At 33.3% G+C, this 72,089-nt stretch overlaps 2 protein-coding genes across 9 annotated transcripts; one reads left to right on the forward strand and one right to left on the reverse strand.

Moving 5' to 3' along the window:
- Positions 1-18,154: 18,154 nt before the first annotated feature.
- On the forward strand, positions 18,155-52,140 carry LOC128238192 (uncharacterized). 7 transcript variants are annotated; one of them, XM_052953815.1, is made up of 53 exons: positions 18,155-18,313; positions 20,452-20,532; positions 21,834-21,962; positions 23,879-23,992; positions 26,150-26,263; positions 26,851-26,964; positions 27,780-27,893; positions 28,265-28,396; positions 28,868-29,041; positions 29,243-29,427; positions 29,625-29,780; positions 30,038-30,176; positions 30,633-30,755; positions 30,997-31,121; positions 32,235-32,540; positions 32,891-33,101; positions 33,373-33,629; positions 33,954-34,167; positions 34,316-34,558; positions 35,192-35,341; positions 35,934-36,128; positions 36,404-36,655; positions 37,022-37,220; positions 37,464-37,633; positions 37,911-38,072; positions 38,418-38,540; positions 38,798-38,935; positions 39,746-39,859; positions 40,254-40,367; positions 40,642-40,902; positions 41,226-41,351; positions 41,673-41,798; positions 42,069-42,194; positions 42,516-42,647; positions 42,928-43,005; positions 43,371-43,535; positions 43,792-43,917; positions 44,335-44,460; positions 44,643-44,771; positions 45,119-45,241; positions 45,595-45,855; positions 46,252-46,361; positions 46,645-46,681; positions 47,102-47,380; positions 47,575-47,613; positions 47,946-48,058; positions 48,303-48,364; positions 48,665-48,819; positions 49,476-49,581; positions 49,723-49,739; positions 50,593-50,719; positions 51,270-51,325; positions 51,496-52,140. In XM_052953815.1, the coding sequence occupies exons 1-53, from the start codon at positions 18,214-18,216 to the stop codon at positions 51,534-51,536; spliced, it is 7,569 nt and encodes a 2,522-aa protein (XP_052809775.1). In that variant the 5' UTR covers positions 18,155-18,213; the 3' UTR covers positions 51,537-52,140. The 7 variants fall into 7 exon arrangements, 6 of the variants coding, with proteins under 6 accessions (XP_052809775.1, XP_052809780.1, XP_052809777.1 ...); XM_052953816.1 differs by lacking the exon at positions 18,155-18,313 and adding an exon at positions 20,035-20,343; XM_052953820.1 differs by lacking the exon at positions 35,192-35,341.
- A 6,586-nt stretch (positions 52,141-58,726) lies between these two features.
- LOC128236470 (uncharacterized) lies at positions 58,727-66,638 on the reverse strand. 2 transcript variants are annotated; one of them, XM_052951341.1, is made up of 6 exons: positions 66,555-66,638; positions 64,638-64,763; positions 61,913-62,026; positions 60,626-60,742; positions 60,182-60,281; positions 58,727-59,893 (listed from the first exon to the last, which is right to left on the reverse strand). In XM_052951341.1, exons 1-6 carry the CDS (start codon positions 66,565-66,567, stop codon positions 59,569-59,571), a joined length of 795 nt encoding a protein of 264 aa, XP_052807301.1. In that variant the 5' UTR covers positions 66,568-66,638; the 3' UTR covers positions 58,727-59,568. The 2 variants fall into 2 exon arrangements, with proteins under 2 accessions (XP_052807301.1, XP_052807302.1); XM_052951342.1 differs by lacking the exon at positions 60,626-60,742.
- Between the last annotated feature and the right edge of the window lie 5,451 nt (positions 66,639-72,089).

The following is a 72,089-nucleotide window of genomic DNA, read 5'->3' on the forward strand; positions in this document are numbered from 1 at the left end:
AAATAAACTGATTGTTGCTTATCACTCCAGTGAGAACATTGGGTTTGTTTTCGTGTTTAACGTTCCAGAGCATTTGGTTCTGACCGTAAATGAAGATGGAATATGTCACTCGGCCGTCGGTTAGAATAGCCATCTGAAAAGTGCTTGTCTGAAACAAATGGTAAGAAGTTTACCATTATTTGATTATATTAATAATCGATATGTTTATATTGACAGACTGGTCAGTGGTAGACTCTACACAAATACATCTACATATTGTATAAATACAAATCACAATTGATATTCGAGATTAATCGAACGACCATATTTAGTTCAGTTTTTTTTCTGGTAAAGTTGTAATAAATTGTTTTCAGGCGTATTTGAACTTTGTATACTTATTGTACTTTGCGCAAGTTTTTACCTGCTGGATGTAGACTTAAATTTAGAACAAAGTTTCAAACATCTAAGATTGGATGATTTGCATAACCATATATTAATACATGCAAACAATACCTGTTTGTCTTCATATATCTTTTGATATGGAATCATATCAGACCAACTTGCAATCACTGCAAACTTAATATCAAAAGGATTGTCGTCACTAACAAGGGAGACAATCCTCTGTAATGTATTTAGATCTTCATTATGACGTCGGTCACTGTTTTGCAATATATCAACAATTCTGTATGAAACAGTTCCATTCGAGGTGTCAACATAGAATGGTGCTACAATTACTGTTTCATCGAATTTGTCTGTCGTTCTGGGCGGATTTGGATTCGTATATTTGATGCCAATGCTTGCGTATCCGTTTGTGCAAATCTATAAATATTATTAAATACATTCATTTTGTAACTGTTCAATTAAAATGAATCCTTCAAAGTGTACTTTTAATAATCGAGATGCCTGGTAAACACATACAATATTAATATTATTTTAAAGTGTTTCTGTGAAAATATATAAATGTATTTAAGAACATTAATATGACCAGATTCAAACCACACCATACTATTGGCCTTTTCAACCGTTAAATATATTTATTTCTATATTTTACGATTCAATAAAAAACCCATCTTTACTTAAACAATGTATATTGGTTTATCAAGAAACTTACTCGTAGAAATTATACCAATTTACCGCAACTTTACAGCAAACTGGATAACATTCGATGGGTGAGTATATGATTATTTTGAGCATTTTAATGTTATGATTGATAAGCAGTTATAACTGAGCAGTTCTGACTAATCAATGAACATATTCGTTCTTTCAGCACATCAAAACAAAAAACGTTTCAATGGCAGAAATCAAAATATAAGGTGAATGCTACTATTAAAATGCTGATGTATATCACCGCCCACTCGATCAAGTGAAACAGTATTTTACGTGGCACGTGAACGTTTCTATAATTGGGCAGTACTGACTAATCAATTAACCTTTGTAAATTTTCCCCATATCAAAACAATAATAGCAGATATCTAAGTATAAGGTAATGCTACTGTTAAAATGCTGATGTTTATAACCACCCACTCGATCAAGTGAAACAGTATTTTACGTGGCACGTTTCTATTTCTATATTTCTGAGAAATCATTCTTGTTTGTGGGGTATTAATTTTCGTAATATAGACGCTTTATTCACTTTTTCAATTGCCATGTTATGTACATACTAGTTTGTTCGTTACAAAAGTCGCAGTATACAGCGTTAATACCTGTCCCACTGTATATCTTAATATCATTGTTTTGTTAATAGATTATATCTACCTTCAACAAATAATAAACCAAATCAATTAAATGTATTTTATTAACCAAAAGACAGAAGCACGTGTTTAAACGTGTGCTGTTAATGAAAATCTCAAGGTTTACAAGATGTGCTGGATGAGTGTGTCGGTACTCGATATTTTATTAAATGAAATAATTAATCGATTACATTGGAGGTTACTGAGCACCCAACGCGACAACATACAAAACGACACGTTCAATTTATTTATTAAACAAAAACGTGTGAATAAATATTGAAATGATCTTGTTTACACAAATATACGCACCTTTTCGGTGTTTTCACTGTTTGCAAAAGTCTTAATTGGTACTCCAATGGGCTTTCCCTATCTGTATTTATGATCAGGGTACATCTTCTTTTATGACGTTAATTCCATATTAAATCGATAATTGTTATGGGTATATGCACTTATTGGCATCTGGTACCACTTCAGCGAGTGTCATAAACCGAATGACGTAAAGACAAAAATCACGGGCCAGCGCGTGGAGAATTTGCAAACGATCTACTAGGACGATTTTTGTTTAAAAGATGAAAAACCACGAATTCAAGTACCCACCAAAATGTATTTTTTTCGGCAAACCACGAAATTTCATGCCAACGAATATAAATGATTTCACAGTAAAAACATAGTGAGCTTTTATGATGTTTAATGGAAATGGATATTGTATATAAATAATGATCTATGTACAAGTCAAAAAAGTCCTTTCAGTCTAATTGTGTCTGCTGATGGTAATTAATTGATGCTACATTTTAAAGTTTATGTGAGAAAGACATATAAAGTTTGTTAACCGTGGCATTTGGATTTTACTTTTTAAGGTTTAAAAAGAGTTATGCATGCTTAATGTACTCACAAACAAAGTGTGATAAATTTTATCTCCAACAGGTAAACCCGGTCCAAAGCGTATTTCACTGCTACACAGTTGTTCATGTTCAAGAATAGTATCGTTCGAGTCGAGACCAGACGGCAATAGAGGCACTTAAATCAACGATAACTATGTTTAGTTAAGATTAGTTTGGAATAATGTTCAGGTGTGAAGACAGATACAAGCTGATAGGGATAACTCTCTATTCTGCTACAAGTACTATGTTCTTGTTTGAGACACCAAAAGAAAGAAATCCTTGTGGTGATTTAACGCACAATCTTCTGGATAAAAGGCGATGATATATACCAATTAATCACATTCGTCCTAAAGTGTTGTATATTTAATGACAGCTTATGTAAAAGAAAGTCATCATACTTCATTAAATCGTGTGTGTTTACCCTGAAGTACTCTGAAAATTGTTATGACATAAACAATTAAATATCATTACATACTTGCGTCACATATTTGTGATTCGTGGTCGTAAAATCCAGTCTTGCAAGTGCAGTAGTTGTTTATACATAAAGCTCCATTCGTGACACAATCGTCGCTAGTTGTACATTTAGTACTGGCACCGGCTGCAAAGTTTAAAAAGGATCATATATATTACTTTTTAGACGGTTAGCGTTTTCTAAGTAGTTTCTCTAGATTATCTACAAACTAATATTTATATTTTGTAGAAAGGGAAACAAATAATAGGCGATTCCAAGATAAACGGATGGAATTGTTATTATCCAACTTGTACGACAAAAATAAAAGCCTTGTTTGCTTCGTATCAGCCGTGTGTTATTAGTCAATTTGAGAGCACGTATAGAAATATCCCGATTGCGAATCCCTGGAAATAGTTCCATTACCTGCACACCCTAAGAGGTCGAACCGCATTGATATGTGAGTGTTCCAATCAATCGGATGTACACGCACACATAAGGCTACCATCTCATGATCCAGATAATTAGTAACAATCGTCTCCGTATCGATATTTCCTTGGAAAACCTGTCAAGTCAAACATATCTACTGTGAAATCATTTATATTCGTTGGCATGAAATTTCGTGGTTTGCCGAAAAATAACAATTTCGTGGGTACTTGAATTCGAAACTCCGATCATTCTTAATCGACTGCATTATCTCGATGCGCTGGCCCGTGGTTTCTGTCTTGTAGGTCACTCGCTTTATGACACTAGCTAAAGTGGTGCCAATTAGTGCATATAGCCATGTCAATAGTCGATTTAATTGGATATTAAGGTAATAAAAGAGGATGTATCCTGATCCTAAATACAGATAGGCGAAGCCATTGAATGCCAATTAAGAATTTTGCAAACTGTGAAAAGACCGAAAAGGTTCGTATATGTGTGTAAACAATCCCTAAAGATAATCACTTTTGAATATCAACTTATTTCAATATTTCTCTTCATATTCATCCCTAACATCTTGTAAACCTGGAAATTTTCATAAATAGGACAAGTTTAGACACGTGCTTCTGTCATTTGGTTCATAAAGACATATTAAAATGATTTGGTTGATTATTTGTTAAAGAGAGATATAATATATGAACAAAACAATGATAGTAAGACGGATACAGTGAGACAGATATGTACGATATACACTGCGGCCTCTCTAACGAATAAACTAGAGTATGTAAATAACATGGCAATTAAAAAAGAGAATAAAGGATGTATTTTTCGTGGGATCTTGAATTCGTGGATCAACCAACCTACGAAAACCAAGAACATTAATGCCCCACGAACATTAATTATTTCCCAGTATATGAAAACATCAATTGAGCCTGATAATGAAATAATCATTTAGCAAAATTACTTTCGAATCTGGTTCTTGTGTAAGAAGCCATTCTGATGGTTTCGATCAGGGAAAATAATGTACCCTTTGTTAGGATTGAATCTACTACCATTTGGGCTAGATTATAACATTTAAACAACCAGATCACTCTTACGTAGATTATTTTAATGAGATATATGGATTTGTTTTGGTATCTACAATATTCTCATACCTGTTCAGATCCATCGAAATTCACGATTTTCACAAAATGTGAACAATCGCTACTGTAGGACACTTTGTATGCTTTAATATATTGGTTGGGGCTATGCGTATGATCCCTTCCTTGGGTCAATATTGCACGAATGATACTCAAATTGTCTAGGTGCACCTGTGAAATATGGAAAAAGGAAAGTAACAATTTAACGTATCAATATTATTGTAATAATAACAAATCAGGCAAACGAGGAGCAAACACATCCGACGAAATATATACATCCAGATGTATTGACATATTGTCGCCAACCTTGTAGATTGGTTAGCACAACATATAAGCATCCCAGGTTCGAGCAGCACATTTTTCACTTTATAATTATATGATAATACCTGTAAATATTGATTTTTGTCGTTCACGCTTGCAGACCAGGCTCCCATTAGAGATGAACCATTTGGAAACAGGACATACGGTGTATTAAGTCGGCTTCTGTTTGCTCCGTGGTTATCTGCCCAAATTGTAGACGCTGAAAGCTGGCTGTCCGACACAGCCTTTACTAAATAATTGTTGCATGATTCTGAAAGTCATAATGAAGAATAATATATATATATTTATAATAATATATATACATATCAATGTGGCAAAATAACTAACTAACATATAAAAATGGTTATTGTTTACGGAAGACAGTGGAGAAAGTTTACCTAATTGAACACATGCGGATTGCTCCCATAAACCAGAAGATAAACAACTTATTTGGGACTGGCTGGTTGTAAAGCCGATGTCACACTGCACCTCAGCACTGGAACCGTATGTCGTATTTCCGAAAGCATGTAGTAAATATTGGCCGTTTGAGATTAAAGCCACAGGTCCACAATCTGCAATATATAGAACATGTGATTAACTAACTATTTGTTGTAAAACACTATAGCATTCTAACCATTACCAAACAAAAGCAATGCCTTTATAGCCCGGCAGAAAAACAAGTCCGAAAACATTAATTCCCACTTTCACCCCACAAAAAAACACGTTCAGTTGCTATACACATTGAAATGTTGCACTCAAAAGCCGGGGCGTACCAAGTACCAAGTATATCATATTCTTTTTTGTTTGTTCATTTTTTTGTTCTTAGGAATAACTGAAAATGAGTTAGTGTTCTTTTCAAAACCGCGTTCACATGTGATAGGAGAGTACGTCGACTGTGTTTCACCTATAATATTTTAACAGCAATCGAACGAAGATTTATTATTTGTATGTATGTTGTGTTTCCGAAGCTTCACTCTTTCAGTACGTTTTTACAAAAAATATGAAAAATCCAACTGAATCCCAACCGTCTTAATAAATTAAAATTCCACACTCTTTCATCTTACTACTAATATACGTTTACCTTTTGCAGTACAAGCATCTATGTTTGTAGTTCTATCAAAACCAACTGGGCAGTCGCAAACTCCTCCAGAACAAACTGAATTATTAGCATTACATTCTGAGCGGTTGACACAAACCTCTCCCAGCTGTTGATCTGAAACAAATTATCACAGACCTCCTGATAAAAACACGTTTAAGGTATACGATGTACAAGGAATTGGTGGTTTGATGCTTGGCTACTCTATTTTGTTTTCATATCATTAGATGGAAGGTTATGAGTCGAGATTATTACAAACAACTAATTTCCCTATTTTAAGATAAGCCAGTTCACGTCAAAGTTCAGTTGAAAAAAACACACACAAATATAACCAGCATTCAATGCCTTCATAAAATACATCAAACAAGATTGTGTCACCAGACATCAAAATTTACCAATACCTCCAATGGCTCTTTTAAATGACTAACTAAGTTGTACATTGGATACCTTAGACGTATGTGATATAGATGGAGAAAGAATTTGCATTAATGTTTGTCAAATACTATTAGTAATTTTAACTTCTTAAGCAAATCTAGCAAAACATGAAAAAACTTACTTTGGCAAATGAATTCCTGTACTTGGGCACAGTTTCTGTCGTTCATCTGGTAACCTTGAGAAGTATGTTTGTACATTTCAATACAGTCTTCTTTTGTAGAGATTGTGTCAGGCTGACCGGCCCCGTAAAATGAGGCATACATTTCTCCCTGAGCCGATCCGCCATCCTCCCATGTGAAAACACCATTGAAAAGATTAGCGCCTAACCAAATCCCTGTTGCACATGCTCCTCCTAATATAATGAGCATATATGAATATTTGTTATCTTTTTACTGTGAACTGAAACCGTTTTTAATGTTTCACATCAATACCGTACACACATCTTTAATTATTTTAGAATATTTTTCTCATAAATACCGATGAATATCTTCTTAAAAGGCCAAAAATGATCCTACGTTAGATCAGATTAATCATTAATTTTGCACGGTTAAACCTATCGCGAGACCCAAACGAAAACAAGACATTCACCTACATGAACTCTATCAATTTCAAATTACCTTTGTCCGAGAAAATTTTCTCCGATATGTTACGTGCTAGGTAATAATCATCAATGTCTGCGATTTTAAATAATCGTCCTTTGTTTAATTTGCAAGTTTGTCTTGCATCCTCCCACGTCTTACAGGATGTAAACGCTCGATAACATCTACCACCGGATCCCACTTGATATCCATTCGAGCATGTCACTGAATTATATCATTATGTATATTGATATAAAGGAAAAAACCAAGCTCTTTATAAAGGCACAAGGATCATGACCCTAAATACTGTTAAACTGTTTATAAAACTAGAGTCTCACGTCCAGTTATCGTTTACGAACGAGACGATATTTCTTACTACTGACTGTACGATTAAGGTATATTCAAACTAAAAGTATATTCCGTTCCCTACTGCTTCCTGTCCCGCGTTGTTCTTCCTGTCTCACTGTGGCATACTTCGTATTGCATACTGCCAGAGTTAAACTTCAGTTCGATAACTGTATATTTATTTAGTTGAAATATTGTATAAATTGATGGTCAGTTTTTAAGAGTGTATTTACATATTATTTTTTTTTAATTTAAGATTGACAATTAGTTTTCCTAAACACTCCATATTTCAGAATAAATGTAAGCAATAACTCAAATTAAATAAGATAACACCAACAAATAATTGGAACACCTTTTTTAATGTTATATGCTTACGAACTATTATTATGTTCTTATTAGATAGGTATTGACTTGATCCACTTTCATTGAAACGCGCACTATTTGTACTAAATAATACATAAGTTCGTTATGATACCTGAAAACTTAGACTGAAAAACATAATATCAAAATAATGCAATCAAAATATTTAAGTAAAATCAAATTTCGATAATTGAAACAGACCATATCAACGAATCAATACGTCGTACTTTTCAAATTCTTCGTAAATGATGATTTAATTTCTCCCGCATATTTAACAAACAAACGTATTATGAACTTACATGTCACCATTTGCCTACAATCAATAATGAAAATTCCAACATTAAAGACAATGAGGAAACATGTTTTACTTGTGAAACTCATGGTTAAAAGAATAAATAATTTAAACCAGGAAGACTGTACTCTCATAAACGTCTACAGTTTTAACCTAAAAATTGATTATCGAAAATGTGCCACAGTTGAATTTTAAACCGGGGTGATAAGGACACAGAAAGGCAAGCAGTGTTATCGCAAAATAATGAGATTCAATATAGAAATGTTTAAGGGCTTTAGCGCATTATAGATAAAAACGAAATACCATAGATTTAGGTCAATAAAATGAACGTACGATAAAGGACTACCCATTTAGACCAAAACAAAACTGCATTATATATCAGTCTGTGATCCCCTGTTGCCGAGTGCTCAAAACTCTACCAACCACAAACCAAGGAAAATTTTCAACATGATTATCGGAACTCTATGAACCACATAATTAGGAAAAATCTAAATTGAACCTCACAACCATATACCTAGGAAAGTATTAATAAGGCTCGGTATTCTACCAACCACATACCTAGGAAAGGATTACTTTATGCTCGGAATTCTTTCAATAACATACCGAGTAACGGTTAAACATGAGATTCTACAAACCATACTCAGACAACATACCTACGAAAGGTTATTCATTACGCTCAGAACAATATAAACCATGTACATACGAATCACGGACGAAGTTCGGAAGTCTATAACCACGTATATAGGAAAGGTAAAACATGAGGCTTGGTATTCTACCAACAACATACCTAGAAACGATAAAACATGGGGCTCTTCCAACCACATACGAATGGCAGTAAAACATGGTGCTCCGAATCATACAAACAAGGCACATACATAAGAAAGGTTCAATATGGGACTCAGAGCTTTACCATCCACATTCACAAGGAAGATTTATAATGAAACTCTACCGACCATATGCCAAGGAACACTAAAAGATGCGGTTCGAAACACTTCCAACAACATTCCTAGGGAAGGTTCAAGATGAGGCTCATAACTCTACCAACCACATACCTAGGCAATTTTCAAGACAAGGCTATGAACTCTACAGCAATTTACATAGGGACGGGTCAAGATGAGACTCAGAACTGTACCAACCATATACTGAGGGAAGCATAAACATGAGGCTAATAACTCTATAAACCACATACATAGCAAATGTTTAAGACGAAGCTAGGCACTCTACCAGCCGCATACTTAGGGAAGGTTCAATATGAGGCTATGAACTCTACCGACCACAATTATAGGTAATATTCAAGACGACGATAGGAACACTTTCAATCAAAATCATAGGATAGGTTCAATACGAGGTTCTGAACTATTCCAAACACATATAAAGGGAATGTCAAGCTAAGGCTCGAACATCACGAACCACATACATAGAGAATATTTAAGATGAGGCTAAGAACTCTCCCAACCACATATAAAGGGAAAGTCAAAATGAGGCTCGAACATCAGGAACCACATACATAGAGAATATTTAAGATGAGGCTAAGAACTTTCCCAACCACGTATAAAGGGAAGGTTCACGATGAGGCTCGAACATCAAGAACCACAAACATAGGCAATATTTGAGATGAGGCTCAGAACTCAACACACATCTAGAGAAGGTTAATCCTGAGGCTTGATATTCTACTAACCAAATAGGCAGTGACGGACAAAATTAGAGGTTTAGTACTCTACAAACCGCATATGTGGGGTAGATAAACCATGAAGCTCTACCAAACAAATACGAAGGAAATGTTAAACATGAGGCTCTGAACTCTACTTACAGCAAACCTAGGTACGGCTAAAGATGAGGCTCGGTACTCTACCAGTCACATACTTAGGGAAGGTTTGACAAAAGAAGTCCACCAACCACATATAAAGGAAAATTAAATCTGAGGCTCTTAACTGTAACATCAACAAATATAGTGATGGACAAATATAAGGCTCGGTATTCTATCGCAGTTCTACGAGTCACATATCAAAAGACTTATCATGAGGAAGGGAATTCTATGAACCACATATCGAGAATGTGTAAAACATGAGGCAGACAACTCGACCAACGACCCATAAAGGACAAATTTATCATTAGGCTTGGAATTCTAACAACAAACTACCTAGGAGAAGGGAGTAAACATAAGGCTCGGAACTGGAAAACCACATGCCTTGGAAGGGATTTGGACCCTACACAAACAGGGATGAGAAAGAATAGGATCGGAACTCGACAAACCACATGCCTAGAGGGAGTTTTATATGAGGATTTGAACTCTACCAACGAATAATCAACGAATAACAAAGGCAAACATAAGGCGTGACATTTTACACACTTTTCACATTAGAAGCGTTAGACGTAAGGCTACCCTACCAACTCAAATCTAAAGAGGTTTATATATTAAACTCAGAATTATTACAATAACACAACGAGGGAGTTGTATACAGGAGAGATTTGAACAATATACCAATCAATATGAGGGTTAGACATGAGGCCCCGAAAGCTACCAATCATACACTTCGGAAGGTTTGCAACTATCTAAATACCAAACACATAGGTAAGGTTTAACGTGCGACTTTGAGAAATCTTTAAATGTCCTACCTAGGAATGGACTAAACACGATGAGGAAAGAAGTATCCATCGGAATTAGTGTTGAAGGGACAAAACCACTATTAATATTTTCTAATGCAAAGGTCCAGACGCTGAAATTTTCTTACTAAAAAATAAACAATATCAAAACAGAACGAAAATAGTTTTCGAACGACTGAAACACGGTTGTTATCTAAACGAAGACTTCCACGATTGTTTAACGACAACATATTTTGTTTGATAAATTATGAATGTCAAGAAAATTCAAAAGTTTTCCAAGGATGAACGACACTTAGCAACGGTCGAATATTGATAAATTCAGTATTAGGAAATAAATATAATATATGTATATATATATAGATTCGTATATCCCAAGCCAACCAAAGACTTCGAACAACCATTTGTCAAACACTTTGTTCGGAATGCCAACATGCATTTACACCATGTTTTACCAGCTAGAGACGGAATTGGGCGATCAGTTAACCGCTAATGTGACTACAACCAAACATTTGTCGAACACAAACAATTAAACAATACTATGAAAGCTCTGAAGTGACTAATTCAAATATAAATACATATCATATGCGCAAGGGAAACTGAACAAGAGATACAAACCTAAAAATACCATATAAAACGTACAAAACACCACAAACATACCACACACGCATCTTAATATGTTAACGGATAAATAATAAGATTACCGCCCTGGATCGATTTGTGAAAACAGTTAACAACGTTGACACTATCTGATTACTAACTGACGGTTGATAGAAAACAGCGATGAGTTTATATTTCATGTGACTAGGGCAATACATCCGGCAACAATGACGATGAACAAATACAAGGTAAAAATGTGCAATGTTGAAATATTTGTCTTTTTTTCTTTGTTTTTGTTATGTATGTATCGCTAAAATTGAACACTCCTTATATTTTAATGACAATGCTACCACTCTTTCTCTGCCTGCCTGTGACCGTTTGCTTGTGTGTTGCCTTTCGACATCTATATATGCATAATTAACTGAGATTTAATTGGATTGTAGGAAGTGACAAAATTTCTATAGTTTGATTGCATATTTCTTTCTGCCTTATTTGAAGCACATGTGTATTAATAAATAATTTGCATAAAATGGTATGCAAACCTGATGAGCTGATATCAAGGTCATAATTCGCAGTATAGTCTGGTCGACATTGACACTTGTTACCGATACATTCCGTGTCTTTAACTTCACAACCGAAAGTGTCATTGCATTGATCGCCAATTATACTTTGTTGTAAAATTATACAGATATGTTTACATATAACGGTAAGTATTTTATTTGTAAGTAAGTGCTTATAATATTATAAAGTCGGTGTAACCTTTTAAAAAAGGAAGATTCATTGACAAAAAGGTAGTACGAAAAATATTAGATAGGCGCAGTATCATATTACAATCATTAAGGAATACCATGTACACAATGTTTATGTAATGGTTTCCTTCTATAGCGCAACGCATGACGCACAATTTATACAGATATTACCCACAGCTGCTTAAAATATGTAGAACAAATTCTAAAATCGAGTTGAACAGAATGTATAAATAATTGAAAAAGGCAAACCGCATTGTTTTGGTAGGTATATTTACTAAAAAGACTCAGTAGCAGTATTTTGGTGTTATAACAAAATATTGTGTTCAAGACTCGAACCTCGAGTAACACTTAAATTACCATTTCAATACTTTTTACACTATTATACCGTACTGTTGATTTTTTTTATAAAATATCCTGGCGTAAAACTTTATAGGTAGCTTTACTCTGAATTATTTTTGTTTTTTGATTAAATATCAATGTGTGTACATCACTCCAAGAGATGCTTAAATTACATTTACCATTCCAACACATACCTGTTTCGCAAAAATCTCCAGTGAAACCATCTGTACAAATACAATCGTACCTTGCCACACCATCGACGCATGAGGCATTATTCATACACATATTACCAACACAGTTATCATAGTCTGAAACGTGTAAAACAAATTCTTTAATTATAGCAGTATGTGTATTTATTGAAAAGGTCAAAGGTCATAACCGTGTTATAAAGCTTTACTCTATAAATTACTTTATAGTATTTTTGCGTTGTAACTGATTATCCTGGCAGGTACAACTCTTCTACAACTTGTCAAACTAATATTACCATTAAAACACATCCCTGTTTCGCAACAATCTCCAGGGCAACCATCTTCACAAATATATTCGTACCTTGTTACACCTTTGAAACATGTGGCCTTATGCATTCACACATTATACATAAAAATATTTTATTTGGATAGTAAGCTTTACTTTTTACATCTGTTTTACATGAAATAATGTATCAAAGTTAAGATAATCTGAATTAAAAGACGCCGTGTTAAAAATATTTGATTCGGAATGTTATTGGCCATGGATTCATTTCTGTGGGTAGTAGGGAGATGGACTTAGTGATAACATATCACTAAACAGGAAACAAAATTTGACAATTCGAAAGTATTAAAGCGGCACTCTCATAGATATACAATTTTATATCACAAATATAAAATGCATATGCATGGGCAGGGTTATGTTCCATCGCACCCCGTCTGCACATGCGCAGTAAAAGCCCGCAAATATATAAAACAACTGGCTTCGTTTTGACATTTAATCCCTACATACTCCTTTATGTCTGAAAAGGTGGAAATTGGATGTGAAAGTTTTCTTATCACAATGGTCGATTCGGTCATCCGTTTACTACAATACATTATTCGTCAATTTGAAGAATACAAATACAACTATTACATTCATTGATATATAAAACTGCACTTTTGTTGTTTGTTCTTCTATATATCAAACCATAATAATCCGTGAATTGTTAAGGCACCACACTTCTCACGAATACTTTCTCTTGAATTCCACTTAACTTCAAAGGACTTCAAATATTTTGATGGTTTTAAGGTTTGAAATCTATCCAGAAGCACATCTTTTTTAAAATAAAATCTTTGTTTTTATTAACTAACATTTTTCACAGAAAGTAAATGTATTTATATACAATTTTTAGTACTCGCTGAAATAGGTTGTTGGGACTTTTTGAACTTTTTTTCTTATAACGAGATGGTTAATATTTTGAGTTGTAAGCTGTAATAATGTTACGATAAAGTTTGAATTTAATGATAAATAAAAAGCAGGTCATGATATTTCTAGAGATTACACTACATAATACAGCTATGCCAGTTTGATTATATTTATTGATCATTTCATCAATTATGTATTTTTTTCTGGAAGAAAATTTATTTCTCGTTATTCTGATACTAAATTGATTCCAAAATATTAGAAAATGAATGATATAAAGGATTTTCTTTGTCTCTTGGTTGATATCATTTTTTTCAAATATTCTAAAATTGGGGTAACTTTAAATAATATTCTGCAATATTACAGATATATACAGCTTTGTCAACTCCTGTTTAAGTTCAATGTCTAAAAGTTTGTTTTTTTACCATAAACTGACAACAACAACAATTTCGCATTAATATTGGGTCACAAAAAGCGATCGGTATACAAAAAGGGGCAATGGTTCGAACAGAGCAAAACATTGATAAACCTAATTTGCCTTGGATTAAGACTGATATTCAAGACAAAAATTAATCAAGAAATTGAAATAAATGTAGACACCTAAACTGGCTGTTACTCAGTCTGTGAAAATATTCAAAATCAATCGGAATGAATGTCTAAAAACATTTGCAAACTATGTTCAAGTTTTTCAGGAAGATAGTCGTTTCAAACCTTTTCCTAAAAGCAGAGATATTATAGGAATAAAAATCATCACACATTGCTCGCTTCGTTTATAATACAAAATGCCAAAATATAAAAGGAACTCGCTTGCTCGCTCCAATATTGTTTGGCAATTATCCAACAAAGTTGGTTTGGCCTTGTTGCAATTTAAGTCCTTGAATGAACTAATTGGGCGAAAATGGACATGTGTTTTGAAGGTAAAAGCACATTTTGAAATGATCTACAATGAAAAAATGCATCAAGTTGAAAAGAAAACAATACGCTTGTATATTGTAAAGTTATCATAATTGTATATAAAGCACGTTTTTTACATCGGTACAGCGGTCAAACGTTAAGTTGTTTTCGTAAGCATTGGTTTTTGCATATTTTGCCATATAATTGATGTATCGCATAATTCATGGTACTGCATATTTTGAGTAATTGCCTGCAAATTTCATACTAATTTTTCGCCCGGAACCTAACTGTCGGTATTGACTTTAAACTACAAATACAGATATAACTTATTGTCGGAAAGTGCACTGCATAGGCATTATAACTCCTAAGCAGGTTTTGGTTTGGATTGATTGACCTTTTTTCATAATTACTTTTTGCTGGAGCATATCTAGGAAAGTATCAAAATCAAATTTTAAATACAGGATAGATGTTATTTAGGAGAAATGCAGTGCACAGTAAACATTTCATAGAATATTATATTTGTTTCAATTTATATTTATTGTTATCTCTTTTTAACCCGTTACGACTCAACAACCTACCGTAGTTGTCACTCTTTATCTGGTAAACCACCCAATTTAGAATAATTCAGAGCGAGTTCTGACAGTTAGGGTTGATTGAATACCTATGCATCTTTAAACAAGCTTTAAAACCTGGAAGAATAGTTTAAATCCAATAAATTCTACTTCTAGTATGCGTACACGTTTGACCTTTCAAATGTGTATTCAGTAAATTGACACCATAATATTTTTTTTGTAATGCATCCATGACCTGTTGAATTAAAGTTACTATCGTGCATAAATTGTTATTGTTATGAACATACATACATAGATAACCGTTGATTTAATTTGAGGAATGCTCATAACATGTTTGCTCTAAAGCATGAGTAAAAAATAAACTATAAAACATATTGTTAAACAGTTTCTCCACGAACCGGCATTAAAAAGAAAGCAACGTCATCAGCGATCAAAATTTACGGTTATCAACGTATTAAACCCTTTTCAAAAAAGGGGTTATTTTTTTAACGTAAACTAAAAAAAATAAAGTACCATCTACACTGTAACCAAAAAAAATATATTAAATAAAAAACTTCTACTTTCACATCAATACAAGTGGCATCATTTCGTCAGAACATTGTTGCACACTCGTTTATATCTGAAATGTGTAATATGTGTTCCTGCCAAACATTAAGGGAACGCGGAAAATAGTTAAGACATTACAAAGGAATAATCCCGCCTTGCACATTAAAAAAAATTGCCCCTAGAAGTGTGTATTCGCCATTTATTTCGAAGTTGATCTTTAGTTTGATTACTATGCATGTCTAAGAACAACGCAAGCATGACTTACCAAGGTCACAGAGCTCTCCCTCAAAACCAGGGGACCAATCGCATTTAAACGAAAGGGGTGTGAAGGCAAGATGCACTGTTTTTGCAAGGCCCTGATAGACATTCGTCGATTGCTGTTTCAATTGAAAATAAAGACGTTTATGAAATGCTTTCCCAATTGAATAGAGATTTACTAATGTTTGTGAGCTATTTGAAATTTGGAAACATCATTTTCCAGAATTGTTATCATGCCATAGATAAAATCGATGCATTACACTGGAGCCTGTTACAATTCCGCTGGTATCTTTTAATTAAGTTATTTGACTATATTGTTTGTTTACCGATATAAACATTTAGCTATATGTATACAAATAAAGACACGCTGAACGTTCTGTTTGTCCTTTATTGAGTGCATGTCATGCTTTAAACCTCATACCATGAACAGGCTGATATTGAATAGTTTGCTATTGGACCTGTCCAATGTATTTATCAGTGTTCTGCAATGTTTATTTAAACTTTATTGTATTTAAGGACGATTAACTTTAATGTACATACACTGTATTATAACTTATTTATTTTATCTACATTAAGCGTATAACAAATTAACCACTTTAATAGATGTTTCAGACTTGGCTGAAACATAATTCAATCATTGCCATTCAGATCAATATCAAAATATACCTTTTAACGATTTCAGATCAAGAGTGTCGTTCAAATCTTATACTCTAGCGATTGAATGCAGGGAGGAAGACGTTGATTAATGTTATCCAGTATTTGATTTACCATTGTTTTAAAGTGTGCTAGTGTTTTATAGTGTGTCAATGCCAGCAGTTATGCACATTTAAAAATCTGAACTTCTTAAACTTATGTTATAGCCATTTGTACTAATCCATTAAACTTTGCCATACCATCGATGCCTTCACACATTTGTTCATGTATAAAAACATGTTTATAAATATATTCGATTCAGTATTACAATGTTCATTTATCTAATTTTGATTGAAAGGTCAGCTTATTTTTAAGTAAGTATAAGAAAGCTAAATTTACCTCTATGATATTATTAAAATGTATTAATCAATATTTGTTCAAAATTTTCTAGCATTTTCTATCTATTCGATGTAAAATGTTTTAAAATGATCAAGATTCTGATAGAATTTAAGAGATAATTAGTACAGCAGTAGTAGTGATAATAGTAGAAGTAGTAGTAGTGGTAGTAATAGAAGTAGCAGTAGTAGTAGTAGTAGTAGTAGTAGTAGTAGTAGTAGTAGTAGTAGTAGTAGTAGTAGTAGCTGTAGTAGATGTAGTAGTAGTAGTAGTAGTAGTAGTAGTGGTGGCGGCGGCGGCGGCGGCGGCAGTGGCAGTGGCAGTGGCAGTAGCAGTAGCAGTAGCAGTAGTAGTAGTAGTATAAGTAGTAGTAGTAGAAGAAGTAGAAGAAGTAGTAGTAGTAGTAGTAGTAGTAGTAGCAGTAGCAGTAGCAGTAGCAGTAGTAGTTGTAGTAGTAGTAGTAGTAGTAGTAGTAGTAGTAGTAGTAGCAGCAGCAGCAGCAGCAGCAGCAGCAGCAGAAGAAGAAGAAGTAGAGGTGGAGAAGTTATTGGTCCAATACCTGCAAAGCGAACTGAAATCGGGCACCTTATATTATATTCCAATAACACAGAAAAGACTATCCCGTACAGTTAAAGCTGCACTCTCACAGATAAACCGTTTTTTATAACTTTTTTTCTATTTTTTTTTTCTTGGAATGAGAAAGGTTTGCGTAAATATCTGCAAATCAATGATATAAGATTGCTGATAAAAATCAGATCGTAGATTTTCATATTTCAGTTCGAAAATTAATGTTTTATAGCTTAAATTGTTACTAACGGTTTTAAAAAAAACAACATCACTTTTTGAACTTAAATATAAACACTGGTTTTCTTGGATTTTTGCAAACTTGGCTGGTTCAAAGACAAGCAATAAAAAAGTTGTCAAAACGTTTAATCTGTGAGAGTGCAACTTTAAATGTTAAATTCTTTGTTATCGAATGCATCGTGTATTTTTAATTAGCTGCTTCATTTCATTATAAGACATAATCAATTTGTAGATAAATGATTAATATTTAGCATTGTATAACGACTACATTAATACCAATGATTTAACCCTTTGTCCTAAACTTGGAACAATTGTGCTTGCCTCGTTAAGTGTCTTATAAAGCCATTTTGAATTATGTTTCGTTTCAAAATTCATTCGATAAATATTAAGATTTACTTAAAAGGTATAACATACTTTAAATAAAAAGTGATAATTTGCAGGCTTATGAATAAATGTATAATAAGGGTGACGTCATTTTTACACTTGACGGTGATTAATTGTGCAGCCTTATGGGGTTCAGCATACGGGCAAATTGGCGTGACTGGTAAGTGATAATAGTTGATAAAAAGTAGTAAATTTTAAAGAATACATATGTAAAATATGTTTCAAATCTGTTTTCTTAAAAAATCTTTGCTATAACTTCGCTAAAAAGGAATGAAAATTATTGAGTAAATGTAACCTTTAAAATGGTTTATCACTTGACTTTACCACATGAAATCATTTTGTTTACATTGTTATTGCTATTAGTAGGTATAAAGTCAAAGTCATGGCCAGAAATAAAATGAAAACGGTTCGCACAATACCCTGAAATATGATTGACAAAGGACCGCGCCATTCTAATGGTGCGAATGGCGTTAACGTTGTTAATGTTGTGGATAGGGCAAATGTTGTGAATATTAGGAATGCCGAGAATGTCATGAATGTCACGTTTGTTGTTGCAAATGTCGTGAAAATTACAAATATCGCGCATTTCGTTGATGATGTGAATTTTGCAAATATTGTGAATTCTGTTTGTGTCGCGAATATCATGAATATCTCGAACGTTGTGAATGTTGTGTATGATGTGCTCATATCGAATGCCGCTTATGTTGTGTGTTTTTTTAAGTTTGTGCATGATTTGAATCTTGTAAATGTTTCAAATGTCGCGGGTATTGTTAATGTTTTAAAAGCCGCTATTGTCGTTTATAATTCTAATGTCGCGAATATTGTATTTCACGCAAATAATATTAATGTCGCAAATGTTGTAATTGTAGGAAATGTCGTGAATGCTTGAATCTCATTAATGTTGGAAATGTTGTATATTTGGCAATTGCCGTCAAAATTACGAATATCGAAAATGTTATACACGTTTTGAATGGCATACACGTTGTAAATTTCCTAACGTCGCGAAGGTCGTGAATGTTGCGAACCTCGTAAATGTGTCTCAAATGTTGCAGGCGAGGCAAATTAAATTCACGAAAGTCAAATAATTTTGCTCATAGCATACACATATCGAATGTCGTTTAACCCTATATTTGAATGATGATTGTAGTATGCCGTATTTAAGCCTACTTCACTCAGCTTCATATGGCATTACCTGTTCATGGAAGTACATTGTTACAATGTTTTACTTCTTAGGGTTATTTCGGTCAGCCTTAAAGCTGTAAGCTCTCAAAGTCCTTTCGCATTTGGAAGTTCGCATATAATTATTTTATTACAACACACACACACACACACACATATATATATATATATATATATATATATATATATATATATATATATATATATATATATATATATATATATTGTGCGTAGGCATCGATGGTGTTGCAAGGTTTAATTGCATTTGTGCAAACATAGGTTTTATAAGTTCAAATATTAAATGTGCATACAAATTGAGCAGATAGTTATCCTTAACTGTTCGCACTGTCATGCTCTAAAATTAGTGTACTTAAAACAATAGTATTTCAAAGACTCGATAATATTAATCAACGGCTTCCATCCTGCATTAAATTGCTAGTTTATAAGACCACTGATTTAAACGACAAACTTGATCATACATCATTAAAAGGTATGTTTTGATATTGATCTAAATTGCAATGATTTAATTAGGTATCAGCCAAGTCTGAAACATCTTTTGTTTTGTAATCAGGAAGTGGTTGATTTGTTAAACGTTTAATGTAGATCGAATGAATTATGCGCATATTCATTTATTACAAATAATTGTCTTAGTACGGTTTTCCATATTCCAAATAATGCGCAAATGTAAAATTCAATGTTTGAATGCGGTTAAATAGATAGGAGTGTGTATATCTTACAGACGTTTTACTCTTGCAACAAAGGAATACTAAACAGGGTGCATCACACGGTTAAATACACTTAAAATAAAGAAACTTCACGCTTGAATTTGGACCATTTAAGTAGAATAATATGCAAAAAGATGTCCGCAAACACGAAATTATACAGGATATAACAGAAGAAAAGACAGCGGTAGAAAAATACTTGCTGCAAATATGAGAACTGTTAATTATACGGAATTCTTCATCTACGTCCTGGCTTTGCTGATTCAAAGAACAACAAGCATTTCGATACGTAAGATTTGTTTAGCTCTCATAATAAAGATGACACTTTTTCTTTCGTGCATTTGTAAGATCAAATGTTATTGAATGAATTTTTCATTTAATATAAATTTCGTTCTAGCTTGCACGAATGTGGTTGCCGGCATATGTGAATGTACTGGGGGATTGATCTCTTCGGCAGATGGTACTCGGTGTATAAGTGGTTAGTATATTATAAATCGCATTTATTGCCTCGGAAGTCGTACGTATTGTCAAATCTTTCTTTAGCGACGCATGATTGACGTAATTTACTGTGGTAGGTCATTTTCCGCCGTTTAATTATTTCCTATCATTATGGTTCTCAAAACATGTGATTTAAATTGAAATGAATTTTGCTTTTAATGTCAATGTCAATGTGTTTTGTTTCTATACATGTTTTTGTTACGATTAGCTTTTTATGCTAAAGTCGAATAAATTTCCGTTCGGTTCTGTTCTGTTCTGATCTGTTATACACTTAACGAACACTTCCTTCTTCTTGATCTTATAAAACAATACAAACCTTCGTTTATATCCCCCTGAGGACACACCAAATTGATATTTCGTTCCGCGGATTTACCGCTCCTATTTTTTTGAAAATGTAAAAAAAAATATTTTTTTTTGCGCCCGCACCTCCATTTTAATCGCCAAGCAGATTTTTTCTAGGTAATAATTTATTAAAAGGCTAAAAATAATCAAGTATAATTTTTTACGCAAGTTTTCGTGTTTTTATAAAGGGAAGTTACCGATACGTAGTGTTTTTATACTGTATATCGATCGGTTTAGCATGGTTTTCAATAAATTCAATCAAAATGGCGGCTTCCGGTATAAACAATGTGGCTCAAAGTTTGGAAATTAAATCTTATTTTTGACAATAAATATGTTTTGAGCATGCTTGAAGTCATTGTTGATGGTCTCATGCACTAAAGGATCATTATTTAAAGCAATCATTATGCAATTTAAAGCATGTGTATCTGAGACTGGTAGCGATTATATTGCGTAATTAAGTGACTCGTTTTGAATGGAAACGTACTATTTTATTCAAGTCATAATAGAAGGGACCAAAATTTTACCTCGTTACGACGATGCTGAAGATGACAGGTCAACTTAACTGGAACATGAGTCATTGTTTGGTCCAAACTGATATATCAAGCTCATTTTTTTTTATCAAATTCTGACAAAACAACAGTTTTGAACAAATATCTTTTCACAAAGTCTGGTGCATTACAATCCCGGATTATGCTGCAAATAAAAACAAAATATAAGGTGATAAACTTAGGCTTACTTATGTTGAGGTATATCTGGTCTGGATATACCTCAATACAAGTAAGCCTAAGTTTATCACCTTATATTTTGTTTTTATTTGCAGCATAATCCGGGATTGTAATTCACTTGTGCATTGTAACCACTGCCCCGCCCACCCCTCGCCCTTGTTCCAGGGGTATACCGGGGACAGCATAGGCAATGGACTGTGTTTTTACCTTTCAGGTGGCCCCGCAGTGCCTAGTGAATGTTGTTTTGTCTTCATAATGAAAATAGTCGGGAATGGGCCTGGCATAGTTATTCGGGGTTGCGGGGCCATTTGGCAGGGATTTTACCAGCAGTGTGTCCCTGCAGGTCGGGTAATTTAGTCAAAGTCTATTCCGGACTTAAGGGGGGAGGGGCATATACAACTGGCTGGTGCATAAAAACATCTAAATAACAAAAAAAGTACTCTGAAAAATACCCTTGTTCTTTTTGTTTTAATAAGCACATGTCATTGCATTTCCTGTGATAATAAAAACAAAATTCAGTCGATGTTATATGGAGTATGATGTTTGATGATGCCTGTGTAAGTGATCGTTTTTTTACAAATCCAAAATCATTTCTAAGTTATGTCTAAATACAGTTGCATATGATGTTAAACTGATTCAGGTAGAGTTATATAAGTCGTTTCAAACTGTTTACTAAAAGCAGGGTTATTTATTATTATGAATGATCGTCATATTAAAGTACGTTTTAATTATATAAGAAATTAGATTTATCCATATGTTTGTTCTAAACACGGATAAATAAGTAGTATGTATTCCGACATTTTCCCAATGTCCATTAGAGGTTCAGTTCAAGATGGCATTAAAATGGGTTTAAGGGCAATTATTTTGAACAATCTTTCTTATTTATATTGAATATAAGGAAAAATATATTTTTCGCTCTTCGCTCGCTCCGGTTTTTATAAAAACTGACAAAAATTTGTTTTTATTTTTTTCGCTCGCTCGCTCCAATTTTTTTTGGCAAAAATCCGTGGAACTAAATATTAATTTGGTGTGGCCTGAGTAGTGCATCAGTGAATGATATCTCGAACACTCTTTGCGTTTTGATTGTAGTTTAACATATTTAAAACCTTGATTCAAGATTGATCTTGTTTTCTAATCATTCATGCATTCGTTCGTTCCGTTGTTAGTTCGTTCTTTCGTTCCATCCTCCCTTTACTCACTCACTCACTCACTCACTCACTCACTCACTCACTCACTCACTCACTCACTCACTCACTCACTCACTCACTCACTCACTCACTCACTCACTCACTCACTCACTCACTCACTCACTCACTCACTCACTCACTCACTCACTCACTCACTCACTCACTCACTCACTCACTCACTCACTCACTCACTCACTCACTCACTCACTCACTCACTCACTCACTCACTCACTCACTCACTCACTCACTCACTCACTCACTCACTCACTCACTCACTCACTCACTCACTCACTCACTCACTCACTCACTCACTCACTCACTCACTCACTCACACTTAAGTTGAATGTACACACGACTTCTCTTTTAGTGCTGTAGGCCGATTTTGATATTGATAATTCCATCGCAATATCTTTATATATCTGTACAACTACGAAAAATCTAACTGCTAACTGTGAGGGATGTCGAATTGCCAATATATATAATTTCCTACGTTTGAAATAATGAATAAGTAGAAAAAAATCCTTAAGTTGATGTAGGTGGCATGTTGTTAGTTATGTACGGGTTGTTTTAGGCGCTAAATAGTCATTAAGCTTCGGAGGGTTTGACTGACTGAACGGAGTTTTGTTTATAAAATAATTTTATGAATCATATTAATGTATTTTGGATAATAAGTTATCTGTTTGGATCAGTAAAAAATATCATTTAAGATTATCGATTGGGTTTTAATTGTTTTGTGTTAGCAAATATCATCGTTTCTTGAATTAAACATATCAAAGAATAATATTTCTGGAAAAACAAATATCAACTTACATATTGATTGTTTAAACGTTTAATATGATATACAGAATTGTAAATCCACATGTATATATAAAGTGATACTAGGTACTTCATTCAATAAATCAATTTTTGAATTGATGGTGTTTTCTTAAGAGACATGGAATCCTTAAAGGAATAATAATTGTACCGTGCACACGAAATCATTTCAGTCAAAATTGAAGTGATTCAACTGCTGATGGCAATGGGGGATATATAATTTGCAACTTGGATTTTAACTCTTCTTTACTATTTTCAGACTTGGATGATTGCAATCCACAACCGTGTCAAAATGGCGGTACGTGTATTGACGGCCAAGGAACATACACATGCGAATGCGCAGCCGGATATGAGGGGACAACTTGTGTGACAGGTAAGCTAGTTACACGTTGAAACGACTAATTAAATTACGTGAAAAAAGTTGACAGGGACTACAATGTTATTCTCTAATCTAGATAATATTCTATTTCAACAGAAGCGATATTGTTACCAGATAAACGACATAATTATTTTTAAAGCGCATTTGGGTAGCTGGGACCAACAAGTTATGGAAAGCTTGATAATGCAGCCTATTAATTTTTATTTCGGCCATTCATTTAATACAAGCAAGTTCGATTACAACTTTATACATTCGCACTATATAAACCGATAAAACAAGGAATTACTATTGAAAGTATTTGATAACATAGTTATGATGATAACGCGTGAGCGGCTTTGACGGGTTCCTCTGTGAGCACAGTATGTATATTTATCATATGCAAAGATAACTCAACATATTATTGAACGTAAAAGAAAATAAAAGTTTTACAAATCACATCAATACTTGATATTTACTAACGTTTTGAGTCGGAGTTTGAGACTTAATTCTCAAAACTTTCTCTGCGTCGTTGTGAAATTGTTATGAGAAAAGCATTGATGAGCAAAGATATCGCCAAATATATAATAAGACAAGATTACTATTATGTACGCATTTACATTTATGTCAAACTACACCGTATAAAGAATATATTTTACATACAATACTGTTCTTTTCTATTTTGAGTCTCAAAGTCAGACACTTGAACCTAGGCTCAAAACGTTAAACATTTGTAAGAAACGCAATGACCCTCTTCAATATTAGTTCATCTCTGTTTAAGTCATCATTCCTATCTTTAGCTACCAAGCGGTCAACATGACACAGCGTTTATTTTCATTTGAGCTTCAGTGCCTTTACCGGCAGTTGTCGATTTAATATTCTGATAATAGATGAAACAGCCAATCGATTTAGCATATGTTTAAGATTGTCCAAAGACTTGAATAGTGATTATCATGGAATCTGCATTTCCCTAAACTCATATCTAACTTGGTACCATCATAGATCAATCTCTTTAGACCTAGGTCAACCGCTAATTGCTATTGCAAGAACTGTCCAGGAAATAGTTTAATTACGTAGGCTACTAAAACTCTGTCAAAAGGTTTTTTTTACGTCACTGAAACTATTGATTGACAATCTCCTTTTTATGAAAATAAATTCAGGAAAATATTCTCCTTAGTATTACGTGAGGTAAAAGGTATCCCTTGAAGTAATTTAACTATTAAAATGCACTCTTACTCCCAAATAAGATTTACCACAATTTATATAATTGTTTTGTTATACCAAAAAGAATGAGTAAATGTCGAAAACAGTGGTTTTTATGACGGATACCGAGTTTAATTTGAAATAAAGGTGCAGACATTACGGTATTTCTACCTTAAAAGACGACAAATTAATTACCTGTAACGAATATAAAAAGAACAATGGATGACGTCACAAACATTTTTAAATGGTTAATATTGTCCAATCAATAATCATTTAATATAATATATTCAACCAATCCAAAAAAAATACTGGAATTATACAATTGGCTGCTGAAAGTGTATTTTGGTACTTGTATTGAAAACTGTTGATAACATGGTTATAATGATAATATGTTGGCAATGAAGCTCATTTTAGAATTTTAACACGTATTTTGTTTCTATGTAAATTTCAAAATTAATGTTTATTTTCAAAAGAAATAAAATACAATGCTTGTCAAGTTTAGTATTCAAGAACGCGAACCCTTTTATGTTCAGTTATTAGCTACAAGCAAATCAAGTGAGGATCATCAATTGTATTGTTTTTAAACAAATTGTTTGACTGCAGTTCATATGTTCAATTTTCTAAAATTATGCACTGATATTGATGTCGATTTTATATTTGTTTACATTACTGTGCACAACGCCATTGAGTATATTTATAAAATTAGGCGTTTAATCAAATAAACAAGTTTCAAGTTTAACGGCCAAACAATATTGTCGTAATATTTGGTTCGTATATAGTTCTTATAAATGATTCCAATGTAAAAGTGGGTAATAAAAATCCATTTAACAAAAGAACGAACATTACACAGCATCTATCAAAACAAGCAATAAGAGATACCAAGATACTTTTTAAAAAACGCAGGTTTATAAGTATGTATCTAACAATCGTTTTTTAACCAATTTCAATACTGGGCTATGCTTCTATTAACAGATATAAACGAGTGCGCGTCGACACCCTGCCAGAACTTTGGCACGTGTAGAGATGGGATTAACGGATACACGTGCACGTGTATGGCGGGCTTTAATGGACCGCAGTGTCAAAACAGTGCGTATATGTGTACATGAAATAAATTTCGACACTCACGGTATTTGATCCCAATGAGTGTTTTTAAATGTAATTGTGTATTTTCAAAATAGTAGAACCTTTGCAACAGAATGTCAAATAACAAACAAAAAGTACTATTTAGATACCCGTTGTATAATTAGGCATGTCTTTGTCTCGTGCTATAAAATGAGCTTGTTAACCCCTTATCAGGTTGGTATCAATAATTTGGTTATTATTTGCTAACTACTGAAATACTGATAAAATCATTACAATAATAAATGAAATTGTTGCAGTTTATTCGTTTTTCTTTATTTCAAGTGAAGTCGGGCGTGAATTTACATATTTCGGTATCTCTTACGGCCAAACAATATTGTCGTATTCTTTGATTCGTATATAATTATTCTAAATGATTCCAAAGTAATAGGGAGTCCCTAGGAATCCACAATATACATACTTTAACATTGGCTACCGTAATGAGAGATGCCACGAGAACGCATTATCTTATTAACATAACAAAACAACACATTCACTTAAGCCTGTTTTTTGTACATGTAAAAACACGTTCACATTTGTCATTAAACATTCAGACATCGACGATTGTGCGACGAACACGTGTCAGAACAGCGGCAAGTGTGTGGACGGTGTCAACTTTTACACGTGCAATTGTTTTGCTGGGTACACAGGTTTTACGTGTCAAACTGGTAAGATGAAGCAATAAACCTTTAAAATATGTTATATTTGCTTATAACAGAACAAATTTTTATTTCGTTTCATATTAAAGAGGCTGAAAAGAAAACGCGAAGAAAAATCGCTCATTTGCCAAAGTCAAATTTCAAACTTTACTGTTTTTTGCTCCTAAATCAATTTCAAAATAAAATGCCTATTTTTACAAATACATAAACCACACTGCTTGTCAAGTTTAGTAATTAATAGTGCACATCCATTCCTGTTCAGCAATCAGTCACACGCAAATCATGTTAGGAAACCAATTGTAATATTTTCATTAATATTGATTGACTATAGGTCATATGTTTGTTTTTATTCTGAAAGTTACTGATATAGATTGCACTGATATTTTAAGGGACTGATTCTTGAATAATTCAAAACGTTTTAATGCTTTATTTGAATTGTTACGATACTGATTTCAATTTATGCGATACTTATAAAAAAAAACACTTATAATTAGTTCATAGCCAAAGCATTTTGACTTTGGAATGATCAAAGTGCTATATTCATAAAATTCTTTTAAACATAAAACGCAGATGCGTATGTGCCTATTTAACAAAAAATAATGTATAAGTACATATTCAACATTCGTCGCATAACGTCGGTACACTATGCTTCGTTGTGTACGCCTTGTATCGGAAGTAACTGCCTTTGTTGTCGACGATGTTATTTAAAACAAACAACAACGAAGATAAGAAAACAAATGCCAAACTTGAACCAATATTAAATTTTGTAGTTTTTATTTATCCCTTCTTAAAATATATCTAGTCAAACAGAGATATATATACAGATATAAACGAGTGCGCGTCGACACCCTGCCAGAACTCTGGCATGTGTACAGATCAAATTGACGGGTACACGTGCACGTGTATAGCGGGTTATATTGGACGGCAGTGTCAAAACAGTAAGTATTTGTGTACATTAATTACATTTTCGATACTTGGGTTTTTATCTCATGAAACTTTTAAAAAATCGTGCGTTTTTAAAATTGTAAGATTTTGGAAACAAAAAGGCAATGGTACTATGAAACTCTTGATATTGTCTAACGCTATGTGTCCCTCACTATTTGAAAATAAAAAGCAATGATGCAAATTATTGCTTTTTCATCATTTCAACTAGCAATGTTTACCTCTTTAAATATCTATTAAAATGTCAAAGGAATTTTATAATGCGCTTTATTTGTACAGTACACCGTGTTTGGAAATGAACCTACGGTATGTTCGAATTAATATGCGTTGATAATTATTAACCTGATTAGTTGATATTTTGTTTCAGAAACAGGTTTACACGATATTTGCGTCAGTAATTCAGAATGCTATACAAACAACTCTATATGTTCTGGAGGGGTTTGCGACTGCGCTGTTGGTTTTGATAAAGACACAAACGCCGACACATGCACTGTAAAAGGTACACCTACGCTAGTAGTAAGTAGATTTAAAAATAAATATAGATCCCATCGAACCAAAATAAAAACTTTAAAGTTTAAGAATAGCACGTTCGACTCAGGTGCAGCTTCTGACGTCCCATTTTACTACTTTAAGCAGTTTTGTCTATTTTCTGAACCATTATCTTAATTCTATTTATCAAGATGGACCGAAATTTAAAAAAAGTACCCTAGACGGACGTGGTTTACTGACCTGATGGCAACAGAGTAGTCCTATATCGAAATATTCCCTTAATAGTCACATTATTACCAGTCAATATGTTTATTTTTATTGCATCAAATAATAAAATTGAGTGTATACCTTACTCGGGAAAGCATCGCTCGGGTTAGCATTGCTTCCGGCTTATGCAGCCTAGTGTTATTTGATAAACATAATATGCGAAACGTGTATACTATACAATATATATTGTATACTTTATTTGAAAAACAATCAGATTGTGGATCTGTGCCTTTAATCTCTCACGGCCAATATTTACTGCCTGTCCCCGAAAATACGACTCACGGCTCGAGTGCAGAGGTGCAGTGTGACATCGGTTTCACAACCAGCCAGTCCAAAATAAGATGTTTAGCTTCTGGCTTATGGGAACAATCAGCATGTACAAAATTAGGTAAAATGCGTTTGATAATCCAATTTCTTTTTAATTTATCCATATAACAATTAGATCTTGTACTTATTTCTACGTTGCTAGGTTCACAATATTGGTCTATTTTCTTCTGGTGTAATGAATGTTCTATAGTTTGTTGTGAATGAAGGGTTTAATATTATTTTTTAATTGATTTAATAAATTATTCGCTTATATTGCTTTCAGAATCATGTACTAATTACTTAGTATCAGATGTGTCTGATAGCCAGCTATCGGCTTCTTCAATTTATGCGTATAACCATGGGGCTAATAGAGGAAGACTTAATACACCGTTTGTCATATTACCGGATGTATCTTATCTTAGTGGCGCCTGGTCTGCTCTTGTTTCTGACATTTCCCAATATATACAGGTATTTTATAGAAATATTACGGATTATCAGAATCGGTATAGTCACATTTACTCGGGCGTATTTAGTTTTTTATTATAACTGTTTACAGGTACATATAAAGGTATATGTGACTTATTATTTAAGTCGATTGTTTCTTGACTCTTCATGCTTTTTATAATTGTTTTTATAAACATTTTACCATTGAAACTACTTGACAGGTTGAGTTAGACGAATCGAGTCTCATTCGTGCTGTACTGACTCAAGGAAGGGATACAACCGATGGATTTAACCAATACGTAAAGTCATACAAAGTGTACTTCAGCAGCGACTGTACACACTTTGCTGAAGTTGTCTCACCAAATGGATCGGAAAAGGTACAGCCAGGCTTTACAATTATCAAAAGTTGAAATTTATAGGCATGTATAAAGTATCAAAAAGGTACATCAGGAGGTCTAATGGTTTTATAGACATACACCCCTCGCACAAAAGATCAATATTTGAGTCGAAAATGACTCAATATCTGGTTGTTATTCAGGAAATGGATTCGAGAGCAATGTATTTTAACATGAATTAACAGAGACTATATATCCTATAACAGGTATAACGTTTTTGTATATGTATTGCTTTACAGATTTTCCAAGGAAATACGGATACTGAGACAATAGTAACAAACTATCTGGATCATGAGTTCTTGGCCTTATGTGTCCGTATACATCCGATTGATTGGAACAATCACATATCAATGCGGTTTGATCTTATAGGTTGTGCAGGTAAAGAAACAGGCTAATGATTTTTAAAATTTGTATTGAATTATTATTATATTTGACGCAAAATTTACAAGCATACATGCTTTAAATATTCCGTATTTTGTAATTCTGTTTGCATTTGATAGTTATCTGTTGCGTAATGATTTAAGAGATGTTGAGTTAATTTATGTATATCTAAAACCGGTTGAAATCATTGGTCAAGTTTAACTGAGTTTAATGGCAAGTTCCCAAAATATTAGCGATGTCGATAGGTTGATATTTGTGGAATGTTTGATGCGTCATGTGTTTCGTGTTTGGCTTCTCGTTTTATGTTTGATTTGTCTTGGTCCTTTTTCATTTAAACACTATCCTTTTCAATTTTTAATTTTTATATCATTGGGTTTCAACTGCTATATGGTTATTGGTTTTCAAAACCTAATCCAAAACGGGTCTGAGTTTGATCCTGATTAAATCTTACAGCAGGTGACGTGAAGAACTGTACATCTAGCCGTGATTGTTTCACAAGTGGGTCGCAATGTATAAACAATTACTGTTCTTGCAAGACTGGATTCTACGACCATGAATCACATACATGTAATTCAAGTATGTAACTTTATGTATTCTTAAGTTGCTTTTATTTCGTAATAATCATTTTTTCATATGCCTCGTCAACACAAAGTGTCAATATTTCTCTCGTGGCTACTCCACTCTTGTAAAACAGCTTTTGATGCACACACTGTGAAATATATAACAATCTGAAACTAAACAAACAAACATATTCTATGTCACAATGATGTACGGATAAGTGTATACTAACCATGTTTAAAGCATATGTTTATTTAAGTGCCTCTTTTGCCCTCTGGTCTCGACTCGAACGACACTATTCTTGAACATGACCAACGCTGTAGCAAGGAAATACGCTTTGAACCGGGTTTACCTGTTGGAGATAAATTATATGACACTCTGTATGTGAGTACAATTTGGATGCATATATCTTTTTAAAGCAAAGTACAATTTGCAATGCCATGATATACACTTATGTCATTGTCATGTTTTACATTTTAAAGCACCAGTAGTTGACCATTAGCATTTATATTGTATATATCATTGACCAATGATGGCTATTCAAATAATCCTGTCGTTGGCGTCGGCGTCCTCGTCGCCGTTCGTTTCAAGTGCTTTAGCAATATTTTATTTGAATTTAGGCCATCAGAAAACTACGGAGAGTAACTATACATGACTCTTGATACAAAAATGTTTTAAAAGTTAATTAAAAAATGATTTATGTTTTTCGACATATCTCAAACTTGGTCAGTGTAACTGACAATATTTCACGTAGGTGTTCATAGCCATCCGACAAAAATGTTCATTACCCGAAAGTGATCCTTAATATAAATTATTGCTCGTTATGAACATAAAAATAAGTCTGTTTTACATGTGAATATTGTTCGTAGTCATCTTGTTATTATCGATACAGTTATTGCCATAATACTTATTTTAGGTTTAAAGGCAATTAGACAATTAAATTGAACATATCTGTACAATCCTCAAACAATTAACCACGATTGACTATGATAGCTTGGTCAAAAATGTTTTGAACTTTCGTCATATCTCAATAATCGATATGCTACTGATAAAATACTTCACTTTAACATTGAAGGCGTGAGAAAAATAATGCAAACATGGTGTTTTAAAGAAAATAGTGATTTCCTAAATACATAGGCATTTGTTCAGCGTAACTCATATTAATACCATTCATAATATATTTATTATGGATATATTAGTGTAAGAGTCAGACCTGCTGCAGGGCACTTTTCTTATTTATTGATTATGATTGAATGTAACTATCATGCACAGATGTATGTATAACTGTACGTTTCTTTTTTATTTAATTAAAAATGCAAATAAAACTGAAACAATCTAACTAATGAGAATGTTTGCAATAGCGTTATATTATTACGGTCATATACCATACATAATAATATGTTTATATCTAAAAATAAACAACACCAAATGTTGCTTAATGTAATACTTTAAATGAATCATAATCATGCACTAACCAATTGTGTTTTATATTCATAGATATGTGCAAACGGTTATGCAAGCATTGGCACTACGTATGATAATCCAAATCCGCCCAGAACGCCAGATACATTTGATGAAATGGTTATTATAGCTCCATTTTATGTTGACACTTCGAATGGAACCGTTTCATACAGAGTCATTGATATTTTACAAAACAGTGACTTACGTCGAAATGAAAACGTAAATACATTGCGGAGAAGCGTATCCCTTGTAAGTGACAACAATGCATTTGATATCAAGTTTGCATTGATTGCAACCTGGTCGAATATGATTCCATATCAGAAGATATATGAAGACGAACAGGTAGTGTTTGCATTTATTTAACTATAATTATGTAAAGCTTACATTCGGTTTAAATCATTGATCCATGTAAAAAACAGCAAGTAGGATTCAAAACCAGGATCAACAAAATAAACAGTTCCAACTCGTTTTAAAATTAGTTAGTGTTATGTAACCACAAAAACAGAAAACATGCAGTTGTTCGTTAAATAAGAGACTCGTCGAATGAAAGAGATGTATTTTAAAAATTATCATTGAAAAATACAACTGTAGTTTGCGTTATACTTATAATCGTCATGTTTGTGTCCGTCGATATAAAGATGTAACTCATAGATTTTCGCTTTATATGGTATGTTTCTCACCATTTGTTTTAGACAAGCACTTTTCAGTTGGCTATTGTAACCGACGGCCGAATGACATATTCCATCTTCATTTACGGTCAGAGGCAAATGCTATGGAATGTTCAACCCAAAATCAAACCCGATGTTTTCACTGGAATAATCAGAAACAATCAGTATATTTATAAAGATGTGTTTTCGTTTGAAACACCAATTCTGCGAATGGATCGTTATGCGAATATTAAAGGTTTGTATATTGATAGATAAATATATTCAGACTTTATATTTCAATGCCAACCGCATGTTAACGCATTCAAAGCAGCTCATAACCGTTCCAAGTTGGTAAATTAATAGAGATATGTTGATGCAGATGTAGCCTGTCTTTGAGGTTTCACGGCAAAAATCTAATATATAGCGTTAACATCTTACAGTTATTTGGCAAACACAAATAAAAACCCCGAAACGTTTGCATGGTCATGATACTTTCAAAAACACGAAATATTGTTTCTTTGTTTTAGGCATTAATGGATTAATCGTTAAAAGGATTACAGCAAATAGACAACTCCAGAACTTTGCAATGGATTGCGTAGACTGGTTTATAAGGAACAAACATAAGAAAGAAGAATATCACAGAATAATGAGTATACTCCCTAAGTGTCCCTGTAGCCTAGAGAAAGCAGAACAAGATCCGTTAGCCAGAGGCGAAAGTACAACTAATGACAAAACCATTTGTATAGAACTTCTACCATCCTTCAGGGCAGGATTTTATGGCAAGGTTAACTTCGTTTTTTGTAGTATTGAGTTCGTCATGGTTTATATTTTTGAAGAAAACGATTGAGATATCGTGAAGGCATAAATAACGTAGAAGGCATCGGTAGCAGCTGTGTCGACGCTTACCTAATCGTTCAAGATGGTATGCAAGTAAACCAAAGACAATGCACTGGTGTTAATAATTTTAATAACTGTCGGTTAAAGCACCTTACTCGACTGAAAGAAAAACATGTGTATCCGGACACAAATTGACGATTTAAGCTGGTCAGAACCTGATATGTGATTGGAATAAGATTTTAATATGTGATACATATTTAATACTTTATAGGTATGTTGCTATGAACGAAGTTCAGGACAATGGACAGATGAAATTCCGTTTGCCGGGGGATTGTATGCTTTTCATCCCGACCTTTCTCCACAGCAGCACAAACTACATGACCTGCTTCCTAAGAACGTTTGCTGTTCAAAATCAAGTTTTTGTCAGTTATACTACGAATTACGACCCATTGGAGAATGTTACAGAAACACTTGGTTTGACTTTGGTAAGCTGAACGCTGCTATACTAAAAATTGCTTTATGACCTCTTAATATGTACACTGCTAATATGCCTCTGGAACCTTAAATCGACTCTTGAATACGTTTGTGAGCGTTTGTGTAATTTTCCTTTTTAAAAATGTTTATTACTTTTAGCGGTATCATGGGGTGATCCCCACATACTTACTCTGGATGGAAAGAAGTTTATCTTTAATGGACTCGGAGAATACACCCTCTTGAAACACAACTTTGAAGGCAACGCCTTTGATTTACAAGCAAGAACAGAGCGGGCTGTTACAGTGAATAACACTTTAACGGATGCCACAATATACACAGCATTTGCTGCCAAGGACAGTTCTGGATCTTCTGTACACGTTGAGCTCAACACTGAAAGGAACGGTAATTAGGAACTTGCAAAATATCAGTCTCCTTCCAGTACCTTCTTTATACTTGATACAAAATAATTTAACAAAATCTAAATTAAATATTGAAGCGAATACATTAAAGGGACTGTAGACCAGATTGGCACCAAAAATTATTTTTTTCTGTAACAAATCTCAGAACAATTATTCGCCAAAATTGCAATCCAGTGTTGTATCCACTGTGCTACGAAAGCTAAGTCTAAACGAGTAGTATATTAAAGCTATATACCTAAATTGGTAATATCTCGTGATAACATCGACTAGCAAATCACGCATAAGGAATGAATTTTTAATGGAAAAATACGAACCAACTGCTAAACTTAAATAAATTGTAAACTATGTACTTCAATTAGTAAGTTCCAATGCATTGTACACAATAATACCAAGTTTATGTCAGTTTTCGACAATTTTCTTTTTTCTTGCAAATTGATCATCTGGTGCACAGTTGCTTTAACGTTTTAACCCATTTTATGGAGTTGCTTTCTAAAAAGATATATAATATATCTAATATCTTTGTGGCACTTTTGTTTCAAAACTGAAGCACACTGTCTTTATCAGCATCGTGGAATCCTTTATTTGATATGATTTTAGTATGTTTAATTTATTACAGGCATCATATTGTATGTCAACAATATTGATCGGACTGCTGATCAAGCGCGCGATTCCTTCGCGTTACAAACGAAAAATAATACGTTAACCGTTGTAAAACATCGTGACAGCAAAAACAAAACGAATCTGGAAGTTGATTTTGTTAAGTCAGGTAGCCGTTTGGTGAAAATTTATTGTTTTTGAATATCAAACAAAACATGGTTCTTTAAGAGTTGATTTCATGTTAGAATACAGTCTTACCCCGTTGGCTCGAACTCGCTTGGCTCGAATTCCTCGATGGCTCAACTGGATGTTAAGGACCAATTTCTATAAAGGCTCGAGGAATTTTCGCCGGTCCCTGGAAGTTCGAGCTAACGGGGTCTGACTTTATATACATCCCAAGAAGAGTTTCGAAGGAAACACAAACAAGCAGTGAGAGCGCTTATAGGATTCTCTTATTAAGTCTTACTAAAGGATGTCAAAGTATAAGCTAATGATTTAAATATTGGTAGTAAATAATGCAGCATGTTTCATGACGCGCTGTTTTAAATCGCAGTCGAAAATTTAAAAAATGTGAAAACTGTATTTAAGCTCAGTTGATGTACTTAATAAATCAATATAAAATATCAAACATAGTCTGTATTTTATAAAATATGAAGTCCTCGAACGTAGTCTGTATTTATTAAATATGAAATCCTATATGTTTTTGTTTGTGGAAAGAGTTAAATTGTTCAATTCATATTCATAATGCTTTAAATTCTCAGGAGTATCTCTGAGTATATTTACTGGCAATGGGATGCTGACACTTAAAACAACCGTCAACGCATCGTTAAAAGGGAAAGTGCGAGGATTGTTGGGAAATTTTGATGAAGATCCGGACAACGACTTTATAACTCCTGGCGAGCAGATTTTTAACAGCAATATCAGCGAATCTGAAATATTTCATTATGGCCAAATGTGTAAGAGAATACATTTAAGTTTTTGTGACAGTACTTAAAGCAGAGCCCACGTTTTCTGCTATAGAAATATTAAAACGTCTTTGCGTAGACGCATTGCGAGCCATTGTTGTACACAGTATTCATAAAAAGTAAATGGATGTCAATTTATTTTACGATGTATTACTAAGTTACTGTCTTTAGATAGATGAAATAGCGCTCAGGCAAACTGAAAGATATTCTTAGTGACCTATTTGATGAATGCGAAATCGTTAACAATATCTATTCTAAATTCCCAGGGGAAATTGATGGTTTGAACTCCGCATTCCGGTATAGTGACAAGAAGAACCACAGTAATTACCACAACAGCTCCTTTATCCCTCGCTTCCTTGACTCAGTTCCAGTGGAAATTATAAAGGCAGCAAGCGAGACATGTGGCGGAGATCAGGACCTCGCCTGTATATTTGATCAAGTGTTTACAGAAAATGAAGACATTTCAAAGCAAACACATGAGACAACTATCGATGCAAAAGAAGCGATCACTGAAATAAGTAAGGAGTACGATTTATCGGTCTTTCCCAATATCCAGTTATACACTAATTTTAAGAAAAATTGCGTATAGAATATTTGAACTAATGAATAATGTAAGTGTAATAAATCAGTTCCCTGCTTTCTTTTCATAAGAGGAAGATCAATTTCAGTTATTGACGGCCTCTTGCAAGTGTTTCGTCTCAGGTGTATTAATATTACAATCAAAACTTCATGAATATCTCAATAAGTAAAGAGACAAAATGAAGGACCGAAATAGTAGGACTTCAATAAAATCAACAATGAACAAACTAAAACTGTGTCATACCTTTCCAATACAAAATTTGCGGCTGCTAAGCTTGTTTCTGTAGAGTTTCATATAATAACAGACAGGAGCGTTCCAAAACTGGTGACATGTGGTCGACTGAACGTTTGGATTGGAGAGGAAGCGGAGTGTCAATTGCAATTTGGCAGTGATGTTACAGATATCGAAGTGTTAGGATCCATGAAAAACTCGGTATTTGTAAATCAAACAACAGGAATTCTTAGATATAAGCATATACCCGGGCTGCCTGATGAAATTCTACGGTAAGAAAACTTTTTTCCATGTGTCAAATTGATGGAACTTAATTTACATGGAATATCAATTTAGTGATATTTTCTTGTCACACAGTCGTGTGTTGTCATACTTTTGTAAATAACATTTATACTTGTGTTATCGGTTAATAAAAAAATTGAATAAATCGATTGATTGAAGATGTACATGATTTTTATCATTTAAAAATAAGCTATTAAACATTTCATTTGCACAATTTATTTATTTCATTTCAGTCTTATTGTAAAGGCCGAAGACGGTGGTATATCTCCCGTTGCAAACATCCCTATAACAGTATGTACCGGTTGTAGTGGACATGGTCATTGTATTAACGAAACGGAGATGCAGGGCAGTCAGACGCTGTTGTTTCAATACAATAAGTGCCTTTGTAATGAACAATATACAGGTGAAAGAAATGAATAATAAGATGATATGTTTAGTAACGATGATCTCGTTTATAAAGACAATAATATTTTGTACATAACACCCTCCACATCTATGTCCGATATATGTTGTAGTGAAGGTTCCTTTGTGACTGTCGTACCAAAACCAGTAGCCAAATCGAAAAACCAAGACCCTGTTAAAGGCTTTACAGACAATTCACATAGGAGACATGACCTCAACTTAAAGAATTAGATTAAATACCATTTCAACATTGAACAAAGGTCTCATATTTTTAACAGGACTTGACTGTGAGTTAGATATTGACGGATGCGTTGGACAACCATGTTCAATTGGACGAAGCTGTTCTGATGTACCTGCAGAATTTCACCTTGAGGACGAACCGGGATTTACCTGCTCAAGATGTCCGGATGGGTTTATCGATGATGGTGCGAGGTGTCAAGGTAAAAGTATAGTGTATATGTGTATCACACATTTTCAATTAGAATAAATACAGCAAAGAAATATATAGTGTTAGCTTGTCTGTCAATGAAATCAATTACTGTTTGTTAGCTGTTAAATTTGTCTTTGTTTACAAACGGACGACATGAGTATGGTACTATGTTAACTTGCAGACCTCGTTTTTTGTCTGCAGAATAATTAGGTTTTAGATAATTTAATACGCATAAATGTCTCAATTAAAAGGGTTAGGCTGCAAAAGGACCGGACGATGATGTGTTTCATCTTGTTATTTCATATGTCAATGATTGCGCGTACACAAATTCATGTAGGCCTCTTGTTCTTTTCAGATATTGATGAGTGTGCGGACACAAATTCATGTGTACAAATTTGTACCAATGCAGAAGGATCCTTCATATGTTCTTGCAAAAGTGGATATAGACTCGAATCGTCTGACTTGACAAAATGTGTCGGTATGTTCAGCACTTTTCTACATGAGTCGTCACGTTTTTTTTTAAGAAAATTTATACATCTTCAGTCACGATTATTGTTTCTTACTTTAACGAAACATAGTATTTATGTATGTATGTGTTAAGCGTCCTCAAACTCATCGTCAATAAAAGCACAATGTGTATGTATTGCAAATTATCGAAGGTACGGAATTCCGTTTATAAATCGTATGTTTAAGTATTGTCAGTATTTTTTATAAACGATAAGAAATGTTTTCAAGACATCAATGAATGCGATGAAGCTACCCACAACTGCTCCCACATTTGCGAAAACACAATCGGAGAGTTTCAATGCAAATGCCATACCGGATATAAATTAGACTATACGAGGACTGAATGTGAAAAGATAAGCAACAATGGCAAGTGGCTACTTTCTTGTTTATTTTTACTTCTTTAGCTCTAGTGTTAAGTAAGCTGAAAGCTTATACTAATTCACTTTACTTTCGACTTCATTTACTGGGTAAAAACCCAGTACTGGTGTTTTGTTCAGAGGCACTGACCGTCTTAGCTTAAAACGTTCTCAGACGCCGAGCGCTTCTAAGCGATACGCATGCTTAACAGTTTGAACCATGATGGTATGGATGTAAATGAGCTACTTTCGTTTTACAAAGATAATAAGTCTTCATTAGCAAATTAAAAATACTTTATTAATACTCATAAGAATCCGACTAAATTTAAAGATAAGCATTGATGTAATTGATAAACTAAATTTTCTATTAAACAGAATAGCTTTTTGTGCTCAGTTGTTGTTTTGTTAGTATTGCCTTACCTAATATTAAAGGAATAATCGTATTATACTGAACTTATATGCATTCATGAAGTAATTATTAACCTTTCATTTCCCAAAGTATCCACTTCAATTAACAAAATGTTTATACCTAAACAACCAAACTTTACCATTGAAAATATTTGTTTACAATTATTTACAGGTAGCTTTCCTTTAAATGTATGGATACGAATTCAAGAATTTTAAAATAGTTCCCTTTCTTTCAACATTTCCATCAAGAATAAAAAATCTTAAGATAACCTTATTCATTAGAGAAAAATCAATAATATTTTGAGGAAATGTTCTAAATTTTGTGTTTATATCACCTCTTATTCCAAGCTCAAATACAGTCAAAACATAACTATTCAATATACTTGATTTTAATTGTGTATTTTTATTAAAGATTGTAGTACTGATTGCTCAGCGACATCAGGATGTACAACGAATAAGAACAATGAATCGATATGCTTTTGTGAAAATGGTTTTGAGCTAGACAAAGATTCGAAGACTTGTACAGGTAATTAATGGGGATGCTCACATTAACGAAACACTTTATTTAAGCAGCACTTTGTGTGCTTGCCAGTATATTTAATTATATTTACGAATAATAAAATAAATAGCAGGTTGAAGAAGGTTTGAACGTTTCTTATTTCAAAACTACCTGATATCAAAACCGGTCAACAACAATTCCAGCTTTCTTCTCAAGTATGATAAAATCTACCCTACACAATGGCAACGAACACTAAATTGTTGACATGATTTCTTTCAATGTTAACGAAATTGCTCAACAACTTAAGTTTTTAAGATCTGTATATGTACCTTTGTTAGTGTATTAGTTTAATGTATTTGTTTAATACAAACTTATTGAATAAATGAACTTAAAATCTTAGTTTGGTCAAATCTTATTTCAGATATTGATGAGTGCAAAAGGAATGTTTGTCCCCAAGATTGCACAAACTCTATCGGGTCGTATTCATGCAGATGTTTTGCTGGATACAGATTACAAGGACTGAAAGAATGTAAAGGTATTGCGAAAATTTTGAGATTAATTATTAATGGCTTGTTTAATAAAACAGCAATACATGTCTTGTTAATTGTTACAAATGAGGAATCTTGTCCACAGAGTAGTCATTAGTTTTCGGATCCTTCGGGATCTTTTAACGTAACTTACCCAATAAGGAAAACAGAAAACCTCCTTTAAGCTGGTTCAAGGAGACGTTGACAGTATTACACCTACAAGTCATTCAAATGAACTTGGTATATATTACGAACCCTGAGAACACGAGAATTATATTGCAGAATGTGCTTCTCCATACTTTGGAACAAATTGTGAAGACATATGCAACTGTTCATCTCTCGGCACGAAAGAATGTCATCAAGTGAAGGGTTGCGTCTGTGAAAACGGCTGGCAAGGAGAAAGGTGTGATTTTGATGTCAATGAGTGCGAAAGTCACATTTCTCCATGTTCTGATGCCTACCAGACATGTGTCAATATTCCAGGATCGTTTCTATGCGAATGTTTAATTGGATACAAAGATAGTGGGAGTAGCCATTGTGAAGGTATCATTGAATATATAAAAATATGTCTGACACATCTATAATCAATCGTTAGTGTTGACATTTTGTCTTTTTTAATTAATTTCATCGTGTAAAAGTAGAACGTGATTTTCAAAATGTCCACTGAGAAGTTATTTGATCATTTGATTGTTATTTTATCAGATATAAGTTTACGCTATGCGAGGCGGGGTTGCCTTTTATTGGTTATTCCAGAAGATAGTATAGGCAATCGTTAAGAATATTTACGTAACAAGACGTTAGCTGCATAGTTATAACTGTAATTATGTCAATTCGCCACATACACTTGTGTAAATGAAATATTTCAGACGTAGATGAGTGCACAAATCCTTTACTTAACGGATGCGGACAAAATATGCTATGCAGCAATACTGAGGGTGGTTATACATGTGAATGCATGGAAGGATTCGTTCGGTCGGAAAAAGACTGTAAAGGTATGTTTCATTTTGGGCACGGGAAAAATGCTAAAAATATTACACATTCGTTTAAAAAATATGTTTTTGATGTTGTATTGGTAGTGTTTGCTGAAGATATGTGAACCGAAATGCCCTCCGACATCTGTTCAGCGAAGAGAGTTGAATATAAGTGTTTGAAATGAAAAAAAAAAACATTAAGATTTATGTAGTATTAAATATGCGACATAGTTTGATATCTGTGTAGAATCGAATATTCTTATGCAAGTGATAAATTTAATAATTAAAACCTAGTATCAATATGCTGTTCAATATGGATTTATGATAGTTTTTCTTCTTTAGACGTCGATGAATGTAATCACGGAATTAGCGGATGCCAACAGATGTGTGAAAATTTTCCTGGGCGTTTCAACTGCTATTGTTATTATGGTTATACCTTAGCCGAAGACCGAAAATCATGCCTGGAAGGTAAGGGACTCATACACAATGGTTTTAATAAGGCTTCTTATCGATAGTACAATAACACGATTTTTTGTGTGTTGTTTTCGTCTGCTTTGGGACGTCTTTTACTTTTTACTAGATTCTTGATGTCTGTGCATTGAATTTAACCAAATGTTTCATTGATATCTTGTTTTCCAACATTATCAAAAACATGCATATACTCTTGATCTGATAATGCGAAAACGATTCATTGATAACCAATGCATTTTATTGTTGTGTCAATAATTTCCATTTCAGTTCAGAACCCATGCTTACAATTAAGTAATCTAAACTGCTCTCATTATTGTGTCGTTGAGGAAAGAAAAGCTGAATGTAAATGTAACTTTGGCTTTTACATTGATGAAGACTTACAAACATGTAAAGGTAAATTTAAACTTACCATAATACAATTATTTAAAACGTGTTGTTAAAAAGCCTATTTAATGCAAAACATGTGCGTTTTTTTTTTTTAGTTTCGTTTACTAATTCCTTGTTTATCGAGATCATGGTGAATACAGCTTATGGAAGACAACGTCATTTTATCCGTTGTTAGCGGCGGTGCTTCACTCACTATTAGTACGAAAAAGCTTAAATAAACCAATGCTAAGTTCTTACCAAAAGGATTATGTTTCAGGTCTCCTGGATATATTATTCAGCATCAAACTGTTAACCTACTTAAAATGCAAGTTTTATGAAAACTTTCAGATATAAACGAATGCGATAACGAGACTTTAAACGAATGTCAGCCAAAAGAGAATTGCATTAACGTTCCGGGGTCGTATAATTGTAAGTGTACACCAGGATTCAAACTCTCCCATGATGGTCGGCAGTGTGACGGTAAGAGTGCTTGTTTTAAGATTTTATATAATTTGTTCGTGATATTTCACATTTGAGACGTGCGTAAACAAGATGTATTTTGAACGCTAAATGCGAGACCGTTATCGTATGATTTCAGATAATGCTATATATAACTGCAGCACTGTCCACTTCAAATTTTAAATTTTGTACATGTGCCTGTTTTCTGCGTTACATGAGCATCATACTCACTTAATTAGACTGTTAAGATTTATGTGAACTCCTCATTTACGTTTACTTGTATCATGGTTATATTTTACAGAATGTGATCAATACCACTTTGGAAATAAGTGTGAGCAAACTTGCAGCTGTTTATATGGAACATGCGACAACACACAAGGCTGGTTTAGCAATCGAATTTATTCAAAATTGAAAACTCTTCCGCTCGTTCAATACCTATAAAACCATTACTTTTAGATTCAAACAATGACACATAGTAGGAAGCTTTGTTATCATGTTGAACATATAATGACCGCTTTTTAACCGAGCTTTCCTGGCTTTACCTTTTTGTTTCCTACAAAAAGTCATGATGGTTAGAACATAAAAACAAATGAATCTTTTTATAAAATCATTCATGGCACGTATATGCTAGCAGCAAACATATACTTCTGTTATTAACACTTCTTATTTGGATTGTTAAGTTTGTTAGTTTTTATTTCGGTTTTACAATATCAATGCCATACATGTTTTTGTCGTAAATTGTAGGTTGTAACTGCAGTGAAGGTTGGACTGGTGATCAGTGTGACATTGACCTCGACGAATGTGACAATGAAGACTTGTGTCCCACAAACGTTGAGTGTGTAAACACGCTTGGCAGCTTTCTTTGTCAGTGTCACTCTGGGTTTGTTAGGACAGAGGACAGATGCGAAGGTCAGTCGAGGAGTTGTACTAAAATTCATTTATTGAAATACGAATGAAAGTTGTTTCCATTGTGTACCGTGTTTAATTGTTTTCGATATCCGTGGTTTTCGTTCGAAACCAAATCTTCTATTTGGAGGTCATTCACATTAATATCAAACACTTCAGCATTTTTAAATTTACGACACTTGGCCCGTACAAATTGAAATGATACTAAAGAGCGGGAAACGCATCTTTATTCATAACATGTTTTTGTTATGTTTGGCAGATATCAATGAATGTCTAGACGCTTCACTTAATACGTGCGAACAAGCATGTCACAATACCGGCGGTGAATACGAATGCACTTGTTATAAAGGATATATGTCAAATGTTACAACTGGAGGGTGTTCAGGTACGTTCACATAGGAGAAAATGTAAATATAGCTTTTAAAACATCATTTAAGTAAGGAGGGTTAATTTGATAATTTCCATGTTTGTGTTTCAATGGAATTTCTGCCAACTGTTATTCTTATGTTTACACCTTGAATATGTGTTATGCTGCTGAAAAATATTTCAGCATATCCTACGAACCAGTATTTATTGTCAATAGGTTTTCCCAAAACGGTATTTTGCCAAACTCTTTACTGTAGTGCGTCATTTCTGTTTGTGTTTTGTCTCAACCAGCGATTGATTTCATCACATTTTATTTTCAGAGAACATTCATATGAACTAGAATACACAGTAATCATTATAATGATTAGGCTAGACATTTATGTTAGTGTTAATAATTTATGCTCGTAGGTGATTTTGTAAATTTTATACTCTTCAGATGTCGATGAATGCCAATCAGGATATCACCAATGTGACCAAAATTGCCAAAACACTCAGGGAGGATATATATGCACGTGTAAAGAAGGGCTAGTGCTTGATCTAACTGACCGGCATTCTTGTCTAGGTAAATAATATTTAGCAGGTACTGTTTAGTTAACATCATACATGTGAGTATGTTCGTGTTTGCAATTTTTAAGTTATATGTTAGACTTGATTCAAACTATATTATTTTAGATTTTTTTTTTTTTTTAAAGTTGGAAATACAATTTGATGACCATAAACAATCATATCCCTATTTAATTTCAGCCGAGATAGAATGTGATTCTGCTGATGCTGAAAACTGTCCGGAAAATTCAATCTGTACACGAAATGCCGACATAACAAAATGTATTTGTAAGAGAGGATATGTACAGATAGCAACTAATGCTTGCATAAGTATGAATACATTTTCGAAGTAAAATATGCATGTCAATATTTATAGTAGTCATGGTAATATAAATACTATTGTAAGCCTTAACAAGCTGTAGGTCTGCCATATTTGACTTATATAAGCTGAAACATGTCGCAATGAATGTATCTTTGAAAAGTTGACAATATTTTACTATAATTAACGCGGGTTTGTTATGAAAATGAAATTCACAAAATTCTTTAAATATGTCTTTTTTCTGAATATGTTTTCAGCTTAATGGGATACATAATAAAACAACAGAATACCGGATATCCTTTGTTTGAAGCATGTTAAAAACGCATTGCTACATTTAAATAACCATTATAATTGACAGATGTGAACGAGTGCGATGACGAAAATGGTTACTGTGCTCACACATGCCAAGATAACCCAGGAGGATATGAATGTCTGTGTGAAGATGGATTCTACCTTTCAAACGATGGGAGATCATGTGAAGGTGTGTAATTGTAATGACATTATTTTGATTTATGGTACAAGTACTTCAATTATATCAATTATTAACGATACGTTATTACAATTGTCTGTGTATGAACATGTGTTTTTTGTTATTTGTTCATGTTTGTTGTTAAAAAAAATATTTTGTAAAAACTAACGTATTTTAAGATCTTGTCGACATTCATAAAGTTTAATATAAAAGAGTTCGCCTCACCAGCACCATGCTTACTCACGTTCTCGAAAAAACATAATGAACAGTGATTCATAACACCTAAACACGATTTATTATTAATTCAAATACAATGATTGAGCATACTTTGAACTAAATAATTATGTTATTATGTTATCCAAAAGCGTGTGAAAAAGGCACTTTTGGTGTAAACTGCAATTCAACTTGCAACTGTAAAGCCGAAAACACATTCACTTGTGAGAACGCTGCTGGATCTTGTACGTGCAAACAAGGATGGACCGGTGACGATTGTTCGAAAGACGTTGACGAATGTAATCTCGGTACGCACACATGTTCAGAAAATTCTTCATGTAGAAATAAAGACGGAGGTTTTTTATGCGATTGTCACACGGGGTACCAGAAAACCGGTGGCGGAATATGCGCAAGTAAGTACAATTTTATGTTTATGTTCAACACCTTTGTACTTGAGTTTCCGTTTAAGCGGACTTTATTTTTGGTACCATTTGTTGTGTATTTCTTCGTCCTTTCAATTCAACAAACTCAAGGGACAAGCCCGCTAGTCACCCATATATGAATGAAAGGCCCGGTAATCTCTTAAAGAACGATCATTGCGTAACAAAACAATAAAACTAGACTACGCATGCTTTATAATTTCCTGATAAATGCATTCTAACAAAAGGTTAACTACCAAAATATTGCCTCTACCACCAACATTGGTATTTATAATGAAAATTATAATTATATACATTATAAACAGACTTAATGTTTTTTTAAATGTTTAAAAATGAATTTTTAAATATATGGGTGTTAATTCGAATTAGAATGTGATCGAAATTATTTCGGTGAGGCATGTCGTCGACGTTGTGAATGCTTTGAAGACGAGAAGCAGTTTTCGTGTGATCATATTGATGGGCAATGTAATTGCAAAAAGGTACCATGAATTTTATTATATAATGGATTAAAATTAATAGCTGTACATAAATAGTTGACTAATTGATTCTTCATGTTTCCTTACATAAGACATAGACTACAAGTTACCATTAATTTTAACCATGACCATTGCATTTAGCATAACAACTGCTGATTTTATTCTATTTAATTCTTTGTAACACAATATGGAAAGAAAAAAGTACTTTTCTGGATGCATGCTTTAAAACCTGTATACTAGAACATTTCTGATATCGGTGTAAACGGCCATTTTATCCATATTATAGGGTTTTCATCGTAAAACAGAGTCGGAAACATGCGACCGTAAGCATATATTACTTTTTCAGGTTATATGTTCATGCTTATACTCTTTCATTGTTTTATTTGCTCATATAATAACTTTTGACGACCTGTATTAATATGTATTCCGTCAATGTAAACACTGTGTAATGCATGATATCTGGTTTAGATTAACGGATGTTTATGTAATATTTAACTTGCTAATGACGTTATCCTCTGTCGAATTATTCAGCAAAATATTTCCCCACTTACTCTGAACTTACTAAACTATTTGCGCAAATCTATTTAACTTGTTTATCATATTTTTGTACACTGATTTCACTCTGAAACTTTTCACATTTATTTCTAAAAAATATATATATGGAACTTGAATAAGTTTTATAGCTATAAAAAGTCGATAAATTTCATGTGTCTTTACGAATACTCTTATACAATTATGTGCAGGGTGCATCAATAATACATACGGCCTCAATTGTGCAAATATATGTGAATGCAACACAACAAACAGTGCTGATAGCAATCAGTCCTGTGACGAAAAGGATGGAACTTGCTTTTGTAACAAGTTCTGGGATGGAATTTCATGCAACGTTGATGTCAACGAATGTAAAGTTCAAACAATATGTGGAAACGATCCACTGAAAGGTTGCCACAATACAGAGGGTAACTTCTCATGCGACTGCAAACGAGGCTATAAGTTAGACTTATTCAACAATTGCGTCAAAGGTATTTCAACATTTTACTATCATAGATGCAGATACACGTGTATTATATGATTAACTGTAGTAACGTATGCACATGATAATACGTTTGTCCTTATAATGACTAAAGAAGAATGTACATATATAAATGAGAATGTTTAATACCACAGCAGATCGTTTTTAAATACATTCTAAATTTCAGCTTAATATTTTTTTCAGATACTAGCTTTGATGTAGATTGTAATCAAAATGTCACAGGTACGTTTAATAATGATTTCCTTTAACTAGAAATTATTTTTAATTACATTTAAACATTTAAACACACTTTTCCTACTAAAGATATAGTGTTAACTCGCGGTACGTGTGTTCATAATATACTCCTCAACAAATGCTTTATGTATATATGGATATTTTTATAAATTCGAACACTACTACTCAACTGTGTGCAAGAGAGCGTTGACAAAATAGCACTTACCATTTATGCCAATGGAACAGATTCAATCAAACTGAGCCTGTTTTTATACTTACCATATAATTTGTACTTTCCAAGAATTTATTTTTGATACACTCAGGCGCATTTTCCTTTTCAGATTGCACGGTTGCTGTCACATTAACAACAATGCTCAATATTACTTTTGACGAGACTGTTAATCTGGATATCGGTTCTACATACAGACAAACTGCAAGAAAACTAACAGATTCTGTGAGTTTAATGATTGGTGATTAAGATTAAACATTGTTTGGCGATTGGTAGTAATAGTTTTTTTTTAAACGCAATGCCTCGTTTTAATACCAGTGTTTAATTTTCTCTGATATATTGAAAATGTGAAAAATCTACGAAATAATACATAAACCTATCACTGTAAATATATTGCTGAATGGCGAAACATAACGTAAACTCTGCTTAAGGGCATGCTACATGTGACAGCAATATATATTATTTTCAGCTTCTTTCATACATGAAGAGATATACCAACTTTCCTGTCGAAATAAAGATTTGTGATATCAGGTTGGTAACCATAATTTTGTAGGCTTTAATAAAACTGTTTCCATATATTTATACATCGTACATCAAGTTAAATTATTTATTGGGTTAGGTAATTAGGTTGGGTTATTTTTAAACCGGGGTTATGTTTAAACTTTTTGCTACTGAGCTTGTTTCTGTAGCTTTTCGCATAAATATTTGATTGGAGAGTAAAAATCATTTTTTTTAATAAATCCACCTGTTCACGATAATATGTGAAGATATCACTTAGTAAGCCAATATATATATATAGTGAACTGCCATATCTCTGGTAATATCTTTCAGGAAAAGAGGACGTCTTTATGTGAATTATACCGTTTGCATGAACGCAACATTTGAAGAAGAGGATAAATTACAAAGTGAAGCTGCAAATGCATTTTTGCAACTGGCACGGGGAGATACTTTAGAATTTGATGGCGATATGGTGCATGTATCTGCAGGTAGTACGCCCTAATGTCAAATTTTGATTTAATTTGCCAATTTTACAGTGCGTTTATAAATGTGTATTTAAATAGATAAATGAACATGATCTTCAGAAAACCGCTGAGAATTGTGACTCTTATTCAAAGTAAATTTAAGGCTTGGTTTCACTATGGTAGTTCAATAAAAAAGTTCAAAATTCCGATTAGCGTCCAAGGACGCATATTAAATGTTCCGTGTGAATGTTTTATTTGTATAACACGCACTTTTAAGTAAGGGGTTTTAAAGCAATGAGTTAGGTTGTTTAATTAAGTATTTAAGCTGGTTTTTTGTTATAGAAAATGATTTGAACATACTGATACCAAATATTAAATTGTTCTGTCGCTTGAAGAAATATATTTTTACAGATAAAGCTTCACGCTTTGCTTGGTATTTAAATTTACGTTTTTGAACGAACCTGTTCTGTTGTTGGCAAAACGCGCGACCCAATCCCTATAATTGTTTAAATGCGTAACGTTTGTTTGGTCAGACTTGGAATTTATACTATTATTGTTATATTTGTTTTTTATGCACAGAAAACACAAATAAACGAGTTGATATAGCCTACCTATTGTCTTATAAGACATGAATAACTTTTCTGTTATTAGCTTATAACTACAATTCCATATATTTTCAGAGTCATCGGTCTATACAGACGATAAATGCCAGTTTTACCAAAATATGTTCGGGAATTGTGACATGGGCTACAAATGTTGCGTTGAGGAGGATCGCGTCAAATGCTGGTAAAAACTGTTAAAGAGAGAATGAAAAAAGCCATTTTGATTTCAAAACTGATACGTTTATCACAACACGAACATTTTTAAAGCCTTGATAATTGCAGCTTGTTGTACTTTTATTTTGATGTTTTTCTTTATACATTTCAGCGAGAATAATCGAAACGGTAATACTTAAATTTTTAGAGCTTTAAAAGGTATTTCAAACGGTTGAAAAAGTAACGCAGTGAAGTAGTTAGTGGCAATTTATGTGGCAGCCATTGGTTATGAAATCATCATAAACGTTGCTAAGTTCGCATCGAAAAGTTGCTATTTCAGTCTATGACCCAAGACACAGGTTAAATGGACTCCACGATGCTTTTCTGATGTCTGAGACAAGCATCGCCTAGACTTATTTACCATTGTATCTGAGTGTGTAATTGTTTCCTTCTTTCATTGCATTACAATGTTGGACATTGTTATAAACTTGAGGACATTGGTTTTCAAAAAACTTTGTTTTCAACAAATGGGAAACATTATCAACACTAAATACCATATATAACATACAATCATTGTGTAAGTTAGAAACTCTTGAATAATCACATCATTGTTGTTTTCATTAAATGTTTAAAATGCATAGTTAATTTTAACTGTTTGAATATAGCTTATTACAGTTAAAGTATGATTTGTCATATCAAACTTATGTTTTTGCAATAGTGCTTAACTTAGAATGCCTGGTGATGTTACATAATTTTGGTATCACTTGATAATATATTGGTTGCTGATTACTAATATGAAAAACATGTCTTAATACACAGATGTATGTTTTTGCATTTCTTGTTTATGTTCTTTAGTTCAACTGCATTTCAATGTAAAACGAATTGTATTAATCACCTTTGAAGGCCAAAACAGCTTGGAATAATTGTAACAGTAAACAATTTACATATTATGTCTTTACAATTAAGCCCTTTCAAATGATATGCTTACCAGAAAACAATATTCCCATAATTGTATATCAGATACCTTGATTACATATTTCAGATCGGGCAATACTCATGGGATCTGTATTTGGAGGAACTGCGTTCTTAATGATTGTCGTGATTTCCTATGTAACCATAGTTACACTAAGACGCAAAATGAACAGGAAAAAGGACAACCGCTATCCTAGGTATGGTGTTGACAAAATGCATATACTTAAGTCTAATGACCGTGATGGTCTCTGTCAGTATGAAATACACTACGGTGAAAAAAATAATAGGAAAAAGGTCGATCGTTATTCTACTTATTGTATTGAAGAAATGCATGCATATGCTTAGTTCTATATTGAGATTATATCACTACGACGTAAAATACTGAGGACAAATACTAAGCGTTATTCTGAGTATTACGTTGATGAAGTGCAAATACATATTTAGAGTAAATGATATTACTTATTGTGATGATTTGTTTAATTCTATAATGTTCTGATAAAAGGCGTTTTAAGTAATCAAGGTAATATTGATGTATTATATATACTAATTTACTTTTGTTAGAAAACTGGTGAGCTAAATTAAAACCTCTTTTAGCCTTGCGACTTATATATCTCTGTTGCAAAGTATTTCAGTTCATGAATCCATTAGATATTGTCGTCAGTTTAATTCCGTAAAAGCAATTTTAAATTTTCACAAGTTACCTTCACCATACAATGAATGAAACTGTATAATAATGTTGTATGTCAGATCCACACCACAACCCACGACTTCTCGGTCTCGTGAGGATTTAACAACTTACAACGGTAATCAACTAGTACATATTTAATGATACTTATTATTGCCGTTGTTTATACGAAATATTTGTAGACTTACGATGCAGTGTTAAATTAAAATATTGTATCCATTAACGTTTCCACAAAATAAGGGTGTAAACAAATATGTAATAAAAGTCTTTGTCTTGTTCTGTTTTCAGATGCCGGTGGTTATACAGTAGCACGCATAAGTGTGGACTAGTTGTATTTATTTACAAAAAGTATATATTGATACTATAGGACAATCGACATTATACACTTCAATTGGCATTGACCAATGTGAATCTTCGTTAATTATGTAAACGTGTTTGAACCTTAACAGTATTGAAGGCTGCATTTGAAAAACTGAACTGCGAAGTTGGATAACACAAATGAACGATTGAAAGTGTAAACTTATGGGGTTTTATCGTTTAGTTTTGGTCTACAATACGTGTAGTGAATTAAATTATTAATCGTGCATGAGCTGTAAAAATGAGGCCAGAAAACTTTAATCGAGATAATGTCGGGATTTCCTTGTTTGCCTTTTTTACACAATTGCACAAGTTTATTTCGGAAATATGTCTGTTTCATGTCGCTGTATGTGACTGTAGTAATCTCCAGATTTTGTTTAGTTAAACAAAGGTTTGTTATCATATATTGAACATATTTCTACGTCCGATTCGATTTTGTCAGACGCTATTAGATTCGCTGACAGTACTGGCATAAAACGGAACGCTATTGAGCTCGTTTGGTGACTTCTTCACCAGCTTTAGTTAAATACCTTTGCATTCGTCTGTCAGAGTTATTAATAAAAGACTAAAAGTGGATTTAGACTACAATTTTACCAAATGCTTATATTGATATATATATATATATATATATATATATATATATATATATATATATATATATATATATATATATATATATATATATATGCTTAACTGAATAATTAGCATTAGGTTACTGAAAGAAATATTAAAATATTACTAGAGAATAATACAATCATATGATTCCAATCCAAGTATAAGTATATGCATTTGTGTCGACATGTGGTGTGTTTTTTCTCAATAAAAATGTTTAAACAAACTATTGTATGCGCGTCATACACTTCTTTTAGTCTGCATTTGCAATATTATATCCATATTCAAGACAGGTCGCTTTATTTGCTCACGAATTCAAAACTGTTTTTAGGCGACTTTACTAGCTTTTCATGGAACACCGAAACGGTAATTCTAACCATCAGACACACGCATGTAAGCGTAACTCGTTATTCTATTGCAAACCAACTGGTTAAGGTCAGCTCATCATTTAGAACGCAAACATCATAATGTTACTTGTGCAATTAAAATTGATTCCCAAGTTCGATTGCAACATAATGTTACTACATTTACAAGACAGATTTTAAGATCTAAGCTCATAAAATTTACAAAACAATAAAATTGACTAATTAGCGTCTCAAGATAGAGAATACATATTTTAACCAAACACATTTTCATAATCGTCATAGTCCGATAATATTTCACGTTAACAAGAAATATTCAAACCAGTCTTTAAAGGAAACCGTGCACCTTCAACATTTGGCACATCAGATTTTCACACGTGTCAAGTGTGAACATTATTACGTAAGACAACGCAGAGTCTGTATGATATTTACGACAACCGACTTCTGAGAACAATCAAGAAGTCAGGCGACCATGTAGAGACCATGGAAAAGTAAATACCAAACTTTTGTAAGACGTAGGAGACAATAATGCTCTCGAAATCTCAGACGTATCGCACGTATGATCAAGTCAGTCCTGCTTGTGTGGACAGGAACTGAAACACTCCAAATGTTCCCGCAGCTCACGATCCTTCATGTAGCAAATGGCACATCGAGCGGAAATCAAAACCAATATGGGCGTCTTCTTGCACTCATCTGTGTGGTATTAAAAGCAGAACCATGTTCGCTTTTCTGACGATTTAAGCGACGTACCAGACTGTTCGGAAGCGCGCGTCCCGGGAAACAGAGAGTCTTTTGTCAAGTCAGAGATTCAGGCTTCCATATCTGCAAACATATCAAGCCATGAGCGATTGTCTCTTTCATTGAAAAACAATATTTATTAATGAATATATAAAATACACTTCCATTGATACACATGTGTAAAGCACATCATAGAGCGTAGATGTGTCATTCTAGTGTACATTTCATCTAAATAAATCTTCGAGACTTCATCAAATAAATGGCTCAAATTTGAACAAAACCCTGCAAATATGCGTAGATAAGTCAACGTACTCTCTCTCTCTCTCTCTCTCGGCTGTTTACATAACTGGCTAGGTACAAATGCGTATGGCCACAATTAGAGTCATTAAACAGTATATTTCGAAGATTTCCTTGATTAAATTTGTTTGACATTACCGTCAACAGTGTTTTATACTTCAAACGGTATTTTTGAGTTCACCTTGCGGATGATTGGTTTTGAAGAACGCAACAGCTGAACATACTCAGTTACCCTGAATCACAACAAGGTTTTGGATGAACGTTCAAACCTAAATCGACGGGTCTCAATAGATTTCCGACGCTCCGTAAACAAACGCTTGAGGGTTTACTTTTCCTCCACGAGAACTTCAATGGCCTGTGGAACAGGTCTCTGTCTGGGACTCAACAGTTTGAAATCCCTTTTTAAATGTCCTTCTGTTTCAACAACAAAAGCTGATCGTCTAACGATGAAGAATTCATCGAACGCGAAGTTTTAAGCTCCAAACATAAGTTACCACGCGTAGAATTATCGTAAAGGGATTAAAGGTACGAATTCAAAGCTAACTCCATCATAATTATAATTTGTGAGGCAAAATTACAAAAAAAGTATTTCTGTATAAAATTTGGCCATATATTCGTAAATTGTATAATTCTGGAGTTTTGTTTTTTTTTTGCTCTGAAATGAAATAAAGATACCCATGAAGCAATTCGGAATGTGGAAATACGTGACGTCATATATCCGTTTACTTTTATATTTAAGAACGGCAAACATGAAAATAGTTAATTTTATATATTATTTTATTTAACAACGCTTACTCATATGGCGCTGGGTTTCCAATGTCCAAATTTATCAAACAAAGCAAAAATGCGTTTTTATATGTTTTGTACACTGCAAATGAACTTGGACATACGTTATTTAAGAACATAACAACCTTGCTCTGTGTGCCAACGAGTACATATCGACTAATTGTAATTTTGACATTTAAGACAAGTTAAGAAATGGTGTTATTGATTCGTACAAAATACATTCGGGTTTAACTTGATTACAGTTAAAGCTATGTTAGGCAATATCATTATTCAAGATGGTTCAAAAATTCGACAACACTGCTTTTCTTTCGATATTGCTTATTCTCTAAGTTTTCTTTCAACAAGTCTGGCAAGTAACTTTTTGTAACCAAATGAAAGCATAACGTCGCCCACAATCCACAATGAATTTATGAAACAGTCATGCGCGGTGTTGCACGTATTGCATACATTTGGGATTTTTTTTAAATATTGGAATGATTTCGGAAATATACTAAAATAACCGTTATAAGATGACACGAGCTTTAAAAGTTTGTATGTAGCAATACCTAATAATTCCTAACTAAAATGTTCAAATTGTTATGGCAGATGAAGCTATCATTGCTTCTGTTTGAATACATTTGAAAACTTTTATCATCTTTAATTTTCTAGAATATTCTTAAATTTAACACTAGCTTTAGTAGCTTGTTTGTAACAATGGCTGTGAATTCTTTAAAAAAATGTTCTAATTGTTCTCCTGTTCTTGCTGATGAGGTAATCATTGTTTCTGTTTGAAAACAAGTTCACACTTAATTAATCATAATAACAATAAGATAAATTTGAGGATACGGTTCTTAGATATACATATATAATAGTGATTGTACTAAATATCAGCTAGTGGTAAGCCACAACCTTACGAACTGTCTAACCGTCCGAAAAGCTTATTATTCCATCGACCTAACTTACAAGGCGTTAAAAATATATTGATATTTATATGAAGCGGTTAAATGACCAAAGAATAATATCTTTGTTAAGAAAAGTAGACGGTGTGTTGTTCGAAAACGGGTGTGTGCTGAACTTATAGCTAGACATTGGTTTTCAGATTTTTTATATTATAAAGTGGAAAGCACCGCTATTTTCAAAACAATTTGTTAGTTTTAATTAATTTAAAATACATGATATTTGAAAAAATATAATGCGGAAAACGCTGCCATTTCTGGAAACAAATTGTTAGATTTAATTAATTAGAAAGAATTGTAAAAAATGTAACGCTTGTGCATGGACTGAAAAGTTTAATCATAAATACTAAATGCGCAAAAAAAGCATTTACTAAGTCGTAGTCATTATAGAAAATACAAAGGTAACTCTCCTACGGTAAAAATACATACACTAATATCGACCAGATCAACCACTTTGACTCTGCTGATTCGTTTATTTATTAATACGGCAACTTGTCTTCTTGTGCTGGTTGTTGCAGGAGAAACCCCTAAAAGACGGCTTTTAAGTTAGTATATTTTTCATGATTGTTTCAACACCTGTCTTAGCGGTAACACTAGGGGTTTCTTACAGGCCTATATATCCTCTAGTAACATGTAATTAAGTGTTAAATCGGTATCATTGGAGTCTATGAAAACTGTTTTAAAGTTTATTGCCTTCTTTTATAAAGTAAAGCTGGAAAGCACGTATAATAATAGACAATGAAAACGATATAAAAGTGAAGAAAGAAGAAATAAAACTTTGTTGGATCAGCATTGATCGAGCAATAACTATTATTATTTTCATATCAGTTCATCATAATACAAGAGGACACTTTTTATATGTATTTATTGTAGTATAAGCTAGCCCCGGAACGTGGCACTTGTTCTATACTGATATGTCTAGTTTTGTTTGACACCAACGATACTAACATTATAAGAGTGTCTAGTCATAATAAATTATGAAAATATTCAGCAATGTCAGACTCAAAGCAAAAAATGTATCCAATAATTGACTTATCTGCATGGGTTTAAATTTCAACTCAACTCACTCACTGTTTGCTTGTATATTATCTAAAATATATAACCTATATAGTATTACCTGTATATGAAAATACAGTCAGATATGCAAGGACGTTAGCACATGCAACCGGGAAGTTCCTTACATATCTGACTGTATTTCTTAGCCGTATCCCAACATCACAGCTTACACTTACACCAGGACTCACATGTCTTGCTACACGATGCTTGAAGATGGAAAATGTGAAGGAAGTGAGAATGCTTTCCTTTTATTAATAGCTGCATGCTGTTTTGATAAAAATAATTGATCAAAACGATAAAATGATTATCTCTAACTTGTTTCTTTGGTCAGTTGGTCTTTGTGTCATTTTATCAATAATACGTTTCGATTCTCCTACTGAATAATCCGTGTAATATCCTATATTTATTTAGCATTGTTAAATTTAGTCATTATGTGCACTGGAATACAGACATGATTTTATCATATAGACGGCAAAACCATGCTACTGCGAAAACAACATAATAATAGTCAAACTAGGATGCCAGTTCCGGTTATCAACTTAACGGAATTTCCTTAACGGCGTTCTTGATGTTTCTTGAACGCTTAGGGAATGCGGCCCTAGTGTGACTGGGGTTTGATGCTTTATAACACATTATACTACTGTTATAGAAGCTCCATTGTTAGTTGTCGGTTTTTATGTTTTCTTTTCATCCTAATGCGATTATAGATACCACATCATTATATTTTGATGAACATGCTTAGTACAGCAGACGACATTAAATGTACATTTTGTTAAACGAATTGCTTCATTTCACGTAATAACCTTTATAAATGCTATTTAACACTATTTTATGTGTTTCAAACTATAATTATTTATTTAGGATAATTTTCTTAAAGCAATCATATTAACTTCGAATATTTTTTATTTAATAAAGACCATGACTTCTAGTATCATTGTCGTTTGTTTATGATTGTAATAAGTATTTTTATGGTAAAGTTTCGTTCGGCCTTTCGCCATTTACACAGTCATACGTTAAACACGACCTATTATAATAGCCCTGACGCCCTTGTTCTTAAGACGTTGTTATTTATTTCAGATGCTAAAAAAACGTATCTATATATGCTCCAAATCTGCGAATGAATTATGTGTTCAAATGGCCATTTCATACTAATTAAACTGTTGGATTTTTTAACTTCATTATCAATGTACCACGTATCCTTGAACTATCACAAGCGAATACGTTCTTGTCTAACAATTCCATTTAACACCGTAGCGTGTTGTTGTTGTTTTTTCAAAATAAACCCAAGCATTTCAGAATCACACTCTAATATGCTTATTTTGTTAAACTTACTCCATACTCTTTTTTTTTTCATTCATAATAATGTCAAATATATTGTCGGTATACATAAAGTATATATCTTAGTTGTATGTATCATTCGTCATGTTTTGTTTTGTTATTTCAACATCTATTTAGTGGGAAATATATAATTCAGTCATATTATATTCTATAATCAATTCCACACCTTGCAATACTCTTGAAATAAATATTTGAAGAAACTGCATTCCCTGTACTTGTCTTTTAACTTAATTACAATGAGACGAAGACGCATAAGACGTGCCGTAGATGCGCCGTATAAGCACGATAATGACGTAATGTCATCTCAGAGAACGGCGAACGATCGCCGGGCAAGAGGCCCCGATAACCATTGCGTTGGCAATGCGACCTCTGTGCGCGCCCGCGGAGAAAAAGGTCAATCGCTATCATAAGTACATGGCTTATTATATCATCGCATATAGATTTTTTTGGTAAATTAAACCTATATCGTTTTAAACAGCTGGTTGTCATGTTTTTGTAATCTTTGGATGTAATTATGATCTCATGGGGCATCATTATGCCTGAGAAGTAGCACGCATCAATGTGTCGTTACCTATAAGATACATTCTTTCAGATGTGATTGTATATATCATTATAAACGATAAATTGTGACATGTGTGTATATATACCATTAAGAATGATAATCTCAAAATGAAATTATTTTGATTTTTAAAATTAAAGGTATTCTCTTTATGGCCTCATTAGGACATCCAAAGATTCCCAAAATAAATCCTCTTAGTTCTAAACCGTTTCAACAGCGAGCATTTGTAAATATGTTTGGAATTAAATGTTAGCGTTTCTTTATGTATGTATACATATACGGAAACGGGAGCTTTCATTATTCACCATAAAATCGAAGCTGGCAAAATGTGAATGTTAATTGTTTACAGCTTTCAACAGGTTGTCGAACATGTTGTCGCCCAAAGGATAACATATACAGTTTGAATTTTTAAATATTTGTTTATTCGTGAATACGATTAATAGTTTGACAATCATGGATACATATTTAACACTGTTTGACATAAGCCGTATTTTGTTTAGGAATTATTTCCATCACCTTTTTGTTAATTTGCAGATGCATATGATTATATGTCAGCAAGAATATGTGCAAAATAGTTACATATATAGCTCAAAACGTAGGAAAACGTACAAATGTGTTAATGGGCATGACGCATTACACAAAGTAAAAGCCAACAAATTGCATTGACTACAGTGAATTAACTTTAATCGCTATGAATGTTTGTGTTCATCCGTTTTGTAATATTAAGAATCTTTGGTATTATTCATAAAACGTGTTACTCAATGTATAGTCAGAGCTGCTAATGAGCTCCGACCTCTGACTAATGTTATCCTTAGTTTTTAGTTAGCAGGTTTTTGTACAGGGAGAGTTGTGTTTACTAACATTAGATGTATATAGTTATTAAAGTATGAAACATGGAACTGTATTTAAAGATGACATTGGTGTCGGAGCTTTTCTTTGGCTAGATATCTTAACTAGGGTTGAGTTTTGTATTGGGAACGATATGGTGTGGGTTTACGTGCTACGGGATCGAGTATATTGAATTGAATGGATTATATGGCATACAAATACCACGGTTTTAAACATTGGATACACTTATCAAACTGTGAAATAGAGATTATGTCATATAAAATATGTTTCGTCCGGTTGTTTCAAAAGAAACAAAATTTAAATATAAACATGTACAATAAGATATTTCAGCTGGTTGTCAATAACAAACGTGTCAAATGAATTTCACATTGCATTTTAGTTACTCCTTAATCAGAAGTGAATCATCAAACATAATGTTCGAACATTTCAGGGAATGCCCTTTTGTCGAAGGTGATCTTTATTGTAAATTTGGTTAGTTTTTTTCATTTCCCACTCCACCGTTAAAAATTGTGTATTCGTTTTGATTGCTCGATTCATGCTTGCGTTTAACAACGCAAGTATATTCCGGATATATGTCTGTTTCATTTCTCCTCACATGATTATAGTAATTCTCAGTATTTGAAGAGTCGTATAAAGGGTTGATATCATATGTTGAAGATCTATCGATGTCAGGATCGATGACGTCAGAAGCATTGACTTCAGCCTCCCTTGTTATAGTGACGCAACCCGAAATATTTTTAAGTTCGGTCGGGGCATCGATGTTTTCACCATCCTTTGTCGTCTTCCGATGGCTTCGTCTGTCAAATGTATTTAGTTATATGCTAACTGTGAATGCATACTATTACAGGTTATATTGCTTCTATTACAAAGTTTTGACATTTAGAAGTGAAACTATATTACTTTATTTTTACCTTATTTATTCTGAATATGGAAATTTATGTAATCATAATGAGATCTTATACAACTAATTAATAAGATATGCTTAAATAGACACAATATACTTTGATATTCAAAAACTTTAATTATTTCTTATAAGTATTGTTAATAAAAACAATATGTGTAGGGACTGAAAATGACTTTTTTACCGCTTTAGAAGAAACACTGTCAATATAACTGCAACAAATAGACACACGCCGACCGGTACAGCAACCTTCACTGGTAACAGGCCATCTCCCGTGTCTCGGGCTGTCAAGATGAAAATGTTAAGATGGGATATTGCGTGCGTCCGCGAGTGCGTGCATGTGTGCGTGCATGCGTGCGAGTGTGTGTGTCTGTGTGAAATGAAATCATATTTGTTTGTCTTGTGGTTTTCCTTTAACCAGGTTTTGTGGTATTGTTCTTAAAATATAATCAATCCAATCATCGTATTTTGGATTACTTTGCATTTAAACTACTGTTCTCATTCTAGTTGAATCATAGATTCACATAAGTAATTAGCCGAGTCCTTTATTGCTATGGTATTATTCTTCTCTAAATATCACATCTTAAGTTGTTATTAGTGATATCAAATGTTTCAAAAATGGGCTAACCATCTGCGATCTTTAGGAGCTCTGTTGCACTTGATGTGTCAAAAAGTGTTGAAGCTACAGTGCTTTTTGTTATGTCTGTTCCTCGGTATATTTCTTGGGTCGTTAATGTTGTTGTTTCTACGATGGAAAATCAAATTCAATATAAATATATAAATCGGAATTTGCATAAGTGATGAATGTCCATACAGAACACAGTATCTTGTTTAAAATGGCAAAAATAATAAAAAAAGGTGTTCTGGCAGATATTATTTGCACAATATTTCTTTAAACTTCTTGAGTGTCTAGTACCGCACATACTTTGTTTGATTGTGATCTGGTCTTGCAAAATATGAAAAAAAATCCTTAGATCACCAAAGGTATTCATAAAAAAATCCATAATAAACAAGTTGTAGTTTTTAAACCAGTGCTTAAAAAAGATATCCCCAAAACAGTAAAGCTGCGATCGCTCGAGGGCGCCAGGGTCCGAGCTAAGACCTTGAAGGAACCGATGTTTCGAACGACCAAAGTTTCCATTTCCCAGTCTGCTATGAATTGTCTTTCACTGTTGTTTTTTAAGTATGAAGTCGTCAAACTGAATGTTTACTTCGACACCGATTATGTATTGCGTTGTGGATATCGCTCATATGTTAAAAGGCTGTCTTATACTTAATGTAAAAGAAAACCCAATACCTTTAATTAGTAAAGTTTATTTTTATCAAAAGCATATTTTCTAAACAAGCAACTTTGACAGTGCGTAATAAAATCATACTTACATAACTTCTCAAATTACTTTATAAACTTATAGCGGCCATGCGTAAACAGTATTAACAGTTTTTGTCACACCTTATCAAAATTACTCAACAAATTACTTACAAACAAATGCTTTTTTTATTTCGGACACGCGTTCGGGAAAAAGTGTGAAATTATGACCTCGAGGGAGTCATAAGGTGTTGTTCATGATTTGTGTATTTGGGACCGGCTATTGTGCTCGGCACCTCGACTTATTTAGATTTCGATGCAGTGTTGGTATATTTTATATGAAAATAGAAGGAAAAATGTTCAGTACTAAGCTTCGACCAGGAAGGACCAGCGGTTCACGAACGACCGCCTGTTAGAACGACCGCAGATTTACTGTATCTATATACTTCAATGACACATAAACACATGATTGAACACTTAAAGTCATTTTCAACAAATGACGTTAGGTGTTTTAGGGATTTAATTACAAATTATAACACAATACGTTTTAGTTGAAAGTTTATCCGATGCTTTTAGTATGATCAAATGTTGCAAAAATGGGCTTACAACCTGCGACTTTCGAACTCGCTTTTGCACTTGAATTGTAGACAGACGTTGAAGCTACAGTGCTAGTTATTCCGTCTGATCCTTTGTATATTCCTTGGGTCGTCAATGATGTTGTTTCTACGATGGAAAACCAACAATTTATGGCAATATGTTAATTTGCATATGCAAAAGAGTTTCATGTTTATACAAAACACAGTACCTTGTTTACACACACTTTTATACTTGTTATTAAGAGACCCAAGATGACAATAATAAAAAAATAAATGTTCTGGCAGATATTCTTTGCACGATACTTCGTTTAACTTCCTGAGTGTCTAGTACTGCAAACACATCGTTTGATTGTAATCTTGTATCGCCAAATATGAATAAAAAAAACAAATTCCTCGCAGAAATTCATTACATAATGCAAAATACAATATATATATATTTCAATGGGTATGGTTTTAAAACTATAAAAAGAAACGAACACATAATTGAACTCCGAAAATCATTTCCAACCTCATGACCTCAGGTATATTAGGGATAGACTTAACGTAACCACAGGAAATAAGACAACGTATTTTAGTTGAAAGTTTATCTGATTCTTTGAAGATAAATAAAACAAAAAACAATAGGCACAATTGATACCTGTTGAAAACGTCTACTGTATTAAAATGTAAAGGTCATTTAAAAAGAAATTGTTTTACTAAATTTAGATTATTGCAGTGTTTTACAGATAGGTAAGAAACTGTTGTCAATAAACGAACTGAAATGTGTAATTATCATATTTATGTCGGATTCCTAAACTGTTTTGACTTTTTGGTATTTCTTTGAGACGCATATGCATATACAAATTAATTGTCAAGATTCCTGGGAATTTCAAGGTTGTCTTTAATTTCCTTGGCAAGTCTTGGGATGTCCTTAAGTATTGCTGGGATGTCCTTTGGTAGGTGTTTTTGTCATTGTGTAGTCATTTGATGTCCTGAGGTAGTCATTGGGTGTCCTTTTGTAGTCCTGGAATGTCAATGGTAGGTCATGGGTTTCGTTTGGTGGTCATGAACTGACCATGGATAGTCCTAGAGTGTACTTAGGACGTAATGGATAGTGTGTCCTTATGTAATTCTAATGTGTTTTTGTTAGATTTAAGGTGCTCTTGGTAGTTCTGAAGTGACCTTAGGTAGTTCTACAAAGCCATTATATTGTAATTGTATGTTTAAATGTAGCTAAGGCACAGCTTGGGCTGTTTTGAAGTAGTCCCGAGTTTCCTTGGGTTGTCAGAGCACGTCTTAATTAATTAACTTTAACCAAGATGACAAAGAGCCAAACAATTTAATCAATCAAGTTTCACGATCGTTTGGTTGAAACATTTATTTCATCTAGTGCTACCGATGTTATACGATCTTTTAAGACAGTGGCTTCTTGACTCTACATGGAATTGAACATGATATAGAAAGGAAAATTTAATTTATTATTTTGATTTTGTGTGTAGATAATAAACTTCGGCATGATTGGTCTGACCTTTTTTATTAAAAGTAGTTTGAAATTGTCGCGTCTAAAAGTTACAAAGTTATATTTCCAATATTTCACCGAGTGACCTACTTTTCTACCTGGTTCATTACTGATTTCACGTTTTTCTATAAATACTAACGTCAATTTTGAAAACAATCAAACTATGTTTGAACAACGCTCGCTCGATCGAAATTGTTCAAGTGAGTTAAAAACGAAAGACGGAGGGAAATGATTTTTGTTCATTTTATTTCATCAGTTTGTATATAAGTTTGAATATAAGGTTTTAACTGAAAGTAATACATACTGAACTAAAATATAGTGATGCTTAAGTGGCATACATACAATTAGCATTAATTGTAAACTTTTTGACAAAATAATGTATATCCCTCAAAATTAGAATATACTCATATCTGATCCTTTTTCCAGAGTTTATAGTAAAATTTTGACCCACAGGCTATCCATGGATAAAATGTTCATAATGACTTTTAGTCCAAAAACTGTTTTTATTTTCAAACTAGAGGCTTTGCTCTACCAGATGGTGTGTGTGTCACAAAAGTACATATGTTTTGAAGGCTTTTCAAGAGTGTGGCCCAAAACTGTATATTATACATATTTAAGTATGAGCAAGAATATTGATGTGGGTAGTATGTGTGTTATGAAAAACTGCACGGAGGGCATATTCCTTTCACTGACCGATCCAGCAAGATTGCACCCCAAACCTTTTTTGTTAATAGCATTGGATGATAACTGTTTTCATAAGTAATGTATATAAAAAGGTTATATCGCTAAAACGATCGTATACATTACATAAGTACCTATCGTTAAGCGGAGCGCTGGAGTATGACGCGAATAAATGGATCATTTGAAAATACACCTCCTCAGACTGTGTATGATATTGAATTTCATTTGAAACTTTTGAATGAAAGGAACGATAATGAAAATAGTTCCTTTATTATAAAGTAATATATATATCCTTTATAAATGATTAAGACTTTTTCAGAACAATTTAATCTGTATAAGTAAGGGCCTATGGTTCTTTAATTAAATCAGATGATTATTTAATGTATGTTAAACATAATTTAAATAAAGTGAGGAGTTTTTTTATTATATATTTGAGACAATGGCAAATATCAAATAATTGATCAAAGATCACAACAAACATTCCTTTGATATATAACCTTTTACTGTTTTTACTGTACTTTTAATATAGTGTCTCTTTAAGTTTTATGTTACGTCCTACCTGGGCATATCGGCTGGGTGCATATATCCACGTCCATGCATCCACGATCGTTTGTTCTTCCCCGGTTCCCAATTCCGCAGGTAACACTACACGCAGACCAGGGTCCACAGGGACGGGAACAAGACGCTTTAAGATGAACCACATTAAAAATGTGAAATAAATATCCTCTTATTTAAATGTGCATGTAATATGGATTATTATGTCATCTATTATTAACACAATTTCAAACGTGATAAAGTGAAGAACTATTGGGAAAAATCTTACTGTTGGAATACCAATGACGAAGTAATAGATATAACTTATCAACATCAAACTGCCGTACTTAAGGGTCCATTTATAGTGTTTAATTGTTATAATAAAACGTCGTCAATTTTACCCTTTAAGGACGGGCGTTTCCGCACGCTTCATGTTCTTTTTGCTTTTAAATTACATAGTTAAATTTTATTTACACCTTGTATCAATAATGTTGATTTCAAGCATTGTATTATGTATACATGTGATAAGTCACATGTAAAAGTAGATTGTAAACTGTCATCATTTTCTTTTAATGTTTAATAGTAAAAAATGACAGAAAATGATGAATTCTTTTTTAATATTAATGAAAAGTTCATTAAAATCTAGATCATATTTGGCTATTAAAATATGTGGTATGTAACCTGTTATAATTTTAAGTTATTAAATAGCATTGTTGTTTGTGTCACATGATTAGTTGACATGTCATGGTTTTGAAAAATACTGATTTGATGCAGATATGATTGTAATATTACTTAAAGTAAATATTAAACTTTACACATCATGTGCTGGGTATGTATTTTTTCTTCATTACTGAAGTTTCTATTTTGTCTTAGAGTTGTTATTGAAATGTATTTAATTATTTGGCTGTACTCTGTGACTTTTTTTGGTGTTTCATATAAATGTTCAATTAGATCCTATATTTCTCACACATTTTGTATGCTGGACAAAAAGAAACAGATTGGTTCTATTTGGTCCTGAAAGTTAAAAACAATGTTAAAAGGTCACCAAATAAACTTTAAAAGCTCACAATAAAAATATCAATACAGAATGACCATGTCAATATAGATTTATTGATAATTTAATAATTAGCTAAATAGTATAGTATTCCAACGCCCATTGTTGCATTATAGCTTGAGTGTATGGTTTGTTAGTGGTGTTATATTTGTGTCTGTGGTGTAAGTTTGTTTTTGGTGTTTGTATTTGTGTATGTGATGTTGGTTTGTGTGTGTCTATAGATCATTGTCGTATTGGTCCTTGCATTGTGTCCCTGAACTGGGATTATATTTAGAGTTTCGACTACAGGGCATGTCCCTGTTGTTGTTTTTTCCACTGTATTTTTTACCCTAAGCGGCATAACGATTTTTTTCTATACCGACAGAGACAGGGGATTGGGAATATTGAGACGTGAATGCATACATCCAGACATCACAGAATTCACAGAGTGAAATACAAACAAAAATATCCGGTTGCGATACCTTGGCTCTCCACACATATACATGCCCTTTGTAAAAGCGCCGATACACATGCTTAATCATTTTTACTAATTAGCCATATATTCGTTATATGTATGCGTTACACCAACGTCGTCTCGTAATGCTTTGACACGATGTTTTTGGTTTTTCACATTGGTCTTTGTGTCCTTTTACTGGTGTTCTGCGTCTTTTTATTAAAAATGATATCTTGATATCTATTAAGCTTTCTTACTGACATACAAAAGTCAAAATATTTAATCGACAGAATGCATAATATTTTTCTTGAGTTTCATAAAACACGTTATATTTAAATGCAAAACAGATGCCCTATAATTATAGCAAGGAGGTATGTGACGTTCACTTTTATTCATTAGTATTATCATAATCAATTTAAAATTGTAATAAGAGATGACAAAACAAATGTACTAACCACAAGAGGGCATATTCCTTCACCAGCTCAACAACAAAGAACAAGGAAGTTTATTTCTCCGTTAAGATTCTATCATCTTTTCCGTATGATTAAACCTACTAAGAGCGTCATTAAAACACTCAAATAACCTGGTTTAGTAATATGCGTCTTGCGATTTTTCATCCTGTCAACCGTGATGGGTAAAATGTAATCTCACAAAGACATTTTAAACAGAATATTAACTGTTTACACTAGAATAAATTCAAACTAGAGTTAAACATTAAAATAAAATTCAGATTAATGAGAACCATATTATTAGCATCAATTTAGATTTCATTTTACCGACGATAGTTGATAAAGACAAATGAGAAGATAATTTAAAGTTTGAACAGTTTCGCGAGACAGACAAGATGCGCCAATTGAGTTTGCGAAACTTAAATCTGCCATAATAAGTACTCGAGCGATCGCAGTTTTGCTTTAAAAACATTAATGTGGACTTTATTACATAAATAAATATGGGTTGCGCCTTTATTTCATTTAGAAGTCGATATGAATACAAAATCTAGTACAAAAAGTATTACATTTACACGCATGAAACTTCAGAGGAACGTTGAATAGCATGGGCTAATCTGGACCTTTCAATTCCTTCATCTTACTCCTCAATACCACATATTCTTCACCTTAAACCGTGCCTGTGTCAATGCGGTGTTCTTAATGACTGTATTACCCACAATTTCGGTTTACCTATAAAAACCCAAAATTGTATGGGCTATATCTCTTCAAGTAAGCACAATTTAATTTTGTCTTCTACTCGTATGTTTCAACCTAGAGTTTAACAATTATGTGTTTAGGCTTATAAGTGATGTGATGTTTATACTGTTTTTTATGTATTCAGTTTCTATAACATGTCCGCCACTCTTATGAATGATACCAACACATACGGTCTGTCCATTTTCAAACCAAAACTCATGGTTTGAGTACTTTGATAATGCTCATATCCAATGGTTGCATGTGTTTTGCACATCCTAGATATAAGGTCCATTTCTGCATATTTCGTACCAACTAATTAGTTTTTATACCATATAAACTGTATTGTTACACTGCACACATTTCTTGTTCTAATTAAAGTCATAAGTCTACGCTTCTTATTTCCTCTTTCCAACAATGCAACTCGTCCACAATGCCAAACCAAAAGTACAACACATGTATGGCACACAGATACAGGATCTGTAGACAAATGAATGCATCGATTTTCATTCAAATCTGTTCATGTTTAGATTAACATGTTGTATTTCTTCGTACATGTAAAGTTATAATCTTTTATTGGTAATGATAAATATATACCTTTTAAATTCAAACTTCAACAAAGACCAAGTAATTTGTGAGATGTTAGACTCTTTTGAAAAAGTAAAAGTTCAAAGGAAGCAATTGGCCATAATTGTTTTGTATCACACATATTGCAATTTAGCCACGCTCCCGAGTCCAACTCAACCTAAAGCTAAGGACATAAACGTTCTGTTAATTGATGAATAACTAGACAATTGCCATATTAACCTCAGAAAGAACCATTGAACGCATGGCGCTGTCGTTGGTAAATATAGATATATATATATATGCAAACAAGAAGCGCTGTGGTTTTGGTCGAAGTTCTAATGTTTGATAAGGTGGATGACTATTACAATTAGTATTGTCAATAATGTTTCCTAAATGGTTTTTGTTTTGTAATATATTGTGACACTGATTGAAAACCTGGTACGTTAATTCCAGTTTTCGTATGCGGGCAAGACGGCATGTATTTATAGTGACTGTGTGATCAAGGACTTAGGCAAGCATTATTTTTACAATATGTTTCCTGAGGGAGCGGGCGGGGTCGTTTTCTTCCCTACGGACGCCATTAGCAACGTTTCTGGTTACGGTCAAGGCTTCACGTCCGCTTATATAACATTGTTCAGAGTAGGTTCAAGGATCGTTAATATTTTGGGCAAAGCATTGCCACTTATGATTTTATGAGGGAAATCATAAACAATGGTTGCACGATTCCTTTATACTCGGAGCCAGAAGAATCTTTCTATAAAAGTTACAAGTCCACTATTTCAGAGCCGGAAATTCTTACTGAGACAGTACAAAATTTACTAGATACTAGATGTTAAATAGAAAAATGTAGTGAACCTTCATATGCGGTTATCGTTTTACAGTTTTAGTGCGAAATTCTGGTAAAAAGTTTGATATTAGATTTAAGAGAGGTTAATAAACATTTGTGGAAGCAGTCTGTCAGATATGAAAACTTCATTGGCATTCATTTAGAAAGGATCTTACATGATAAAGCGCGATCTTACAAGTGCTTATCATTTTGTGCAGATCTACGATCCTCATACAAAGAAATTAGGATGTTCATGGTATGACAAGGGAGATAATCCTGAGTATAGATTTGAGGTTTTGCAATTCGGATTATCTTCCACATGTTATTAATTTAGCTAGTTATGCCAACCATTGATTAAAAAATGGCGCGGAGAAGGTTAAATGGCTGCAATGTTTCTCAACGATTATCTTGGTTGTTCGAGCACCTATGACAGTGAAATAGGATTGAGTACTCACAGTAAGAATGATTTATTGAAATCCGACTTCATTCCAAATCCGACAAAATTCATATGGAACCCTGTGCAAACTATGGAATTTTCGGGCCTGTGATCTTGATACTTTGCAAGGTACCATTTCTATACCAAACCGAAGATTGAGTAAACCATATTCAACTATTAGGGAGTTGATTGTTTTGGCTTATTAAAAGGTTCGTGTTTCTGTTAGAAAAGTTGCCAGTATAGCAAAACAGTTTATTTCGATGGCCGTTGTCAATGGGAATATTTCTGAAATAATGACTATATATTTGAGTGCAGACGTTTTGAATGTTCGCCATTGGGATTCGTACATTTGTTTGGACGATGAGAGCTAAGAACAATTGTTTTCTTCTTTGTAGAATCTGTTGGAATCAAAAGTTCACATTAATAAATAACAAAAAGTTGAAGCAGTCGTAAACATGTATTAAAGTAGTGTATTCAGATAAAGTAAGATTGAATTTGCAGGGTATGAGGTTAGTACTGTAAATGGGGTATCGCCTGGTCAAATAAAGTATAAAACGGTAAACAAAGCGTGAGTTAGTTGCAGTGTCAGAGCATTGTTGTCGTTGTTAAATATTGTGAGGCACCAAATGGTTAAATGGTATACTGATAATCAAGGTGTCCGATCAATTGCTCTTTAAAGTTCCATGAAAAGAGGATTGCAGGATGTTGCGTACTGTATTTTCCAGGATTGCATGGCAAACTCTATTTCACTTGAAATGGAGTTGATACCTAGGTCTGAAAATGACAAGGCTGATTATTTGTCAAGGTTTTCAGATTGGGGAATATTCTATGGTATTTTACAAATGGTTGTTTGGAGGTTCGGCCATTTACAAGTTTATTTGATTGCATCATTTTATAATGCAAAATTACCAAAATATAATAAAGGTTTGGGAATCCGAATTGTTCAGGTACATATGCATTCGCAGGAAACTTGAGTGGTCAATAAGGATTGTTTATGCCGCCAATTGCAATCTTTTATGGGTTATTACGAAATTGGCTAACGATAGAGCAAATCGTCATCGTTATGTGCATTTTTGTGTAACAATGGTGCGTTTAACGATGAAGTTATCGATTTAATATACCGACCGAGAAGCATTTTTTAGTAAAATGAAAAAAATAGACAGGGGATTTGGAAAACTGATTTGAAATTTAGAACACTGGCGTTAGAGGTTGATTTAGTCTAGAGAAATAACTGTGTTTTCAAGAGTTTGGAAATATGGCTTGCACAGTGGATAGTCTCCCCTGTGTGAGATGTTCTTGATATTTGCAGTATTACTAAGATAGGGGAATATTGCGTTTGTGTCACATTAGAAGTGACTCAATTTTAGATGAGTTGAAAGTCCCAAGTCAAAGTTAAGTCCATTCATTAACTATCTGCAAGTTGAAATAAGAGGTGGAACGTAGGCTCATAACTGCACACCCTGTCAGAACTGCAGCAGATTCTCAGAACAGAAGATTAAAAGTGAAACGTATTTGGAAGTAAAATGCAAAAAAAAAAGCCCGTTTTATCAGCACAACAAGAAAACAGGCATGACAAACGCAAGCAGACAAAGAAAAAAACAACAAAAGCAAGAAATCTACCAGATTTTGACGATGTTTTTGAATAGTGCATCGTCAATCACAGACTGTTTGTATTCATGCACCAAATGTGATAAAACATTCGACAGCAAATATATAACCTGAGCATAAACAAGCAATACATCAGGAAGAATGTTTTCATTTTGAAGACATAGACAAAAGTAGCACTGTGTCGCACTATGAAGAAATGAACGACCACATGACAGTCCTGTGGATGAAGTATTTTATCAGTACCAGCAGAGCTACAAAGAAGTAATGTACAGAGAACAAATCTCAGAAGAATAGACACGAGACCGATTATACAAAACAATGAAACACACTTATCGCAAAACTTTTGCAAACGCATTTTAAGATCATGTTATATTGATGATATCGCTCCACAACATTCCGCTTTTCATGTGTATCAATAAAACAGTGGACTGTGTTAAGGAATGAGGATTAAACCTCTGCCTGTGTTTTTTGATGATTGTATGCAAACTTTGTCTAATCAATGATACATTGAATTGTTTAAAATAAGTGTGTATGATATTAAACGTATATAATTTATTATTATAATATGAATATATGTTTTGCATAAAGAGCTGTTGTAAACACTTTTTAGTTTTGATAAAAAAGTTAATTAACACACTTGTATTATAAATATATTGCTACGTACTTCTTCGATATTCTCAGCAAAGTTACAAAAGAGCAACTTATTTTTTTACACAGAATCAGAAGAGTAACAACTCTAGCGATTTGATTATTAAAATACCATTAATGGCTAATACATTATATCCTATATTACTGTATAACAGACCCGCGTTTATCTCCTGCAATTAAAATTGATGATACCGGAACACAATCTGATGTCAATGGTTCAAAGGTATAACTTTGTTTAGAGACACAATATCATAACCCAACCTCTAAACAATAAAAATAGAGCGTACAAACACTACAAAACAACATGAATCAACGAAATGTTGTTGTTAAAAGTCAATACAAAAACAAAAATGATCGGCTCATGAAATATGTTGTCTCTTAAATAAGGAAAGTCAATACACAACCATATAATGAACATCAAAATATGCAAACATCTAAATGACATCATCAGTTTTATTTTCAATATACCAACATGAAAGTGGGAATATCAAGCAGCTTATACAAACACTGTAGGGTTATGTACTACTAAACGAACGTCATCAAGGACACAATAAGTGGTATAATAGATCTTATATTGATCAATCATCCGCTTTACTACACATAAGAATACGCATTCATTGAATTCATTGAAAACTGCTTTTATACAATACAATCCGCCCAAACTGGCTTAAACTAGATGCGCTGCTTACAAAACTTTCAATGAGATAAATGATTGAATGGTAAT

This window comes from Mya arenaria, chromosome 6, assembly GCF_026914265.1.
Source record: "Mya arenaria isolate MELC-2E11 chromosome 6, ASM2691426v1".
In the NCBI taxonomy this organism is placed as follows: domain Eukaryota; kingdom Metazoa; phylum Mollusca; class Bivalvia; order Myida; family Myidae; genus Mya; species Mya arenaria.

Coding starts and splice junctions, on each gene's coding strand:
- LOC128236470 (XM_052951341.1), bottom strand. Junction 60,282..60,625: donor GCTCCTAAAGATCGCAGATG/GTTAGCCCATTT, acceptor TCATCTTGACAG/CCCGAGACACGGGAGATGGC. Junction 59,894..60,181: donor ACAGTGTTTCTTCTAAAGCG/GTAAAAAAGTCA, acceptor TACATTTGACAG/ACGAAGCCATCGGAAGACGA.
- LOC128238192 (XM_052953815.1), top strand. CDS start 18,214: ATGAATAAATGTATAATAAGGGTGACGTCATTTTTACACTTGACGGTG. Junction 27,894..28,264: donor TGGACGGCAGTGTCAAAACA/GTAAGTATTTGT, acceptor ATTTTGTTTCAG/AAACAGGTTTACACGATATT. Junction 29,042..29,242: donor ATCAGCATGTACAAAATTAG/GTAAAATGCGTT, acceptor TATTGCTTTCAG/AATCATGTACTAATTACTTA.